Source organism: Balaenoptera musculus, chromosome 18 (genome assembly GCF_009873245.2).
Source record: "Balaenoptera musculus isolate JJ_BM4_2016_0621 chromosome 18, mBalMus1.pri.v3, whole genome shotgun sequence".
NCBI classification, from domain to species: domain Eukaryota; kingdom Metazoa; phylum Chordata; class Mammalia; order Artiodactyla; family Balaenopteridae; genus Balaenoptera; species Balaenoptera musculus.
Window position 1 is genome coordinate 1,589,136 of NC_045802.1, and position 71,567 is coordinate 1,660,702.

At 45.9% G+C, this 71,567-nt stretch overlaps 1 protein-coding gene and 1 long non-coding RNA gene across 2 annotated transcripts; one reads left to right on the top strand and one right to left on the bottom strand.

The window, feature by feature from the left end:
• Positions 1-14,837: 14,837 nt before the first annotated feature.
• Positions 14,838-21,230, bottom strand: LOC118884318. Its single transcript, XR_005017263.1, has 3 exons — positions 20,918-21,230; positions 18,356-18,746; positions 14,838-14,938 (listed from the first exon to the last, which is right to left on the bottom strand). It is a non-coding gene; the product is annotated as an uncharacterized LOC118884318 (long non-coding RNA).
• A 269-nt stretch (positions 21,231-21,499) lies between these two features.
• Positions 21,500-49,018, top strand: FGF9 (fibroblast growth factor 9). The gene is made up of 3 exons (XM_036832081.1): positions 21,500-22,437; positions 30,914-31,017; positions 47,586-49,018. The coding sequence occupies exons 1-3, from the start codon at positions 22,161-22,163 to the stop codon at positions 47,829-47,831; spliced, it is 627 nt and encodes a 208-aa protein (XP_036687976.1). The 5' UTR covers positions 21,500-22,160; the 3' UTR covers positions 47,832-49,018.
• The last annotated feature ends 22,549 nt before the right edge of the window (positions 49,019-71,567 follow it).

Sequence of the window (71,567 nt, forward strand, 5' to 3'; positions counted from 1 at the left end):
GCTTGGCATGAAAACATCGCCTTCGAAGTCAGTGCTGTAATATCAAGGCCGCCGAGTATAAAATACCTCGAGTGGACGAGGAACGTTTTGTAAGCAGCTGCAGGTACTATCTTACAGAACGCGAAAGCTTCTCCTCTTGTGAAGTGTAGTCAGGTACCCTGCCGACCAGCACAGTGGGGTTGGGAGAGGGGAACTGAAGGCCTGGAAGGTAACAGGTCCTCTTGAGGAGGAGCAGCCCCTTCTGGGGACTTGGACGTGTGGGTGACGGAGCCTGACGTGCAGCGCTCACCCCCGGGTGGTGTTGGGAGCATGTCCTACTGCATGGGACGTGCAGAGAAAATGCAAGACATAGTGTAAGGTCGGAAATTGAGGACAATGAAAATGGGATGAGGAAATCGGCGGAAATGAGACTTATTGATGGCATTCAGATTACGAAGAATTGTTATCCGAAGGGGACGGTGACTGTCTCTGCTGAGGACAGAACGGAAGGAACAAGTCAACTGGGAAAGAAATCTAAACTTGAGGTTGTGGAGGGATAGAGTGTGATGCCAGCCGGGGAAAAGCAAGGAGATCAATCACACGTCGTACCTGGAACAGCCCTGACACATTGAACATAAATGAACAGCGAATTGCCTGAGAGAGATAAACGCAGAACCTGAACCACACACAGCTCTGCACGTTAGAGAGCCAATGCGTTTTGTGTCTGACCTGCAGATGGAAATTCCCGGAAGGAACGCGCGGCATGACGTCCACGTGCGGGGCTGGGTCTCACTTCCAGGTGTGTTGTCTGTACCCACCCCCCGGCGCAGGTGTGTGTAATGTATATTTATATGCTTGTTTATTTACTTACTTATTGCAAGATGTACAGCCAGCGTCTCCCAGAGGAGAACTGTGTGGGATGCTCTCGGGTGATTTCATCTCCGGAAAGGCGGCCAGGTACTGGGAGCGGCTGGGTTCGTGGGGCGGGCATAGTTAGTGGAGGTTTGCAGGGGGTGATAGCGGGGCCTGGGGAGGCCGTCGCCCCTGCCTCTGTTCTCCCTCCACTCTTTTTTTTTTTAATTAACTAATTTATTTAATTTATTTATTTTTGGCTGCGTTGGGTCTTCGTTGCTGCACACGGGCTTTCTCTAGTTGCGGCGAGCGAGGGCTACTCTTTGTTGCAGTGCGTGGGCTTCTCATTGCGGTGGCTTCTCTTGTTGCAGAGCACGGGCTCTAGGCGCGCGGACTTCAGTAGTTGTGGTACGCGGGCTCAGTAGTTGTGGCTCACGGGCTCTAGAGCACAGGCTCAGTAGTAGTGGCGCAGGAGCTTAGTTGCTCTGCGGTATGTGGGATCTTCCTGGACCAGGGCTCGAACCCGTGTTCCCTGCATTGGCAGGCGGATTCTTAACCACTGTGCCACCAAGGAAGCCCTCTCCTTCCACTCTTGTTTCCATCACCAGTTGGCACCTGACAGCGTGATGGCGAGTCCCCTGAGGGCGGGGACATGCAGCCTTGAATTCCCAGCACGTCGCATGGGGCTGTGCGCTTAGCAGGACCTCAATCCATGTTGATCGGCTAGAGTTGAATATCACGAACAGGTTAGGAAAGCCTCCTGGGGAGAAGGGTGACACCGCGAACGGTGCTAAAGGGGCAGGTGCTTTGGGCTGCACGACCCCGGGCGCACCTCTCACCTCTGAGCGTCATGTCCTGCGGTCCTGCGAGGAGGGGTCCTGACTTCAGGTCAACGGATATTGCCTAGCATCGTCCGTAGAGGGAAAAACTGTTGGCAGCCCAACCACTCATCAGTAGGAGAAATCGTTGAATTACAGCGCATCGATTCTACAGAAAATGAAGTGGCTGTGAGAAAAGAACGAGGTAAGTCTGCAGGTTCTGAAGAGGAGGGTGTCCATGGCTCAGCACTGATTTTTAAAAAGCAAGCTGCATATCATCTGTGTAATTTGTTCCCATTTAAAGAGACAACCTTAAACATATAGGTCGGTACTTAGAAAAGGTCTGGAAGGATACACATCAAGGACTAGATCTAGCCCATGAGAGGAGGGGAGGGATTTTTAAAATTTTTACTTCGTATGCTTCTGGATTGTCTGAATGTTTTTTTACAGCAAGCCTGTATTCCTTTTGCAGTAATATTTATATTAGGTATATACACCTAGAAAAGGAGGGTCCCTCTCCTTCATGAGAACTGTTGTGTTTTAGTAGCCAAGAATAAATATATAACTAAGTATGCATATGAAATCTTTACCATTTATTCATTTATTAACTACTTATTGATTGATTTATCCTTGGCTATCCACCCAGAGTACCTTGGCTATGCTTTAAAAATGTGGATGTTTTGGGGGCTTCCCTGGTGGCGCAGTGGTTAAGAATCCGCCTGCCAATGCGGGGGACACGGGTTCGAGCCCTGGTCCGGGAAGATCCCACATGCCGGGGAGCAACTAAGCCCGTGTGCCACAACTACTGAGCCTGCGCTCTAGAGCCCGAGAACCACAACTACTAAAGCCCTCGAGCCTCAGAGCCCGTGCTCTGCAACAAGAGAAGCCACTGCAATGAGAAGCCTGCGCAACCCAACGAAGACCCAATGCAGCCAAAAGTAAATAAATACATTAATTTAAAAAAAATGTGGATGTTTTGGTCCCACTCCAGACATATTGAATTGGAATCTCTATGGGTTGATCTCAGGAATGTACATTTTAAACAAAGATCCCAGGTAACTTCCAGGTAAAGTTCTGGAACCCCTGGTGCACAGACCTGGTTCAGTAGCGTCATCTTTATTTGGTGGCCACTTAGAGGAAACTGTCTGCTGTGGGAAGGAAGGTCTTTTAATAAATTATTGAATTTGGTTTAAGAAAAATTAACTCATTAACCTCCCAATAGAGGTAATATATTTCAGTAACTGGTTTTACAAAACTAAAGAAAAATTTTCTGATTATGTTGACTACTGTAGCTATAATAATGCTGTAGCTTCAGAGTTTGGGGCTAGCAGTACCTTTTTGTCTAAGGATCTTAACGTATTTTATAGACATTCTTCTTTGTTAGCAGATAGATGTATTATAAGTTTATAACTGAATTCTGAAAGGCTGGTCCCTGACACTGATTAAGTTAAACTCGATAATCTTTTTACTTTTTTGTGATTAACTTCAGAAATGACTTCAGTAAGACTCTCTCTGATAAAAAAACCCCTCTGTTTTAGACGTGGGAAAATGTAGTTGTGAAAACACTGCTTCTGAAATTGTAGGCCTGTTTTTTGGTATCGTAATTTGCACGCCCAACACCCTTTTTTGCTTTTTGCTTTGGGCATGTCTGAAAGAAGCAAGTCAAAAGTTTAAGTAAAAATCTAGACCAGCATTCTCACCAGAAGGGGAGGGAAATCCTAGCAGTTCGTCTGAGATGAATCCCAAGCAACTATATTCTTTTGTCACCCGACACAGAAACCGCACACATCATCAGCAGGACCCAGACCGATGCCTGGGGTTTCCTCTGATGGTAACAATACTCTGCAGAGCACAAATCGGTCCCTCCCGTGTAACAAAAAAATAGGAATTTGTGTGTGTGTGTTAACAAAAAATAGGAATAGTGAAGCATTATTTTGCCATGATAGGTTTGTACTTTCCCCATGCTTTTTAATGGTCAGCATCAAATCTTAGTCTGATGTTTAAATGCTTATTATTTTAAAGTGTCTGAAATCAAGGTTCCATCAATAATTTAAGGTAAACTGAAATCACCATCTTATTGTTCTTTATCACTCTTAGCGGGTCTTTGGATGCGATCATCACAAACTTTCCTTCCAATTACATGACTCCATTTTACTGCTCTGGTAAGTGAGTACCTGCGAGCATTAAATAGATTTAAATTTCTAGGCCTGGATGAGTTATATATCAAGGTACAATAAGAATTCATGTCCATAATGGTGGAGCCTGTGCAATGGTATTTAAGAAACTTTTCCATGATACTAAGCAATCTTCTACTGCACTAAAAAATAATGGTTTATGTGTATCAGTTTGTGGCTGAATTAGTCTATTTAACTGATTCCTTATTATTGGATATTTAAATTATTTCTATGTTTTCTTCCCTTTTCCTGGTGTCATTTTTTCCCTCAGTGGGTGTGATAGTTAATTTTATGTGCCAGAAATTTGGTCAAACATTATTCTGGGTGTTTCCGTGAAGGTTCTTTTGGATGAGGCTGACATTTATATCAGTAGCCCAAGTAAAGCTGATTGCCCTCCAAGATGAGGGTGGGCCTCATCCAATCAGTTGAAGGCCTGACTAGAACAACAGGCTAATTCCCCTCTCCTGAGTAAGAGAGAATTTTCCCACCTGACAGCCTTCAAACTAGGACGTAGGCTCTTCCTGGTTCTACAGCAGCTTCGAGCCTTTGGACAGCCCTGCAGATTTTGGACTTGCCAGCCTTCCTAATCGCAGGGGCCAGTTCCCTACAATAAATCTCCCTCTGTGTATGTCTTTAAATATATAATGCAATACTATTACATGTAATCAATCTCTCTTTCTCTCTCTCTCTCTATACGAACACACATATATCATATTGATTATATTTCTTTAGAGAATCCTGATTAATACAATGGGGAATGAAAAACCCACAGTTTTCAGTTTATTTTTAGCCTTTATTTTTTCCTCAATGACAAATATATTGGATTGTTAGCAGAAAATCTATTACACGTAAATTAGAATCACTGGGCCTGAGGATGCTACAGTTATGATCTAGAAAACTTCCTCTCCTTCCACATTTGAGGTGAAATGGATTTTGAAAGGAGCACGTGATATTTAATGTAGGTTCTGTTAAAGAATAAGTGAAGATTGAATAAATCACTTGAAATATGTTACTTAAAAAAATCAATAACATAAATTATGTTTCATGATAAACTAACAGCACTGTGGTGGACATCTCATACATGTGATCATATTTAAAGATTTAATACTACAATCAATAACAGTAACTTTCACTCAGAACATGTGTGTTTCAGCTAGTTTCAAAGCAGACATATTTTCTTCATCTTACTCTTTCAAAATCACTAAAAACTCTAATACGATTTTGAAGGGAAATGTCAGCAAAGTCTGGAAACTAGAAGTTAAGAAAATTTAGCAAGTTTATTTTCTTTATAGCCTTAGTTTTTGAGGAACTTGATTGGAATTTGTGGCAGGACTCATGCTAGACCAGGGTTTCTTAACCTTGGCACTAGTGGCATTTGGGTTGGATAATCCTTCATCGTGGGGTCCTGTCCTGTCCCTTGTAGATGCACCTCTACCTGTAGATGCCGGTAGCACCCCTCCGCCTGCAATGGTGGCCACCAAACAGGTCTCCAGCTGTTGCCTAAAGTCCCCGGGGGCAGAATGGCCGCAGCGTAGACACGTGTGATGTGAGCAAGGCTGGTTATGTGAATAAGTAAGGGACCACAGCCTCCAGTAAGCTCAAACAGGAGACTGCCCAATAAAAAGGTAAAAATAAAGGTTAATGGATCACAGAACCTTTGGAGACTGCAGTGTTGGCTCCTGGCACGTGATGTGTGGTTAGTAGGAAGTGGCTTTTGCCGTTCGTGAACTTTTCTGGTTCCTCTCTACCTTGGTTTCGCCAGGATCAAAGCAATGGCCTTTGTTTTTACCCAGAATAAGAACACTGTCCAGTGACAGAGCTTTTATACCCGTGTAGTAACAACACCGTGTTTGATTAACGATGGTTCAGCTACGTGGAAAGCTCCCGAACAACCAAGTGTTGTGTCCAGCTGGCCTTGGGAGGGAAGACAGGGGTTTAGCAAGGACCTTGCTTCCTGAGAGCCCTGTTTCTGGTGGGGTCTGAAATGAGCTGAGACACCAGCGGCTTTAAGTAAATGAAGAAGTAGGAGAAGATAAAGGAGCGCAAATTTGGGTGCCTGTGGAGGGTGGGGGGGTCAGTGTGAGTGTCCACCTGGAGAGGCCGCAGCCCCCAGTTATCCAATCAACAGTCCTGCAGGCTTGCTCTCAGGTATTTGTAGGTGGTGTTAACATCTAGATCAGATGGCTTTAAGTAGATGAGATTATCCTAGGTGATCTGGTGGGCCTGATCCAATCAATTTAACCTTAGAAGCAGAAGTGAGGTTTCCCTGAAGTAGAAGAAATTCCTCCTGCCCCAGAGTTTCCAGCCTGCAGGCCTGCCCTGCAGAGTTTGAACTTGCCAAGCCAGCCCCCACAATGCCTTGCGATCAACCTCCTGGGCCCTCCCCCTCTCTCCCCCTCCCCTCCCTCCCCCTCCCCTCCCCTCCCCCTCCCACTCTCTCTCTCTTTCTCTGTTTCCCTGGAAGCCTAATGAACAAGCTGATTTACAATAAGAGAACTACCACCATTGTTATTGTCAAGGGACATATTGAGGACAGAACCCTATCTCATTTATTTTGTTTCCTTCTGGACTCTGGCCCACAGGCTCTCAATAAATGATGAATTGAATGAAATTATTATTAGCAAGTACACAAACAGCTCTGGAGTATATAAAACAATATTTTGAATGTCTCTGCTAGGAAGTTGGTAATTTTTATGAGAAAGGGCATCATTTAGCTTTCAAAATTCAAAAACAACTTTTTTCATTATGTAAGTAACATTAAGCACACGATTGAAAGCCTGTGAACTAGAACACAAACACGCGGCAAGTTCACGATCGTAACAAGCAGGGCCTGGCATTCCGTGTGTCGGCCAGGCTTCCCTCCCGAGCCCCTACCCCATTCAAACGTGGCTTTGTATGGTGGGGATCATACTGTATTAAAAGGTTTTTTGTTTTTTTGCTTTTCCCTTTGTTATTACATAGTCTTCATAAATATCATTTCCTCTTTCTTTTTCCTTTGTTGAAAATAGCTTTAGTGTTTATGTAAAATTAATTTCTGCTCATTAATAAGACGTGCTTTTATTGAGCCTCTTTTAGGTATCAGGCATTTTACATGGTCTCTCTGTTTTTATTCTCAAAACAAGTATGGGGCAAATATTATTATCATCCTCTCTATACAGATGAGGAAATTTGTCTTAGGACCATTAAAGAGCTTGTCTCATCTGCCAGGTGGCAGGGTTCTGAACTGTCCTCTTTCTACTTATTTTACTTTATCTTTCCTTTTGTGGATACAGGGGTTTATGAATTGTGGGGGGACATCCCTTTGCATACTGTTCTGTGGAAAAGAGTATGTCAGAGATTCAGGATCTGATACCATAGTTTGTCATATAGTGTAAGTGGTTTTCTACAACTTAGCAAAGGGGAGCACACCCTTCTTTAGGTGCTTGAATATTGATGTTTTACTTCAATTTATGTTTTCAAATTTAGTTCACATTCCAATAATTTTTACAGAGGAAAAAGCCATAGTTTTTAGGTTTTGGGTTAGTCACTGGTAACTATCCCATTCGAAATCCACGTAATCACATACGTACTTGAAACCGACAGAAAAAGAGCTACATGAGCATCCAACCCAATTGGAAAGATAGCAAGTAAAATAAATAAGTAAAATTCAGCTATCGTTAAAGAAATGTTCAAAGATTAAGAATGGGCACTGTCAGATGGATCTCCTTGTGGTTTTTCACATGAGAACTGATTGAAAATATAGCATTCTCTCCATATTAGGGTATACTTAGAAATACTAAGAACTTTTTATTGTCCTTTCCCTGTGTGTATTAATGTATTGAAGTAAATGATGCCATACTAAAGGAAACACCCCAAATATGGGCGGTTGATTAAAATACGTACATGAACAAATTACAGCACTGTGGAGAAGGAAATATCACCACTGCTGGTGTTTAAAACATGCTTTCAGAGAAAAAAGAAATACCGTATGCTAACGCACATATATGGAATCTAAAAAAACGGTACCGATGAACCTACTGACAGGGCAGGAATAAAGACGCAGATGTAGAGAATGGACTTGAGGACACAGGGTGGGAAGGGGAAGCTGGGACGAAGTGAGAGAGTAGCACTGACATATATACACTACCAAATGTAAAATAGATAGCTAGTGGGAAGCAGCTGCATAGCACAGGGAGATCAGCTCCGTGCTTTGTGTCCACCTAGAGGGGTGGGATAGGGAGGGTGGGAGGGAGGCTCAAGAGGGAGGGGCTATGGGGATATATGTATACGTATAGCTGATTCACTTTGTTATGCAGCAGAAACTAACACGACATTGTAAAGCAATTATACTCCAAAAAGATATACTAAAAAAAATGATTACAGAAAGAAAAAAAAAACACTTTCACTTCCTTTGCCCTCAAGTTGCTCCTGTATATTGCAAATAAGAACGCCTCACCAACATTAACTGTCTACCGTGATGTAGTGTGCTGGGTGTCTCTGTATTTTCTTACTTTTCTTTGAGCCCATGCTATTTAATTATTCTTGATAAATGCTCACACACCACGTGATACTAACGATGTCTTCTGGGTCTGGCTAGTTCATGAATAAGACTCCCTCTCTTTTCCCCTCTGATTTTGTTGTTGTTGTTGTTGGGTTTTAATTGCGTTAGTGTGAGGGGAGAAGTTTTGGGCAGAGAGACTTTCTGGATTTCGTTGAGAGGCTACTGCAGAAATCCTGCTCACCACCATGCTGAGGACCAGCTCGGCCAAAGAGCAGCCGCTGTGCCCCAGGGAAAGGACTTTGCTGAACTGGCCAAGATATCTACAAGAAGATGCTTACAGATGCTGTGCTTTCCACTTTCTCGCAAGGTTAGCTTGGTAAAGTTCTCTAGAGAGATTGTAAGGATAAACATATTCTCTCTGTTTTATAATATCGAGAAGCCAGCATAGTTATCTAGAGGTGAGTTTACATACCAACATAATCCATAAAATTAATGTGCCAGGAGGTTCATATAGGGTACAATTTTACTGCCATATATATATCCTTAGACAAATTTGGAATGTAATTTTTGATTTTGTGTTTTCTCTGTTCAGTAACTCAGTGGAAAATGCTGGTTGAGGTGATTGTTTCATAAATGTTGTAAAGCCGCCTTTCTGAAGACCTAAGAAGGTAAGTCACTGATGACCTTAACCCTCACCTTGAACCTGTCTGCATTCATGCAGTCTTATAAGCGAAGGCTGGCAAGTCTAAGTTAGTTGTGGAAGGCCATGCTTTTAGCCTGGTGAATAACCTCTCATTTATTTTCATGTCCTTAAATTAGCATCAGTGCAGACAAGCTAGGTCTCGGAAGAACTTGGACAAGCCCTCTTGGCTTTTCTCATGGACAGTCATGCCCAGGGGGTAGGACTTCAGTGACTCCTCTGAGGCAGGTGCCCTGGTTTATCCATGTCCCAGACTTGGGAAAAGGTTCAGTTGAGATAGTGGATGTGTAAGATCTTTGAAAACTGGAAGACACTATGAAATAGACGGTAGAGTCCTTGACATAATAACTCACCACTATTTTTGGATAGCAGGTGGTTGGTTGAGGCAGGTCAGTTGTCCTACTGCAGCTAGGAAAAACTGGAGAAATTACAAAAACGGTATCTTTAAAGACACAGAACGTTGTGGAAGAAACTAGATGGAACAAAAATTACAGAGCAGGGACATTGTTCCAAGGTAAGCAGGTGATTTATATATATATGTATTTTTTATAAATTTATTTATTTATTTTTGGCTGTGTTGGGTCTTCGTTGCTGCGCGCCAGCTTTCTCTAGTTGTGGCGAGCGGGGCTACTCTTCGTTGCGGTGCGCGGGCTTCTCACTGCAGTGGCTTCTCTTGTTGCGGAGCACGGGCTCTAAGCGCGCGGGCTTCAGTAGTTGTGGTGCACGGGCTTAGTTGCTCCGCGGCATGTGGGATCTTCCCGGGCTAGGGCTCGAACCCGTGTCCCCTGCGTTGGCAGGCAGATTCTTAACCACTGCACCACCAGGGAAGCCCTAAGCTGGTGATTGACAGCTGTTTTTGGCCCCGGAGTACTCGTTGATTTTGGACACAGGTTGAGGCTCAGACTTGGCTCAGGCAGAGGGTCCTTGTGAAGGAAAGAGAAACTGGCAAAGCTTTAACCCCCATGGGGCTAGTGGGACAAACTGGAAACTTGAGGGGCTTCAGACTCAGAAACTTTCTGGGGCCAGGAGGCTGGAGAGCTGGTTTTAATACCTCTGAAGGGTAGAGAGAGATTTCCCATAATCTTTCAGGGTTGAGGAAACTGATACCCACCAGCCTCCCCTTCAGAAGCATGGGGTCAGGGGGCTACACCGAGGAGCAGGGGTGAACCACAGGTCCAGAGTCTGACTAAAAGTGCAACCCAGCACCAACCCAACTCAATTCCTGGTTGGATTCAGGTGATCAGCCCCTCACCCAGTCTTTCCAAAAGAATGGAATTCAGCATCGTCAGGATCCTCCCATTTTTTATATATAACATCTGGCCTACAGTCAACAACATCTAGACATGCAAAGAAGCAAGAAAATATAAATGATGATAAAGAGATAAAAACCAGACAGCGGCAGCAGACCACATGCTAAAACTAATGGAGTTAATAGATAAGAACTTTAAAATAATATTCAAGAGTATATATATACACACACATGTATATAGGGGGATGGAAATAACAGATGAAAGTATGGAAAATTTCACCAGAGAATGGGAATCTATTAAAACAAAATCAAATGGACATTTTAGAACTGACAAAACCATTACCTGAAATTAAGCACTTAGTGAGTGGTTTAATAGCAGAATGGACTCAGTAGAAAATGGGATTAGTGAATTGGAAGAGAGACCATTAGAAAATACTCAAACTGAAGTACAAAGAGAAAAGGAATGGGAAACAAAACAAAAAATGTCTAACATACACATACCTGTAGTCCCAGCAAAGAGAGAATAGGGAAGAAGCAATATTCAAAAACATGACCAAGAGTTTTCCAAAACTGGAGGTCATCAATGAGAGATTTAAGAAGCTCAGTAAATCCCAAGCAGAGTAAACACACAAAAAATTGTGTCTAAGCACAACATATTAATGCTTCTGAAAAGCCAAAGACAAAAAGAAAAATATTAAAAGCATCTCGAGATAGAAGACACATTACCTGCTAAGTATTGACAATAAGACTTACAGATGACTTCTCCACTGAAATTACAGAAGCTATAAGACAATAAAATAAAAGGACTGTGAACCAGGAGTTCTATACCCAGTGAAAATATCTGAAAAGATGAGAGTGCAATGAACACATTTTCCAACAAACAAAAACTGAAGGAATTTGTGGCCTATAGGCTTCACTGAAAGAAAAACCACAGAGAGTTATTTAGGCAGAAGGAAAACGTTCCCAGATGAAAGCAGGGAAATGCAGGAGAAAATAAAGGAAAAGAAAAATGTAAATGAATATAGACTGTATAAAAATAAAAGAGAGGAAGAATCCTGTCTTTTTCGTATGCATGTCCCAAACAAACTCTAGTACAATGTCTTGTACAAAATATGTACTCAATAATATTTTTCTGGATATTTTCTCCTACTCTAAAAAATTCTGATCTAATTGGAAAAGCAATTCTTTAATGAAGTATGAAGTTTTTGCTGGCAGATAGATAGTAGAAGTTAGATGCCCTTACTTTCTTTGTTAATAATTTTCTCTTTACCCTTCTTTTCTTTTTCACTCATCCTTCACCACATTTGATACATGGCTTCTAGAAATTTAAGTCACACCTCTAATACTATTTTCTTCTTAATATAATCCATGCTTTTATAGTTTTTCTATTCTTCCTATGTCTTATGTTTTTAGGTACTTGTTATAAAAATGGTAACTTGATAATTACCGGTTGAATCACGAAGAAGCACAGGACAGTGAGGCAGATAGATGTTCCATTAAGCCCAGCATCCTGTTAAAGAGCCAAGGTGGAAAAAATGGAGCAGAGAATATGGACAGATGACTCAGTGGGTTCCTGGTTACAAATTAAGCTTAAGGTGGGGACAAGTGGGAGTGGAGAAACCAGGGGGAAAATATAGTCTTGGGAAAGAATAAGGAGTTACAGGAAGTACTGGGAAAGATAAAGACTGATTATAATGAGAGTTCATAAAATTCCAGAGGACTTTGATTGTGTTTTTAAACACCGCTCAGCGTCTGTTATGTTTGAAAAGTGAAGTAACTGCACTGTGTTGTCCATTGCGTGGACCCTTTCGAGGGAATCATTATCAGTCACAATGGTTGTTCATCACACCTGGAATGACGCCCAGCTCCTCAGCAAGGTTTCCCAGGTTCCATAGGATCCGGCCCATCTCTCCTTCGCCTGACACAACTCCAGCCTGCACTTACGCTGCTGCTGCCATTGACCTTCCGTCCCGCAGTCATTTCACTCTCATTCTTGCTGTGGACCCTGTACAGCTGGAATTCTCCTCACTCAGGTCTTAGCAAGGCCAGCTCCTTTTTGTCATTTTCTTAGAAAGAAGAGCTTCCAGGCACCTCTGCAGGACTCTTATTTTCTGATAGCACACGATACTCTCTAGAATTACCTTCTTTACTTGTTTGTTGTCTGCTTCTCTGCATGGAATGTAAGCTTCACGACAGCAAGGGCCTTGTCTATTTTGTTTATTGTAAACATATTGGCCAGTAATAATTATTGTGACAAAAACTAATGATAGTGGGTGATAGAAGCGCTGTTTTAGGTAGAGTGACCAAGGAACTTCTCCCTAAGAGGATGGCAATTCCATGGAGACCTCCACAAAGCCACGGGGTGTTTGAGAAAAGTGTTCCGAGCAGAATGTCAGCCAGAAGATGGGAACGTACTCGGCATCTTAGGGAAACTCAAGGAGCCAGCTTTCGGGAAGCAGAGGGACCATGTGGGAAGTAGGAGATGAGGTCGGGAAAAAGTCGGGGCTCAGGTGCTCACAGGTGTTGCAGGTAATTAGGTGTAAGGGCGACGGGGGAGTGACAGGATCTGACGTGTTGATGTGGCCTGGATGACACGCTGAAGCAGAGGAACCAGAGGGGCAGGCGTTGCAGCACGTGGGGGAGATGCTGGTGTGAAGCCAAAGTGGCATCAGTGAAGACGGTGACAGGTGGCTGGGTTTGGGATGTGTCTTGAAAGTAGAACTGTTAGGGTTTGGATGAAGAGTGACTTGCATTTGGGGTCTGAGCAGCTGAGTGAATGCCGGTGCCTCGGACTGAGACAGGAGAGACCCGGGCGCCCAGATTTCCGGGGGGAGTGGTAGTGTTGGGTGTTGGAGGCCCCCTGGACAGTCAGGCGGAGGTGGCAGGGAGGGGGCTGGTTACACATTATTGTTTAGGGGAGAGGGGGGTCCAGAGAGGTAATTCGGGACGTCTCAGTTACTGGACTGTATTTAGAGATTTGGGAGGAGATGAAATCGTCTAAGAAGGGAGTATAGAGAACGGCTCGGGGACTGAGCCTCTGGATGATCCAAGTGTATGCAAGCCGAGCGCGATTAGCTCTGTCAGGTCCCGCAGGGTCAGTGCCGAAGGCCGAGAGCCTCGTTCATTTCAGGAGAATTTGGGTGGCACCAATGAGACCAATGAGTAGTGATTGGCTACTTGTTTCTAACCATCCTTAGAGATACTAGGAACGTTCCATCAACTATAAAGGAAGAAGCAAATATTGAAGAGGCCTTTAGAGAAAAAGGGAAGCTTTTTTTCACCTAATTGGTCGAATGGAAGAATCCCCAAGTTAGCTATTTAAAAGAACCCCCCCGCCCCAGTTTTAGGTTATTATTAAATTTCACGAGATATTAAAGGAGAAGAAAACTCAAAATTTGGTGTTGTAAGGTCTATGTTAGAATCCTGCTCCCTCACTTAGCTGTGTGACTTCAGTCAGGTGTCTTAACCTCTCTGAGCCTCAGTTTCCTCCACCTTAACAGACAGATAATAATGTCTGAGTCACACTGTAATGAAGTTTAAATGAAATAATGTATGTGAAGTTCTTTCTGTAAATATATATCTCTATAAATATTAACTTTCTATAAATATATTTGATACATATTATTGTTTTGTTGTTGTTGTTACTGTTTGACCTCCATCTGTATTCTAAAAGTTAGGGAAATAGGCAAGAAAAGTTAAAATGGGCTACACTGGAGTGACCAAAATGAAAGTGAAGAAAAATGGAGTTAAAGAGGCAAACAAGAAGGGGAGACCACATGAGGAAGCTGGCAGCTTGCTGGCCACAAGGATGCACTCGGAGTGGGAGGTGGGCAGCAAAGTGATGTCATGTTGGGACAACTGTAAGTGAAGAAAGTCCCGGGCTTTGTCAGCCACGTTTTGTGACAGGAGACATAGGGACAGGCAGGAAGGCAAGATGGGCAGGAAGAGAGCTGAGCATGGCTAAGGAAAGACAGGCACTGCAGTGGAGAGACAGCGAAGAGAAGCAACCCACAGAGCTGCCCTGGAGCCGGAGGAGTTAGACGTTGTCACGTTTTCAGAGATGTGTCAGTTCATGCTCCTGGGGTCGTGTGTGGGAACGTGGTCCCTAATCACAGCATCTTCTACGGTTTCTCCCAAGATCTCTGCATCAGGCACTGTGCTTCCACTCCTTTGAAGGAGGGGAATGTAATTATTAAAAAAATTAAACCAGGCTTATGCCTTTGTAAATAGATACTACATTCTTGTGGTTCAAAAAGGTAAGAAGTGTATATAGTGAGAATTCTCCCTCCTACCCTTTATCCCTCAGCTATACAATTTCTTTTCCTGGAGGCAACCAAAGAGATTGCATGTATTTATAGAGATATTAATTACATGTATAAATAGAAAAGCTTTCTTTTTAGGACACAAATGATGGCATAACATATATACTGTTCTGCACTGTAGTTTTTTCCTTAACAATATTCTTTGGAGATTAGTTCATATCAGTATACAAAAAGCTTCCCTTTTTTTTTTTTTTCCTTTAACAAACTGCTCAAGATTTTACTTTATGGATTTATTATAATTCATGTGACCAGTCATTCATGATGGACATTCTTGATGGGCTGTTTCCAATCTTTTGCTACCACGAATAGTGCTTCAGTGAGGAATCTTCTAGACACACGATTCTGCGCATGTGCCCATAGATAGCTAAGATAAATTTCCAGAAGAGAGATTGTTGAGTCAAAGGACCTGGGTATTTGTAATTTTAGTAAATATTACTGAAGTGCCCTTCATAAACGCTGTCTCAATTTCATCTCCACAGTAATGTATGAAAGTGCCTGAATCCCCCAAACTCTAACACCAGTTCATATTATTTTTAATATTTGTCAAATTTATAGGTAAGAAATGGTATATCAGCACAGTTTTATTTTTTGTTCCTTTTTTGTTATGAATGGAGTTGAGCATATTTACTAATGTTTAAGAACCATTTGCATTTCTTTTTCTGTAAACTGACTATTTTATCCTGTTGTTAGTATTTTTTTTTCTTTCAACACTTTAAATATTTCATTCCACTCTTTCCTTGCTTGCATGGTTTCTGAAGACAAGTCCGATGTAATTCTTACCCTTGTTCCTCTATAGATAGGGTTTTTTTCCCCTCTCTGGCCCTTTTCAAGATTTTCTCTTTGTCTTTGGTTGTCTACATTGTAGACATGGAATATGATATGTTGAATATGATATACAGCATAGATTTTTTGGTATTTTTCTTACTTAGTATCCCTGAGCTTCCTAGATCTGTGGCTTAGAGTCTGTCATCAATTTTGGAGATGTCTTAACTGTTATCAATTCAAATATTTCTTCTGTTTTTATTTTTTTTTCTTCTTTCTTCTCCTTCCGATCTTCCCATTATGTGTATGTTACACCTTTTGTAATTGTCCCCCAGTTATTGGCTATTCTGTTCCACTGTTCCTTTCTTTCTTTTAATCTTTGCATTTCAGTTTGAGAAATTTCTATTAACATATGTTCACACTCACTGGTTCCTTACTTGGCTGTGTCCAGTCTACGGATGAGTCCATCAAAGGCATTCTTCATTCTGTTAGAGTGTTTTTGACGTCTAGTATTTCCTTTAGAGTCTTTCCTTTAGTCTTGATCTCTCTGCTTACATTACCCATCTATTCTTGCATGCTGTCCAGTTTTTCCAGTAGAGCCCTTAGCATATGGATCATGGTTATTTCAAATTCCTGGTGTGATAATTCCAAAATCTCCGTCATATATGAGTCTGTCTAAGTCTGGTTCTGATGCTTGCTTGTCTCTTCATACTCTGGTTTATTTGTTTTTTTAAGCTTTTAGCATGCCTTGTAATTTTTTGTTGAAAGCTAGTTTGATGTATTGGGTAAAAATTACTGAGGTAGATAGTCCTTTAGTGTGAGGTTTTATGTTTACCTGGCTAGGAGCTAGTCTGTTTTTACTGTTTGCAGTAGCTATGGTGTCAAGGGCTAAAATTTCTTCTGGTGTCCTTGTTTCTGTCTCCCTTGTTGTCTTTGGGTTTCCCTGGAGACTCCTTAAATAGGGTCTGCGTCTTGCAGTTCTTTTAGCTCTAATCCCTGTTATTACACAGAAGCCCTGTGGATGTGGTGGTGAGGTGGGGACACGGAAATGTTCTGTGGTCCTATGACTAGGTCTCCGTCTTTCAGTGAGCCTGGGTCCGGTGTTTCCCTTCCCCACATTGAAGGCTGGAGTGGGCTGGAGTTGGATATTCCCCTCCCCCGGTGGGTTGGGTCCTGGTAAAATAGCTCCCCTTGAAGGCAGGCTTTGTTAAAGAGAACAGAGAACTCTGGGCATGTTTCAAAATGATTACTTCCTCCCTCTTCCTGAAGGAAGCAGGAGGGGATTTTTCTCAGAAATCCTCAGTGAGAACCTGATGGGGCTTCTGGAGGTAAATCTCAGGAGAGTGTGAGGACCGGTCTAAGACTGGGCCTCTTCTGGGCTTTTCAGCTTGTCCACACTGAGCTCCCAGCAATTCATCAGTTACACTTTAAAGTGTTCCTACTGATACTGGTTCCAGCTGTGGGCTTCTGCTCCGGTAAGAATTCTCTGTGTCTGTCTGTCTTATCTCTCCAGTTTCCAGACCAGCAGTTTATCCTGTGACCTCAATTCTTTGATGGATCTAAGAAGTGTTGTTGACTTTCAGTCTGTTCAACTTTTTTCTTTTTGTGAGGAGAGGGGACCTCCAAGTTCTGCATGTCAGACTGGAAACCAGAAGTCATATTTTTCTTACTGATTTGTAGGAGCTCTTAATATATTAGGGAAATTAGTCCTTTATCTTGATACGAGATGCCCATTTTTTTCTATTTTGTCATTTATCTCTTAGATTTGTGTTTTCCCCCACACAGTTAAACAAATGTTTTGTGGGTGGTTGAATTTATCATTACTCTCTTTTAGATGTTTTGATTATGTGATACAATTCCTAAGGCCTTCACAACTCAGATTATAAAGGAATTCTTCCATTATTTCTTTTAGTACTTGTTATGGCTTTATTTTTTATATTTAAATATTTGTTCCATTTAGGTTTTACCCTCATGCAGAGTGTGAAGAATAGGTACCGCTGCTTTTTTTCTAGTTGTCTATTCAGTTGTTTCAAAACCATTTACTCAATAGTTCATTTTCCCCCCCATTGATTATCATGTATTAAATTCCAATATGTGTTTGAGTCTATTTCTAAAATTCCTATTCTGTGTTATTGCTTTATCTCTTTATGCATATGCTAATATGAATAAGTCATAGGATGATACTACTCTGTTCTAATATTAACTTTAGCAATCGGTTCTTCTAATAAAAAAACACTTATTGGTGTTTTTATTATGATGATGTTAAGTGTTTTTTAGATTAATTTAGGAATGGTTGCATATTTATGAAATTGAGTTTTTCTATCCAAGAACATTGTGTGGCTTTCCATTTGTTCATGTTTTCTTTTGTGTCCCTAGAGAGCTTTAAACACATTTATTCATATAAATCTTGCACATTTTTGTTAATTTTTTCCCTAGAAATCTTATCTTTCTTCTCCTACTGTGTGGTCTTTATTTCTTAATTATGCATTTTAACTGGTTGTTTATACATGTATATAAGCTGTTTATTCCTATATGTTTATTTTATGGAAACATGCTGTTTCTAAATGTTTAGAAGCATACGTGCAGTATAACAGAGGGCAGCTGGGGGTCTGCACCGTGGGGCTCTGAGGTCTATGGACTTGGCCCCCGGGCACTGTGCCTCCTACTTAACCTTTATAAGCCAGTTTCCTCATGTGTAAAATGGGACAATAGCAGTACCTACTTTGTAAGGTAGTTTTGAGGATTAAAAAGATGAAGCACGAAAGCACTTAGTTGAACCTCTGGAGCACAGTAAGCCATAGATTAATGTTGGCTACAGTGGTTCTGTCCTCTTAACCACTGAAGCTCAAACCCAGTCAGACATGGGGGTCAGACATGGGGGTCAGACTGGGAACAGACTTGAACCTCCCAACCAGTGTTCCCACCCACCACTTCTCAGAGTTCCCACACCAAAGCCTGCCAGTAGACGAAAGGCTGTGGGGTGGGAGGATGGGGGGAGTGGACACAGAAGGACCCTCACCTGGTTGTTGCAGGAGAGGAAGGAAAGCATTCTGTGGTGGTCTGCATTTGGGGGGTCCAGGGAAGTCAAAGGAGGAGACACATGCTAATGACGTAGTGGAGGCGGACAGGACACTTTTCCCAAATGGTCACCTTGGATCTGTAGAGACTCGATAGCTTCCAGGCCGTATTTACACACATGCATCCTAGACCCGTCTTTGCGTCCGCTCAGCAGTTCCGTGAGGGGCGAACGGGAAATCACAGGGAGTGGGTGGGATGGGGGAAGCCGGGTCCAGACGTGCAGACCCCTAATCCAAGTGCGCATTCCCCTCCAGATCTCTCTTCACTTCCCTTGTTACTTCTCCTATTTGGGTCTCAGTCTCAAATTATCAGCAGGAAAGACAGGTGACAAACTGGAAAAAGAAGAAACAAGAGGGATTAATATGCTGGGAAGAGGTAGCCTAAGGGACCATTGGGGTTCAAATCAATAATACCATTTGCTAAATACCCCATGGGCAGCAGAAATCCACGGAGCTATATTAGGAGTATTGTACTAATAGCTACCGTGTCTTAAGTGTCTATTGTGTGCTGCCTGTTTCATGGGCATTTTTTCTTTTATTCCTAACAACAGTCTTCCAAGGCGGTGTTATTAAGCCAATTACACCACCTGTCTCTAGGAAGCAAGGCCTCAGTCCTCTTGGAGCTTAGCGTCTGTGTACTAACTGAAGAGTATTTGTGAGCAGAGCTCTCGACCACGGCGGGGCTGGGCGAGATCTTGAGGGAGTCAGCCCTGGGCAGTGGGTGAGGTCCAGAGAAACGGGATGTGATCGGTGAAAGGACGGATACCGTGCCTATTACTGGAAGAGGAAAGCTCGACCCAAGAGAAGCAGGGGGAGAAGCCTGATGGGCAAGTTCAAGGGGCGAGGGAGCAGCACCGGCTTCCTGCAGCTGGAGTTGGAGCCGCGAGGAAACGCGGGCTAGGCAACTGCAGTGGGCAAGAGGCGCCCGAGGAGGCGGCTTCCAGCCGGGAAAGTGCTCCATCAGCTCCCAGCCCGCTCGCCCACTGCTGCATCGCTTTTAAAGGGACAGTCACCGGGCTGCCGAGGCTTCGGAAGCGGAAATGGTCTCTGCTCACTGGCTGACGGTCTAAATTCAGACCGAAAGAATGTGCTTGGAGACAGCTGGTGGAAACTGTCCCAGGCCTGTCTTCAGTGGACATGTCCACGTGCTGCTCGTCTTGCCCTGTCAAGCGTCTCCCTCTCTCCATCGTTCCCTCTGTCCTCCTGCCTGTCTTTCTTCATTAGGCTTTACAAAAAAGTAGCCAACCCCGCGCCTTGTACCCAAGCGGTCCAGTAACGCCTGCGTGATGAATGCGAGCTACTCGGGTGCTTTATGAGAAGTGACACTTCCTCCCCAGCTTCTTGTATCTGCCACTGAGCAGTTAAGGTTAAAGCCCACCGCCGACGTGACTGCTGTAAATACCACGGGGCAGGGCTCTGGAGCTCACTAAACGCGTAAGCGAGACGCACGAGGCAGCCCCGGACGCCCCATGACCCGGGACTGCGGCAAAGGGTGTGGGAACGGAGAGGGAGGGCACTGCGCCCCCTCCTTCCTCCCGGCGGGCCAAGCACACCTTCCCGCCCGGGGGGCAGGGGCAGGTCGCTCCAGGTCGCCGGCACCTCCGGCGCCCGAGAAATCTGCAAATTCATTGCTCCCTTTCATCTTCCGGCGAAAGCCTTCCGTCCCGAGTAGGGCCAGCCCCGTCCTTCGCCGCCAGCCTCGAGCTGACCGCCGAGGCGGATCCGACTTCTCCCCATAAAAAGGCTCCGGTTCCCTTTCCCCGCGCAGGGGTCCTAGGCTGCTTTCGACTTGCTTCTCACTCGCACGTCCCGCGGTCTGGAGCGGTGCTCAGTCTCGGCAACTTTCACCAGCTCGCCCCGAGAGTCGGGCCCTTTCTAAGACAATGTGAACAAAGAGGAGCAGGGGCGAGCGGGGCGCGCGGGCAGGCTGGGGGCGAGCGTCGGGGCGCCGCGCTCCAGCCGGCCCCGCGGGGATCGGGCGCAGAGAGCGCCGGGCGGCTCCCGGGCGGCTCGGGCGGCGGGTTTCTTTGTCCCGGCCGCGGGCTGGGCGCGAAGGCCGCCGGCCGCGAGCAGAACCGCGACCCGGGCTCGGGGCTCAGGCTTCCACATGCGCCCCGCGGGGGCAGAGCAGGAAGCAGCGGCCGCGACCCCGGGCGCCCCCCGCGCCGGGCTCCCCCGGTTCGGCGGCGGCTTCGGGCCGTGGGCGACTCGGGTCCTCGCCTCTCGCGTCCCCGAGGGCGGGCCCTGCTGGCCCTCGGAGCGCGGTTCGGGGTAGGGAGCCCCCGGCGCGCGCTCCTGCACCCGGACTCTCCGCAGACGCGCGCCAGGCGAGCTCGGGGACAGAGGCGGTGCTCTGGCGCCCCCCAGCCGGCCGCACCGCGGGGCGGGACCTAAACGCAGCGCCGGCCCGAGATGCCCAGGAAGCCCCGAACCAGACCGGGAGCGCGGCCACAGCGGCCTGTGTGTGCGCGTGGGAGGGGGCTGGGCGCACACCCCCGTCTCACCTGCCGCACAGCTTGCGCCTGTGTGTCTGCAGGAGGAAGGAGAGAGGAACTGCGGTGTCCGTTCAAGCTCATTAGACCAACCCCCTTCCCTCCAACTCTCAGCTAAGTTTTATTTCATAACGCAAAGCAGCATCTGAGCCCAAGTGAAAACTAGTCTCCCGATTTCAGTCTGCACCTCCGCCACCGCAGCGAGCGAGGGTTCGGTTCCCGGCTTCGACTCCGCAGGAGAGCGGCCGCCCTGAAGGCCCGGGGCTCCGGCCTTCCGCTCCCTTTGTGAGGCCCGGGCTCGGGGCGCCCCCGGTCCCGCGCTCGGGCACGCGGCGCGGGGCCTGCCGCAGCGCGGCGGGCGTGGCGGGCGCTAGGACCGCGGGGAGCGCGGGCGGCGCGGCGCTACCTTAAACCCAGCCCAATGCCGCTGCCTGCGCCACTCTGCGCGCCGCGGGGCTGCGCAGGAGGAGCGCTCGCCGGCCACCTCGCCCCGCGCCCGCGGCGACACCTGTTCGCGGCCGCCGGCGGCACGCGGGTCCCGCCGCGGCGCCCCTCGCTCCCGCCGCCGCCCGCCGCCCGCGCTAAGCCAATGGACGCCTGCCGAGCCCCTGGAGAATTCTGGATACCAGCTTTGGACGCCTAAAGTTTTTCCTTCTTTTTGTTTTATTACCATTATTCTCATTTTTGGAGGGAGGACGGGGGCAGATTTGTCGCCGCCACCAACGTGAGATTTTTTTTTTTCCCCTTGAAGGATTCCTGCTGATATCTGCAGAGTCGGTTAGAGTGAAAACGGCGCATGCCTTCCTGGATCCGTAAATTCTGACGTAGCCCGTGCATCTTAAAAACCCCTATAATAACGCCTAGGCATTTAAGTTGCTATGGTCATTCTGATCTCAAACCAAATGGAGAAACTACGGATTTTTTTTCCTTATTACGGTCGGATGGGATGAAGACCTTCCTGCCTGCTGAGAGCCGGGGAATCTATCTGTAGAGATACATAGATACGTTTATCAATATGTCAGTGTGTGAGTATAAAGTGGTGGCTTCTTAGACTATCCGTGGTTTGACCTTGAACCTGTGCCAGTGAAACAGCAGATGACTTTTATTTATCCATTTAATGGATTGAAGAAAAGGACCTTTTTTCTCTCTCTGGAACTGCAGTAAGGGAGGGGAGTTGGATATACCTCGCCTAATAGCTCCTGGGTTGGCACCGTCATTATTGTTTATCGCTGTGCTCCGAAAGCCGAGTCTTCTGATGGCTCCCCTAGGTGAAGTTGGGAACTATTTCGGTGTGCAGGATGCGGCACCGTTTGGGAATGTGCCCGTGTTGCCGGCGGACAGCCCGGTTTTGTTAAGTGACCACCTGGGTCAGTCCGAAGCAGGGGGGCTTCCCAGGGGACCTGCAGTCACGGACTTGGATCATTTAAAGGGGATTCTCAGGCGGAGGCAGCTCTACTGCAGGACTGGATTTCACTTAGAAATCTTCCCCAATGGTACTATCCAGGGAACCAGGAAAGACCACAGCCGATTTGGTAGGTACACCATTAACCCTTTACTGTCCATGCTGGCATGTTCGGATTGTAACTACCGAGAAGGTGGCTGGGCGGGGGATGCGAGAAGGGGTCTCTCCCTCTTTCTGTCTCGGTCTGTCTCTGTCTTGCTAGCTCAAGGGGCGGGGGTGGGGGGAGGGAAGCCTCCGGAATTGCAGATCTGCCGCTGGCACTGATGCGGGTCTACATTGAAAGGCTTTTTTTTTTTTTTTTTCTTTGTAAAGGAGGGCATGATTTATAAATACAACACAAGCCCCTAGTTCTTTTGCATCAGATACACGGGAAGATCGGGTTTAGGAAGTTTCTTTTGAATGGACTGATTGCACGAGTTTAAAGCTTTCATGATTAACTACTGAGAACTTAAAATGCATTTTCCTGAAGGCAGTGTTTATCATCTTGTGTCAAATGAAGTTTTTGCCCCTTCCCTTTTTTCCTCCAGTAAGTATCCTGCTTGAATTTTAAATTAAGCGTATTGCTTATTCCCACCGTGAGGGTCTGGAACCCTTTAGGCGAAGGTTGCTGATTGTTCTGTTGGGAAGAGGACTAAAGTCGTATTTTAGACTCTGGGCTGCAGGGTCAGAGGCGCTGGGGGAAAATGACTCGGGAAGGGGCAGGGCGCTCACCAGGGGCGTTTGTCCTTCCAGCCACGAGTTAGTCCCTGTGCTCTGTCATTTCCATGGCGTGCAGCCCTGTGTGGCTCTGGTGTGAGTGTGTGCGCCCGTGCAAAAGCTGCGAGCTAATTTTAAAGGGCATTCCGAGGATTTCATTTCCCGAGGAGGGTATTTGTGACTCAGCATGGATGGCTGCAGACCCGAGGGCTGGTGACTGCCCCCTTTAATGAGTGCACACACGTGCCTGCTGGGCCACCCTGAGCCCGACAGCAGCGACTCGGCGAGCACAGTCCCGGGGTGGGGGGAACTGATGGTGCAGGGGCGGCTCGGGTTCTTTCCTTACTTACCAAAAAAAAAAAAAAAAAAAAAAGGAGGGGGGGCGATTGGGCAACCAGACTGTTGGAAGGAGTTAACTTATTGAGTAAACCCACCTGACAACACTTAAACTAGGTCGTAAAAACAAAGTCCTGTGGTGATTTCTCTTTCTCAAGCTTTAACGCCAGATGTTGAACACGATCTAAACTATCTGTGTAGGTTCGTGGGCCGCAGACGATGCCGGAGGTGAGGACGGTTCGGGCCTGAGACGGGGCTGGTCCCGGATGCACGAGCCCCGGGATTTTCTGCCTCGGCTCACCCCGCACCGAACCTACCGGCGTGAACGGCGGGCTGCCTCCCTTCTCTGCTTTGCAGCTCTCAGTTACGGAAACGTAGCCCCGAGAAGCGGGCAGCTCTGGCCGCTGAGGAGCGGGGACGAAACTTTCCTAAAGTGCTCTCTGCAGCCGCTCCCGGGGCTGCTGCAGGACCCGGGGCGGCCGGGGGCGGGGGCGCCGAGCCCAGACGGGTCCCCGGCGCGCCGGCCGGCAGGTGCCACTCGGCGGCCGCCGGCCAACTCCGCGCGGTCCTAGACGCGCTCGGGTTCGGCGGCTTGCCCCCGCCCCGCGCGCCCTCGGCTGCGGGGACCGCTGTGTCCCGGGCGCCCGGCCGGCTGGCGCGCTCCGGCCGCGCTTAGGGGTCGGGCTCCTTTTGCCCGAGCCGTGTCCCTTCACGCTCGCCGCGTGTGAGCGCGGGTCCAGCGGATCCAGCCGCCGCCCGGGCAGCGCGGCCGCGCGCGGGGTGGGAGCTGCCGGAGGCGCGCGCGGCGGGGGACTCGGTGGCGGGGCCGAGGCCTCTGAGCCCCGTCCCGTCTCGGACCCTTCTCCCTCCTTCGACGCTCGCAGCCGGGTCTCGGGAGCGGTGGGCTCGCGACGCCGGAGGTGGGTCGGGCCGGCCGGCAGGGCGGGAGCCGCGGGGAAGGGAGGGGGACAAAGGGCGGCGCAGGCGGCGGGGGCCGCGTGCCATTGTTACCGCTCCCGAGCGGGGCCCGGCGCCCCTCTCCGCGCCCTGCGTGGCCGGGCCCCGGCCCCGGGAGCCCGCGGTGGGCGCCCGAGAGCGGCCGGAGGCCTGGTGTGCAGCCGAGCCCGGGCCGGGAGCGCCCGGGACCCGCGCAGAGAGACGGGGAGGCTCCGGTTGGGGCTCCTCCACCCCGCCCCCACCGTGGGTTTTTTTTTTTTTTTTTTAAACGCAGTCACCTTTCGTGTAGGACGTTTGCTACACGCAGCCGAGTCATTAGGAATCCGGTGACTCCGCCACGGGGACAGCGAGGGACCAGGGTGGATGGAGGGGACCGGGGACCGGAAAGCGGGGAGCCGAGAGGCGCGCTCTGGGGTCAGCCGGCAAGGACGCTGGCACGGTGGCTGAACAGAGACCGTAAAACAAAAACCCGGCCTCGGCACCCCACCTCCAACCCCGGAGGTGACACGTCCACTCCTTGTCCGCCCGGCGCTGCCGGCGGGCTGGTAGGCGCAGTGCTGGGTGGGAGGCCGGGCAGCGGAAGCCCCGGCCGGGGGTGGGGTGGCGTGGGGGCCCGGCCCGAGCTCGGGGGTCGGCTGGGAGCTGGCGGCGGGGGAGGGGCGCGCCCGGCGCTCGCCGCGCCCTCACCCGGGTTTGGATGCGGCTGAGTGGGTGGTGTGCGCAGTGGGGGCGGGGAAGGAGGGCGAGGCGGGAGGCTTATTTCAGCTTCCATCCGGTGGCAGGGAGGAGCGCCCCCGGGGTGACAGCAGTGCCGCGGTCTCCCGCTGCGGCAGGTCCCAATATTAGCAACCTCTGCAGCGCGGCGCGGCCGAGCCTCCCACCCTGGCTCCCGGCCCCGCCCGGGGTGCCGGAGGCGACGGGTGGGCGCTAGGACCCGGGGCGGGGCTGCGGCCGTCGCACCTGGCGCTCCCGCCCCCGCCCCCGCCCCCGCCCGCCTCACCTTGGGCCCTCCCCCTCCCCCGCCTGCGCCCCCCTCCTCGCCCGCTGCGCTCTGGGGACTTCGAAGGCACCCCCGGTTTTTTTTCCTAGTCCATAGGAAAGAGTAGCTGTGGGTAGGGGCGAGGGGGGTTTGCACCCTGATTAAAACAGAAGGTGCCTTTTCTACCTGAAACGGAAAGGCAGGAGGAAGCGTGCGGGGAAAATGACGTGCCACCCCCCGCAGCCGCAGGTGACCGCAGCTGCTGGCAAGCGTGGCGGTGGCACTGCGGCGGCGGTGCGGGTCGTGGGCGGGGGACCTTACTGCTGTCCCAGCAGGAGCTGCGCGGTGACAACTTAGGTAGGACCTAGAGGGAGCTCTTCGTTTTCCTTTCGGGGGTGCTGGCGTGGAGCTGAGGCCCAGCCTGGAGAAAGGGAACCGGGACTCGTATCTCTGGGTGATAGGCCAGGGGAGCCAGACGGTTCGTTTCCTTTTTTTTTTTTTTTTTTTCCTCTTTAGAGCACTTGCTAGGCGGAAAAAGTGAGCAGAAAATCAATTGAGGAAACGTTAATGTGGAGTAATAAAGAAGTGAGCGTCGGGCCTGATCCGTTATTTGACTTGGCACGAGGAGCCTGAGCGGGGTGACCCCGGCCGGCCTGGTGCGGAGATGCCTGCGTCCCTGCCGGGCGTCTTCCGGCCCGAGTGCAGCTCCGCCAGGCCGCCTGCATCAGGACCAGGGCTCCCGGCTGGGGCTGCCGGGTCCAGGGGTCAGGTGAAGTTGTACCAGAGCGGAGAAACATGATAACAGTACGCTTTAAAAAGAAAGAGGTTCAAAAAAACCTTACTTCCAGGGTTTCGCACTTGAAACAATGCCGTTCTGGGTGTCTGGCTCTTCAATATCTCAGTAAGGGAAAGGCTGCCTATTTAAGGAGCTGTTTTCAGGATAGGTTCAGATTCTCGAAAAATCGGTGGGGTTATGGCTCCCATTCAGCTAGTCATTTCCCACATGAACTCTGGGATTTGCTCAAGTTGCTGCAGACTCGGGCTTGCTGGGATTGGGGCTCTGAGCTGATTGATTAGGCAACCCTGGTGCGGGATTCTCCCGGCCAGCAGGGAGCTCTGGTGGGGGGGCGGGGGGCGGGCCGGTTAATCTATTTTCGAAAGCCTCGTGTCAGGCCTCTCTCCACAGTCTGCACACATTCTTGTCCTCTGAAGAATGCAGCTCTGTTAAGTGTTGGGGGCTTTTAGGCTGGAGGGTTGTTTAACACGGGCCAGAGTGGAGCTGCTGGGGCCGGCCCTCCCACTTCCCATGGCCAGCGTGGAGGTGAGGCCCATGCAGAGGGGCTCTTGGGAGCTGGGCCGGCTTTGAGGTCATGGTCCACGTGAACAGAGCTTGGGGGCTGAGCGCTACTACCTAGTGAGTCCGGAGCGAGGATGATGGTCTGCTGAGGTCATTTTCCTGAAGTGGTCCCAGGAACTGACCTGGCCTCTTGCGGACCACAGATGACCGTGGACCCCACCAGACCCCGTCAGGCTTCCTGGGCCCAGTGAGTCCATCCTAGCTGGAACTGTTGCCTGCCGTGGAAGGGAATCGCCAGATGCCAGTCGTCACTGACCTCATGCTTCCCAGGCCACTTCATCACTGCCCATTGCTGTGGCCCTTCTGAACTGCCTAAGAGAGATGGGCCCCCCCCCGGGACACATGTGAGGGCCACACTTTAATTTCAGGCACAGCCCCACCGTTCCCTCCCTCCCTTTCCTTTTTCTTTTCCTCGCTCTTTCCTTCCTTCCGTTCCTCTCCTGTCAATGGTGAAGCCTGTCACCGTTTCTACACAGAAGCCTTCTCCTGGGCTTTTCCTGAGCCTCACGCCCACGTGAACAGACACCGGGGGAGCGGCCCCGCTCGAATCAGTGAGGCTGGGATCACTTGCTCGGCAGTGGCTCAGGCCCAGGGAGAGGTTCGCTGAGCTGGTTGTGGTTCTAGAGTTCACGGTGGACACGATGGTGGCAGGAATGATCAGAGCTGCAGTCTGCGGGGGGCGGGGGAGCTGGTTGCCAGCTTGCCGGGTCTTTCCGGCCTCGCAGCTTCGGCCCTCTCTGCACACGAGGGCACGGCTGTGACTCAGACCTTCTGAGTTCTGCTTGTCCTCGGATCATGAGGTGACCTCATAAAAAGCTGGGCTGCTCGTTCGAGGTCTCTGCTTCTCAAGGAGCTGCAGAGATAGGGGTGCTGGTTTGAGATGATGAAACCTTTTCCACCTGGGGTCCCTAGATGTAGTTCCCTCTCATGTGGAGCACCCCTCGGAGGCCTGTCTCGGCCCGAATCCTTTTAGGAAGCCCCTCTGACTCTCCTCGTCCAGCCTGAGTGAGCCGCCCACCCTTGGATACTGAGCGTACCCTGAACACCTGCCTCTCACCGCATTTCCCACATCGTTATTACATTTGTCTGGTTATTTGTCCTTCCTCCCACTAGACAGGAAGCTCTTTGAGGGTGTAGGCTAGACCTTGTTCATCTTCATACCCTCAGCAAAGGGCATGGTGCTTGGCTTACAACACAGTCACTCCTTAGTTTGCTGATTGAATGAGTGAGTGCATATCTTGCTGATGCCAGAAAGAGATAACAAGATAGATATCTTACTACCTTCATTTCCAAAATGTATAATAATCATTTCGGACCTTAAGTCCTTTAAAAAAAAAAAACCTATGTGCACAAAAAACAATGTGTGAATAGTCTGCACACACAGGAGGTGCCCACCTTCCCAAGTTCTGTGTGATAAGAGCACGGTCCCAGGAACTCACTTCCTCTGCTCTAGTCCTGTGCGCTGGGCCTGCAGAGTCTCACCTAGGTAACATCTTCCAGTCACTAGTGAGGGAATAACTATGTAAAAGTGGTACAGAAATCACGGACCCATGAGAAAAGGTAAAAGTGATGGGAAGGTGTACCTAGTCAGTAAGGACCTAGGCTTTGGAGTCTGATTGCTTGGGGGCAAGTTATCCTTGAACCTAGTGTCCCCACGTGTCATCTGGAGATTAGCATATGGTAATGCCTAGGGCTGTTCTGAGGGCTAAATGACATCAGGCCTCTCACTGGGCACAGACTAGATGCTCAAGGAGTCCAGCTGTTACGATTGTCGCTGTTGATACCATTACTCCTGATGTTCTGCTGACCAGCCAGTTACATGGTTTTGTGAGATCACATGCACTTATTTTTTCTTAGGTCTGATGGGCAATGTCAGTTAATAGTCTCAGAGCTGCCTCCTGTTTAGGGAAAAGAGAAAGATCATCAGATACCCTCTTAGAAGGTGCAAGTATTGTTTAGTTTTATGACTTTCAGTTTTATTGACATGGTGTATTAAATCGGTCAGATGCAAAGGGGCCAAATGTTTTCATTTTACAATGAAAGTTGGACATTAATGAATTCCTTATACTATTCCAGGAAAACTATGACTTATATTGTGTGTTTTCAGGTAGCTAAGAAGAGATTCACATGTGTGTGACTCCTATAGTAATAAAATGCTACAGTGTAAGTTATTTTTAATCATAAGAGTTAGATGTAGTATAATGAAATAAAATGATTCATCAATAAGGGCGTGCATCCCACAAGAAATGACTCTCATGGAACTACTGCCTTATTTGTCTTTCCATTTGGTTTGTGAGGTAGGGATGGCTGGTAATGAACTTATTTCAGATATATTTTTCACTAGAGGGTCACAGGTTATCAGATCCAGAACACAATTTGTAACTTCTCTTTATATTTATCCATACACTATTTCACATTCTGTTAAAACACATAGTTTTGCAGGTCCAGATAGACATTCTGTAAACTGTAAGCTCAAAATATTTGTTGCATGTTGCGCTTATAACAGAATTAGGAATACCTCTTTATAAGAAATCTCTTTCCCTTTGTCCATCACCTTGGAACCTTTGCTTTATTAGATTTATGTAGTTCATATCTTCCTGTGATTGCAACACAGTCTATTTCGTGAGGGTTGCAAAATTAATTGTTTAAAAATACATGTAAGTGCTTTTCTATGAGTCACATCAGACTGACTCTAGCCCAGTGTTACCCTTAGTTTCTTTCTAAACTCTTAAATGTAAGTAAATTTTTTAATATTTGGAGATATTTTTAAAACAACTCAATATTTGGTATGTGTTGATACAAGGTTTACACAAAGTGTAGCACTTTTAGACAAAATGGAGAAAATGGCTGAGCATGAGTGATACTAGCATCGTCCCAAATGTACCATTGGGTAATCATGTTAAAACAACAATATGGTTATAGAACCTGGAGCTGCTGTTGTATGACCATAAAACTCTGGGTTTATGCCCAGCTTAGGTATTGTTATTCTTAGTGAGGTAAGCAAGGTGAAAGAAGGAAATAAAAGAAGATCGTTATGTTGATTTGATTTTGGGATATAGTATTCCATGCCTATTTTAAATCAAGAGCATTTTTGGAATCAGCACTTTTTTTCCCCCAGAATATTGTGTTATCTTAATTGCTTAACTATCTCTTTGGGGCTTAGATAAGCACAGTGAAAATCAATACTTTGTTTAAGCAGAAGTATTTGGGATATGTGTGGGCTTTTTAGTTTTCCAGATGGAGCTCAACACAGTTATACAATAGAGAGCTGGATAACTTTCGGTGTAAACCAAACAAGTCTTTGGTTGGCATCTCCTGTTCTTATTATGAGGGGCATAGACCCTTCTCTGAATAGAACTTTTGTTTTTCCAATCCATGGCCATACACAGATACTTAATTTCACATTGTTAAAGTGGAAGTAAGTTTTCTCTTACATTATACTCTTTCAAGTTAATTAGAACATGTGCATTGGTTTACTGACATGTCACTTCTTACCATATCTATGTAGATGCTAGCTTTTTTACTTAAAAAATATTTTGTTATGTGTTGTGTTGATAAGTATTTTTGTCTCGTTACTGTAAGATAAAATTTAGTTGAGAAATCAATTCTTTGGGGCAGTGGTTTTCTTTTTTAATTTTTATTTATTTATTTATTGATTTTTTGGCTGTGTTGGGTCTTCGTTTCTGTGCGAGGGCTTTCTCTAGTTGCGGCAAGCGGGGGCCACTCTTCATCGCGGTGCGCAGGCCTCTCACTATCGCGGCCTCTCTTGTTGCGGAGCACAGGCTCCAGACGCGCAGGCTCAGCAGTTGTGGCTCACGGGCCTAGTTGCTCCGCGGCATGTGGGATCTTCCCAGACCAGGGCACGAACCCGTGTCCCCTGCATTGGCAGGCAGATTCTCAACCACTGCACCACCAGGGAAGCCCCCTGGGGCAGTGGTTTTAAGAGAAGACACTTCTCGGGTCAAGGTGCGGCCCTCCTCTTAGATGCTCCCAGGGATGTGGACGCTCCAGGGGAGATGCTCCCAGGGATGTGGACGCTGCAGGGGAGATGCTCCCAGGGATGTGGGCGCTCCAGGGGAGATGCTCCCAGGGATGTGAACGCTCCAGGGGAGATGCTCCCAGGGATGTGGACGCTCCAGGGGAGATGCTCCCAGGGATGTGGACGCTCCAGGGGAGATGATCTGTGCTCTGACCTGTCTCCCTCTGCTGTTGGTCTCACAGGCATCCTGGAGTTTATCAGTATAGCGGTGGGCCTGGTCAGCATTCGAGGCGTGGACAGCGGACTCTACCTCGGCATGAATGAGAAGGGGGAGCTGTACGGATCAGTAAGTACCATGAGAGAGAGACCTTGCCAGCCTTCCTGACTCACGTTTGCTGGGAACTGCTCTTTCTCTAGCTTATAAATAGAAATGAAACAGTGGTGGGAAGGGGAGTGTAGGTTTTCACTTTTTGAAGAAAACCACTTCATTTTTATTAATAGATATCAGCCCTGGATCTTCACGAGACCAAAGTTTCTAAGCAAATGCTTTATTTATATGCCAAGCCATTTTCATTGTGAAGGAAATAAAAAATTCACAACTGTGAAAAATCCCATCTTCTTGTATTGAATGGGAGTTATTTTTGAAACAAATTGAAATGATCTTCTTCCAAGCTTTGCCAAGCATTGTAATTAAAACTAGAAATAGACCATGCAGTGAGTATAAACCCTTTCTCTGAGCTACATAAGATTTTCATTATGTAGAGAGAGAAGGGAGATGGAAATTATTGTCAGATATTCTTGTATGTGAATAAGAATATAAAAATATAATAATTATTTGCAAGTGTTAAGAGTTTCTTTCTTCCCCTGTCTTACTTCCCATCTCCACTGGGTCGTAAGCTCCTTGGGTGAGGCAAAGAAGAGCGCTCACTGTAGCCCCCCAGGCAGGGTTCTAGGTGCCAGGGTTGGGGGGGCAGAAATGAACGAGAGTCCCCCACTTCTGCTTTGAGAGGAGGGGAAGACTTTGTATCTCTTTACTGCACAGTAGGAACTTGACACATTTTTGCTAAAGGTATGAGTGTGAATACTAGGTTATCAGTTACTGTATATAACTTGAGTTTTCAACAAAAGATTTGTAGTGAAGTCAGCCTTTAGTTTCTTGTTGCCATTATTGGTGGTCAAATGGGGATTTAATCCATATTATCTGCAATATGAGAACTTTGGCTAGAATCTACAAAAAGTTGAAAATTAAAAGAAGCTCAGAATGGGAGAAGTTCTGGAGTCCTCTGTTGGCAGAAATGAAGGGCATTTTTATGTAGAATCAGGAGAAATTTTTTCTAGATATCCTTTTTTTTATCCATATACTGGTAAATACACACACACGCGCGCGCGCACACACACACACACACGAGGGTTGGGAGTGGTATCCAACTTTTACTCAGAAACTCCAGGAGACAATAAATGGTATAGTTTGAATATAACACCCACCATTTTTCATGACACAGGGATGGTTTTTCTGCTTTGGTAAAATTTGAATGTAGATTGATTGATTTTGTTAGACATTTGCCTTTTTAAAAAAGTGCTTCCTTGAGAGAATGGATTATTTTAAAATAGGTTTTTAAGCATAGGATTGAGTTTAGTTTTTTAAACACAGTTCTTGGTCTAGATGAAGTTATTTACTTTCTAAATTATCTTCGTCAACGCTTTTAAGTGCAAAGATTCAAGACGTAAGGAAGCTTTTAGATTTTTAAAACATGAAGTGATGTTCTCCTTTTGTCACCCCTCACTTTTTCCTTCACTTTTAGGTCCATAACGTGGATTTAATTAAGTCAGTCATAGTTGGGCTCAGTAGAAGGCTTTCTGTGTTGGGTCGCAGTCTGACCTTTTGTGGGTGGGGTGGAAGGGGACTGTAGTTTATCACCGTGGTCTCCAGATTTTTTGAGTGTGGATCTCAACACTGCATCTTAAATTATTTGAAAATTGCATATGTAACGCGTAGTTCATATATGTTACGTTATTTTATAAAACACGCCTTAAGGCAGAGTGTTCCGAAGGCAGCGACGAGTGAGTGGACAGAGGCCATGCTGCTTGACCTCAGCCCTCGGGCCACGCGGACAGCCGATGGCCTTGCGTCCCTGGGGCAGGGGCGCTTCCGGGGGCCGCCTGCCCCCTCCCTGCTGCCGCCCGCCTCCCTGTGGCCCCATCTGAGCCCCGCTGACAACGGGGCGGCAGCCAGGCCGGGAGGCCGTCTCCTGGGAGGCAGGGAAGCCGGACTGGAGGCGCTGCTGCCTGATTTAGGGCCTTTCAAGCTCCGCCTGCACCCAGCAGAGGTGGGACAGGCCCCTGTCCCTCTCGTCCCTTCTCACCTGAGGGCCCTGCTGGGAGGCCAGCGGGACCAGGACCGCTTCCCGCCGTGGGAAAGCGTCTCAGGCGGCTCGCGTCCACGCTCGTCCCCTTCCCCGCCCTGATGGGAGGGTCCCTTCCCGCTCGGATCCCTCAAGCCTCTGCAGGCCGAGCCCCCTTCTTGCTGCGTCCTCCCCCCGAACCGCGCTGCTGGCCCGCTTTGCAGTGTCGTCTCTGCCCCTGTCCCTGTGCCGGCCGCGCCCGCCTCGTTGCTCTTCTCCGGACACTTGCGGTCTGATGGGCCGCGCGGTCAGGCCCCCCTCCCCCCCCGCCCTGCCGCCCCCTCCCCCCTGTGCCCGCGGAGGCAGCCTTCTTTCTTTCAGATTCCGTGAAGATGCTGCCTTTTCTGCAAAACCTTCCCTACACCCCTAACTCGGACCCTAGTTTCTGGTCAGCATTTCTTGTGTTGTCCTCTGGGCCCCGGGGATGCTTTGTGTTTCCGTCATCACGCGAGGAATGTACACTTCCGGTGTGGCCGTGTGGCCGTGTCCCCAGCGTGTCGAGGGCCTGGGCTGCAGCTTCCTTTTGAATGTCGCCCCCCCCCCGCCCCGCCCTGCCACAGCCCGGGCCCCGCGCATGTTGGGTTGAAGCCGGGTTGAAGCCGTGGTTCATTCGTGGCTTCACTGGCCCTGGAGGTGCAGCCCTTGAGGTCAGCGTGTCCCTAGGGCCCTGCTGGAGGGAGGGGTCCCTCCCTGCCACCCCCGTGCTGAGCTGGGCTGTCCCCAGGGGGAGTGGCCGAGGCTGGAGAAGGTGGTGTCTGGGGGAGCATGGGGACGGGCGTCAGGACGTCATTGGGTGCCTTGCCTGCTCCTCCCATCCGCGAAACCAAGGGCTGGACTTAGGTGGCCCGAATGGCTCCTGCTCTGGATCTCAGGACTCTCCAGGCTTCGCTCCCGAGTCTTGCCTGCCTGGCCCACAGGGTGCTCTACGCGCATGATGTTACGCGGCAGGACCGTCTGTTCCGAGCAGCCGGCCCGGTTTGCCCGTGGCCCGTACCTCATGCAGGTGTGCGGAGGCGTGGGGGAGACCATCTCCTTGGTGGCTAGGAGCCACTTTCCACTGCATTTGTGGTTGTCATCCTGGCGTGGCAGTGAGAATGGGGGGGACACCCACATGTCCCCTTTTCATCCTGATGAGATGGAGAGAAGGAAAGAGAGAAACGGGCAACGATACTGTTATTAAATACTCTGGAAACTAGCCCGAGGAGTTTGCTTGTATGAAGTTGTGTGAAGCTCAGTAAAGTGCAAAAGGTGTGTTTCTAAACATTGGGGAAAACTTGAAAAGACTGATCTTATTGGGAAAGAAGGTAAATAGATTTGGGGAAATAGCCATCACTTTTATAAAGTAAGTGAATGTGTAAATGTAGCAAAAATTAATGTAAAATGTATTTTGGGATTATTTTTCTCTTTTCATCTATGTAGATCTTTTGTTTCCAAGTTTACATTAGGATTAGATCTAAAAGACCAGAGGTGAATGGTGTAATATTTCTTCAGAAAAATATGTGGGATTGTGACATCCTATTAGATTGTGGAAATAGGAAAAACTCTATTGCTGATGTGTATCATTATATGATTTAAGGGAAACCTGAGTCGTTCTACTTCTGGGATGGAGTTTGATTACTGTATTCATGTGTTCATTCATCCATGCCTCCATTCGTTTGCTCATTTGTTCACAAACATTTATACCTACTATGTGCCCAGCATTGTGCTAAGTGCATGACAGTGCAACAAATATCTCAAAATCTGGTAGGAGAAATACAAATAATTCAGTACAATGTGAAATGCACTGTATTAGAGGAATCACAAGTACCTTGGGAGTCCAGAAGAGTGTTTAAATAACTGCTTGGGGAAATTGGATGGTAGCGCTTAATTGGGTCTTGAGGGATGAATAGGAGTCTCAGAAAAGGGGGGGCAGACAAGGAAGGGCACATAATGCTTCAAATGTAAAGATTAGAATATCCTGCCTGGGTGAAATTTAGGGAGGGTATTAGATCTCTCACATACACACTCATTTGGGTGCACACTTGGGCAGAGGATTAAAGTATTAGAGTATTAGTTTACATTTGTCACTTTCATTCTTATCAAAGAGACTTAGAAGTAAGGCTCAGTTACTTTTAGGGTCTTAATTATCTGAGTATCATCAAGATACTTCAATGTGTCAAGAATAATTGACTGTAATAAATATCTCTTTAAAAAAGAATGCCTTGAAAAAAAATTAACCGGTTTCAAGGAGCCTGCATTTAATGAGAGATATTGACCTTTTCATTAAAAAAAGGTAGCACAATCACTGAAGTTGTAATGATACAGGAAAGCAGAGCATGGGATCTGTAAACGTGGTGAAAAGGATGACATGGACTTCTGGTTTGTATCCCTTTTAGCACTTACTGTATTCTGTCCGGAGCTTTCATTCCCCGTTGGTCTTTTCCGCTGGATTCAGTTCTTAAGAGCCCGACTCCATCTTTGCCGTCTGTCTGTTTCCTGCAGGCCCGCTCTGCGTGAGCAGTTGGCACACAGGATTCGTCACCCCAGCTGCTCAGCCGGGCATGCCCTCGTGCACAGCGCTACCCAGGACGTCGCTGTCACCTGACCGTCCTGGGCTTCCACACGCGGGACCCTGCTTAACTGTCACGGCTGAAGGGGAGGGGGTGGGGTGACTCGCTCGGGGGCGGAGCACGGGGGCCGGTGGGCCGGAGCGAGGACTCAGGCCAGCTCTGTGGGGCTTGGCCACCGCTGACAGAGGTGCTGCTGTTGGTTGTTCTGTTTCCAGAGACACAGCTGGGCCCGACTGGGTTTATGTGCCTGCATGTAATCAGTAACCAAGGTGTGATGGATTTGCACTGTGTTTCCAGTGCACAAGAACTTAAAAAAGCCCAAAACACTGGGGCAGTTGTCTCTACTGGGTGGACGTGTGTGAGCCAGAGCAGTCCCTTGTGCGGCGTTTCCATGTGTGCGGCGTTTCCACGTGTGCGGTGTTTCCACGTGTGGTGTTTCCACGTGTGCGGTGTTTCCACATGTGTGGTGTTTCCACGTGCGGTGTTTCCACGTGTGCGGTGTTTCCACGTGTGCGGTGTTTCCACCGTGGGGACAGCAGCAGGAGGCCTGAAGGACCACCCGTCCCAGGATGAAGGAGTATGTCCACCTCTGTAAGAGAAAAACGGTGAAGTATCTCAGATCCTCAGAACCCCATTTGCCTTAGATTATTTTTATTATCTTATTTGAGTATGTACAAACACGAACCCCTTATGCCTCTTTGGCAACTGCAATTCAAAACATATTTATATTAAAATTCACACTGGAGTATAAGACCAGTAGACTGTGAAGCAGCAGGGTGGGTCTGATGTGATGGCTGAGATGGCGCTTAAGTGTCCGGGCTTTGAGCTCGGCACACCTGTCCCCCAGGGCTCCTGGGGGAGGAGGTCCTCTCCCCATGTCTTCCGGTGCGAATTACTGGGAAGCCGGGTGTCACCTGGCCTTAACCGACGTTCCAAGGATGTCGTTTCTCTTCCCAGTAGCCCTGATGGTGAGAGTAGTACTGCTTAGCGCTGAAGGTAACTTTAGACACACGCATATTCTTGGGCGGCAGTACGTGGTTATGCGCGGTCATCTGGAGGGTCTAGAGTGGCCTTAAAATGATCCCTTTACTTTTTCATGAAATGAAGGGTCAGAGAAAACACTCTTCCAGGAAGCTTGTTGCCCCCAGATTTGGTCCTTTATCCTCCTGGGATCCGTAGGTGCCAGTTGTGAAAACGCCTGGGGCTGGGAGGCCCTGGCAGGGAGGGTCCCTGTTGTTTGCATTAGGTGCTGCGGCGCCCTTGTGAGGGGCTTTGGAACAAGCAGAGTGAACGTGTGTGTTACGGAACAGGACACCGTACCCGATGGCCTGTCCACACTGGACTTAGCGGTTTGTCGTTGTGCTGTGTCAGTTCAGATGACTTTGACGGTGGACGGTCAGGCGTGTCCTGTACGTCGAGTCTCCAAGGAATGTCATTCCTGTAAAGGAAATGAAAAGGGTCATTTGTGCAGTAATCTCCTTGATGGCAGGCGTGCCCTGGAAGTGGGCGGTTTTAAATAGATACTTCGGGTGATAGAGCAAGGCCTTCAATTGCTAGTGTACGTTGCCAGCGTTCAGAGGATCAAGTGGTGACTTTGAAGACAGGAGGGCAGCGCCTCAGAAGAGCATCTTCTGCTGTGTGAGCTGATTTCGCTCATAGAGTGTCCTTGTTCTAGAGGTGATGGGAGTGAGAGTTTAGTGGCTTAGCGACTGAGTCAACGTAACACAGAGAGTACGTAAGGACTCACTATTTGAACATAGGTGAATTAGTAAATCTTGCCTGATACAAATGCATGAGTGGCCATCCGTTTTTGTGAATAAAAGATATATATATATATATATATATTTTTTTTTTTTTTTTTTTTTTGCCAGAAATAACCCCGTATTAGAGCAGGATTGTAGTCTCCCCTTCACAGATAGGACTTTGAAACAATTGTTTCTTTCTAGTAGCCAAGTTTCTATTTAGTGGTTCATTTGTTTCATTAGCATCTATACTCTGGGCCGTTAATTAGTGGGAAATTGTCTTTTAAAAAACGTATCTGCTTATTTATTTAAGTTTAGTTACGTTTCCGTTGTTAAGCAGCGGAGCTGCCTCCCCTGACGGTCTGAGGTGCGTGGAAAACCTCGCAAGTCAGTGGTGGCTGGAGTCACCCAGCACAGGTCTTCGCGGGCTTCGGGAAGGTCGAAGCTCACGGGCGGGGCCCAGTAGACCCGTGTGGGAGGAGAGGCTCCAGGACCCGGGGCTGCGCTCAGTGCGTAGGGAGGGTCTGTCTTTAGGGTCCGGGGTCTCCGGGCCGAACCCTCCCTGAGCTCCTGCTCCGGTCCGCCGCTCCCTGCACCCCGCGCACATCGCGCCTCTTTGCAGAGGGTCGTCTGTCGGGCACGCAGAGCCAGGCCGCTGCTTGGATGCTGGGGACGTGGGGCTTCCGCTTCTCCTTCTGGTCGCCACCTCCCCGCACGCTCCCCGCCACACTCGGCTCCCCTCGCTTGCACACTCTTTTGCTTTCGCAAAGCCAGGGGACGTGACCGTGTCACTGCTCACACGGGCCGGCCCTTCCGTAGGTGCCAGGAGTACAGTTGGCCCTCGTGACTGCAGGCTGCGTGCGCGCACGTTTGTCTGCTGGCTGCAGCTGGTGCGTGACCCCGCAGTCGTGTCGCTTGCACGCCTGCACAGAGAAGCAGGAGCCGCGTCTCGAGGGGGCAGCTCCCGGCTGAGGCCCCGTGAGGGCAGCTCCCACTGAGCAAGCGCCCCTTCTGCCACGGGTCTCACGTTTCTGTGCTTTTGGTGGTGGTTTTGCTGGCTAGAATGCCCCCGGGGCCGAGTGCCGAGGTGCTGTTCGGTGTCCCAAGTGCAGGAGGCTGGGCGAGCCTCACGGAGGGTACGTGCACCTCAGAGGGGCCCCCGTCGGCCTGAGTCACTGCCTGCGTCCACGGCTAATAAACCAACGCTATTAACTTGAAACAGAAACAGACGTAAAACAAGGTCATGTATTGATTGGTTGACAAAAACGTCATGAGCAGAGGCTCACGGGACCCTCACCCTGTGTTTCCCCGGGAGCCGTGGTTCAGGGCCCCGATCCACACACAACACCCCGTGCAGGTAAGTGCTGTTTTCTCCTGGGGTGACCTTGCAGCTTTGGGGGGGGCAGTCAGACGTACAAACCAAGGCTTATAATTTGGTGTGATTGGTGTTGTGACAGAATTGTATACAGAAAGGCCTTGGGGAGCATGGGGGAGGGGGCTTCATCCCTGGCCTGGGAGGAGACGTCAGGATTACTCACAGAGGAGATGGAGAAAAGTAGGCAGGTGGTCCCGCGGAGGGAAAGGCTGGCGTGAAAGCAGCTTCAGGGCTGCAGGGCTGCCGGGAGGAGCCTGATTCTGCCATCTTTACTCCCCCTCCACCCCCAGCCGTCCTGCCTCTGCTTCTGTTTCTCTCAGCTGCTGCCAGAGGCCACGACACTGACATTTGGAGGGTCCTCCACTGTCATCATCGTTGCCATCCGGGGGTGCTGCAGCCTTGCTCCTCCGTGTCCGGCCCGGGAGACGCCCCCTCCCAGAGAAAGCCCCACCTGCTCGCCCCGGGGCCGCGCCCCCCCTGCCCCCTGCCAGGACTGGCTCGTCCGCTGCGTGTCCGTCGACCTGGGCGCCCCGCAGCATCCTTGCAGGCGGCTGAGAAGAGTGTCTGCCTTCCCAGCACCCCGCCGCCGAGGCTCCCCAAGGACGGAGAGGTTCTGGCTTGGAGTGGAGCCCCGCAAAGGGCTCCACGAGTGCTTACAATCCTGACATAAATGCATCCCCTCCTTCCTCAATCTTTTGTTGTTGTGATTTTTCAGAGAGCTCTCCGCTGCAGTCTGCTTTTCCTTTGTGGGGAACCGCCCACTGCTCAGTGCAGTGTTCTGAGCTCGGACTTGCCAAGGTCATGCCAAGGGCACCCTCCCCGGTGCGCGCTGGGCTGGCTCTGCCGTGGCCGGGAGTGGCTTTGTCCGTGTAGCTGCCACACTGCCCTGAACGTGGGCACACGCTTGCCCAGCCCGAGGCTCCTCCCTGCCCTCCCTCCCTCCCTCCCTCTCTTCCATTTTCCCTGTGAATCGCTGTGTGGAAGGTCGTTTTCTCTGGACCCTCTGGGGTGGCTTGTATTCCTTTTCTTTCTCTCCCTGTCTTTTGAGTAGATTTTCAGTTTGCTGTGTTTCGATGGAAGGTTCAAGCCTGTACTTGCATCCTGAAGAGTTTGAACTTGGAGGTGCGGCGTGGAGTAGGGGCAACGCAGGGCCTGGGACGCTAGCTCCGTGGCTTGCGGGCTGTGCAGCCTTGGGCACCCTCCTCAGACTGGCTGGGCCGGGCCTCGGGACCAGGGTAATGAGGACAGTGGAGACGGCGCCCAGGATGCAGCCAGTGCTGTCCTGGCCCCCGGGGGCTGTGCAGCTGCTCCTTCGCCTCCGTCAGGGGTAAGTGTGGCCCCAGAAGGAGACGCCTGCGTGGAGGTGCACGGAAATGGTGCTTCTCGCAAGTCTGAATTCAGAAATTAAGATTCAGGACACAGTCTGTGACAGTAAAGAAACATGTCCCTTCAGATCGAACTATGGCGCCCCTTGCATTATACTTGAAAACGTTAACCATAAAGCTTTATTTGTTGAGCTTAATTTTATACACCTTCTTCTCAAATGCAGCACATTACTATCTTACCCACTTAATTAAATGAAAAAGTTGGACTTCTTCTTAAGGGCTTCGTTCCCATCGTGGTGATGGTGAGCATGATTTCGCATGCCCACGTGTTGGTGAAGTCACTAGGCTGCGGCAGCACCGCAGTGGCCACCCCCGGACTCGGTGTTTCAGGGTGAAGGTGCTGCTTTGGAAGCGGCCCACGTTGGTGTATGGCTCTGGTGCCTCGGGGGAGCAGGCAGACTGGCCAATGGCATTAGCTCGGATTCGTCCTGGAAGTGGGCCGTTCGCAGAGGGGCCCCGAGAGAATGGGACAGCCACCCGCGTGTGAGGAAGGGACAGCAACACCGGTCACCTTCCACGAGTGTGGGGCCATTTCTCCAGCGCGAGGCGGGGGCTGGGAAGAAGAGTTTGGTTCCAGAGAAATCTGGGCTGACGCGAGTCCAGCTGGAGCTGGTGGCGGGCAGGTGGGGGCCCCGGAGAGTCGAGAGGTGCCAGAGACACGCATGTGCTCGTGAGCCCACTTGGGGTTTCTCTGTGCGCCTCGGAGGGGGTGTGGCTGGGTGTCTGAGAAATTCCGGAGCCCTGGTGTCGCTTCTCTTCAGCGTTGCCTTTTATCTGCCTTGTGCACAGGTCCAACTTTGCCTCCAGCTCTGGGCGCTCTATGACTTTGATAACTTTTTGTTTTCCTACAGGATTTGGTTTTTCTTCCCAGTAAGTCCTCTTCGGGCAGCTGATGGCGTAGGGTTTGTTGGTCAGGCAGACGTTCATTTGTGAGCCGTGTTTTTTGAGGCCAACACCGGGGAACATCCTATCGGTCTCCCAGGGAGGGAAGGAGGGGCCCCTTGTGCCGAAGAAGCCGTGTCTCCTTCCCCGTCCTTTCTTCCCTGAAACAGCAGCCTCCCCGCTTGGCTGCTTCTGGAAGCATTACTTAGCTCTCCGTCTCTGCAGAGGTAACGGAGGCGGTACATTTGGGCGTGTTTCTTCCCCTATTTTCCAGCAACACTGCAGCTTCTTTTCCATTTCCTGGTCAGTGCGTCCTTCCCGAGTCATTATTGGTGGCTAGGCCTCCATACTGGATGCTCCAAGGCCGGATCATTTGGCCTTAGACTCAGAGAGACCCTGGACATCCCTGAGTCCAATCCCCTCTCGTCACAGAGCAGGCGCTTGAGGCCCAGGGTGGCTAATCAACCCCATTGTGTATGTGTCTGTAGGAGGTTGACATTCCTTTACCATAGAAATTCCGTGAATCTTTTAGTTCTTCAGAAATTGCCTTTGCGCTTACTTTGCCATTATCTTTGTTAATCTTTCAGTTTCTCTAATTTTATTTCTGCATTCAAGGCCTGAATTCAGCCTGCTTTGTCTACCATAGAAGATCTCTGGTACATGTTGCTGTTTCGATTCTCCCTCCTGCGGTGCACCTGCTGATTATCCTGCAGACAAGGTGGTTGGGTTCCATTGTCTCTGCCTGGTGTCCTTAATAATAGGAATTATTTCCTTCATTCCACCTCCCAGCCTTGAAGCTGTTCACTTCTCCTCCATGGTCTGTCCTTCTACTTTCAGTTTTTACAAAGAGTAATAAATATTTAGCTTGAAGTTTTTTCAGCTTTTGCAAATCTCTGATGTGCATTTTAAGTGGTCACTGAATGACTTACTTCTCTTATCAGATGATCATTTATGATAAGAAATGTTACCTGTGCTCTAAGACCCTAAGAGAAACTTCACGAACTTTTCCTGTAGGGCTCTCGGCAGAAGCACCAAATGTGCATGGTCTACCCACTGGCAGAAGCAAAAATATTTCATAAGGTGAATATTAAACTTCTCCGTTTGAATTCTGTTCAACCTTGGGCAGGATTTTCTTTCCCCTGTGGGGCTCCATCTCTGAACATGTATTGCAAGTTTATGAGCTCACTTGATTTGCTAAACAAATGTCTGTTTCTAGGGTGGCTGCTAAGGACAGCCTCTAAGTTGTCTGGTCTGCCCTGCGGTACACGCGGCAGGCTCTGTCCTTGGCTGTGTGGTGGGTACCACATGGCTGGTGAGCCCACGCCATCGGAGATGTCGGTGTGTCCCTCCAGATTCAGACTGGGCCCTACCTTCGAGTCCACAGGTACACCTAAGTACGCAGCTTCTGGAGCGAAGCTGAATTCTGTTTTGCTTTGTCTGGTTTGGTGAGGGAGGAGTGGAGAAAAGGTAGGAATTCTTACTTTTTTGTGTATTTGATGAGACAAACGCTGCCCGCCCACTTGCTTCGTTTGTGTACGTTGACCAGACACAACTGATTCAACTGTTCCCACAATTCCAGTGGCAGCTTTGATGGCCAGGATCATGGGTGTAAAAGCAGGCCCGTTGGGAATGGTAGGGATTTTAAAGAGGTTTTGAAAAATGGGCCTTGAGGGAGGCGTGTTGAGGGCTTAAGGGGGCTGGATCTGAATGGAGCGTCTAATAAAATGAGAAATAGTGCCTTCCTGCCTGTTCTGTGTGTTTGTTGCTTTCTGTTTGGGGACTTCTCCCAGGAGAGAAGCGTTAAAATACCTAGCTTCTTATTAATGATCCTTTCGTCATTATATTTAATCACCCCGATCCTTGCAACAATTCCCATTAAGACGTTACTGCTAGATTATTAATGAGGAAGGTACATCTCTACGAGTAATTGTAGTTAAGGGAGGTTTAAATACCATGACTGGGGTAAACGGTAGGCAGAGAACGAGCGAGTACATCAAATCAGTAACTTATAAAAGGTTCGGGAACTCTATCAAGGCAGTTTCTGACCTTGGGATTTATGTGTTGTGAGTTTATGCAGGGAGTTCAAACAACCCATTGAGTTGAACACAAGCAACCATTTGGATGGTATGGTTAAAGCTACACCATATGTTTATGTGTATAAAAATGGAAATCATGTTTTAAAATAGCAGCATAAGTCTATACATTTTCAATGAGGACTCTTGAATCTCAAATTTTGAAAACTTCTTATTTCAGTCTTTAAATGGGTACAGATAGGAATCAGGCATGGTAACGCCCATGTGGATTACACATTTTCCAATTGTCAAATAGTTAAGATTAGTGTCCATATGAGTTTATGTCGTATAACATTCCTAAACATTCTCTGGGGTATACTATAATTTTCACATTATTATCTCATACTTTGGTTTTAATAGGATTGGTAAAAGTTTTGAAGTTTTAATTTCAGTTTTTCCCACTGCTCAGAATTTGATGATATAAAATGAAAAGGAGTTTCCATAGTTGCTGACATTCACCAGATTTTGTTCCAAAGCATGGGCTTTAGGAGACTTTTGAATTAAATCCACATTCTCCACCCAAGCTGAGTGACATAATCCAGCAGTTCAAAGATAGGTATGCCATAAACAGCTATAGTTAAATAATCCCCCCAAAAATATTAAAACATGGAAATACAATAAAAGAAGAATTGATCACTTTATAGTGGAATACTCTATAAACTGTCTGCATTGGAAACATGTGGTGAGTTTTAAAACATCTGAGTTCTATAATTCTAAAGTGTATAGTTTATTTGAAGGCAGGAACTGTTTTTTCTCCTCTGTGTATATATAAGAATACAGCTTAATATATTTTTTTGCTGTCCCAATTTGCATTCACTTTCTTATTTTTAATTTAGAGAAATCACTTTGGAGTACAAATATGTAACATAAATATATTCACCTCAACTAAATATTTTATTGCTAAGTACTAAAGTCTAATCATAAAGAGATTAATTCTGTAACTCTTGCTGCTTTGTCTACCTTTGTCTGAAACAAAAATCACACATTAACATAAACCCAAATAGCAAGAAGAAATTATTTGAAAGCATATACATGGTATAGAAAGGTATCAGGGTCTTTAATTTTTATGATCATTTAAATTAAAAAAATTTTTTAAGGCCTGCAGGTTTATCTGAGTGGCGTTATACCCCTCGTGTAATAATTACGGGAGCTGAACTGGATCAGGGGTTTTGCAATGTAATGTCTGCACGGCCTCATTTCACTAGTTAACTGAGGTTATCCAACCCTCCCGTGAAGGAGGGGACTGAACTCTTAACCATTACAAAAGCTGCTGTCTGTAGATGACACTATTCTACGTGGAACAGTTCACTTCGTTTTCCACGTTGCCTAGAGCGTTATATTGTGTGTGTAAACGATGTTACAGCAGCCTCATAAGGGGAACAGAGCCATGTTTGCTGAGCGGTGAAAAGGTTAGTTCAGTTTCTTACCTGGTTCAACTTTTTTAAAAGGGTTTTTTTTTCTTTTTTTTTTTGTCGCAAACTGACAATACCCCCAAAACATGTGAATTGAGGCTTATCTTCAATACTGGACTCATTAGTGTTTCAGTCTTAGCGTGCAGCGTCCTTCCCACTGCAGAATTCTGTGCATCCGCTCTGTTTTCTCTCCACCTCCACCCGTTCCACCTGCAAAATGAATAGTGTTTTTAAAAAATTGCATTTTGAAGTAAAGAAGAAAGGCAGCACATGTGATTGTCAGAATCAGAGGGGCTGCACCGAGTTCCAGAGCGTGGTCCATGGAGCCCCTCGCCCGGCCCTTTGGAAGGGGCCTCGGAAGTCCCTGGACGGACGGGGGGTCTGGAGGAACCCTCCGTTAGTGAGAAGTGGAAGGTGCGGGGTCTGGGGCAGGTGACCTCCCTTCCGGGCTCCCCTGTCCCGGGCATTTTCCGGGGAAAGTTGCAATACCTGTTGGCTGAGGTTGGCTCCAGTTCTGAGAGGTTCTGACGTCAGCAGTGTCCACAGCACCCATGGTGACTGGGGGCATGTCCTGGCCTCCGGGTGCCGATCCCCGGCCACGCACCTGTGATGGCCTCACCTCAGGTGCTGACACTCACCTGCTCCAGGTGAGGCTGCCGGAGCAGGGGCTGTGGCTCCAAAGCCAGGCCCCTCATGGTGTGCAGACTCTGAGGTGACCATGTCTCCTTCTGATCCGTGAAAGGCCATCGCCCTGCAGGTGCGACTTGTATACAAAGCAGATGGAAGCTGGGCCATACCTTGGGGTCCAGAAGGAGGAGGGAGAGCCTTAATTTTTAAACAAAGTATCTGTCAGGTAAAGTGATTTCCTGCTGAGAAAAAGAAAGCTTAGTTTGAATTCGTTTTTCATCTCCTTGGTAGAACTGAAGGCTCTACAATTCCATACTTCGGTCCACCTTTATTAAGTAGAAAATAAATGAACATCGCTTGTTTAGAAAATTTACTTAATCACTGCAAACTCAAACCAGATATTTTAAGCCAGGAATAATCTTGTCTGTGGGGAGAATATTTATTGTACAGATGGAAGTAAAGTCTGAAATAGCTGTTAAAGTCTTTTAACACACTATTTTTATTTTGTCCGCTTTAATGGAGATGAAACAGAAATCACGTTCAGCCTGGTCTCCCCAGCAGAGGGGGTTTCCTCTAGGTTTGCTCGTGGAGGGAGGTGAGGGGCTTCTCTGCTAGCGCCCTGGGGAGGGGAGCTGCAGGTGCCACTCACCCCCTGCAAAGCACCTTGTCCCTATAAACCCAGCATCAGCTGTCCAGAGTTTCCCCATCATCCTGTCCTGCTCGATGCTTTTGGTTGCTGTTGTTCCTTTCCCTTGTTTCAGCTCACTTAGCAGAGACTGGTCCAAGGAGATAAGAGTCTGTTACCATCCTGCTCAGTACATTTTGATCACCTAGAGCAGCGGTCCCCAACCTTTTTGGCACCAGGGACCAGTCTCGTGGAAGACAGTTTTTCCACGGATTGGGCAGGGGGATGGTTCAGGAGGTGATGCGAGCGATGGGGGAGGATGGGGACGGCAGATGAAGCTTCACTCGCCTCCCACCACTCACCTCCTGCTGTGCAGCCTGGTTCCTAACAGGCCGCGGACCAGTACTGGTATCAGTCGGTGGCCGGGGGTTGGGGACCCCTGACCTAGAAGAGCAGCTCCCAGGAGGTGGAGGTCCCCTGTGTTTCTGGGTGGTTTAAGCCTTCCGTGAACGGCGGAGTGATGTGGGGAAGCCAGCTCACGCTGGCCGCTGGTTTTCAGCATCCTCAGCTTGACACGCCCCCCCCCCATCCCCACCCTCGCTCTCCCGACGTGACCACGGCAGCTGGAGATGATGCCTTCTGCCCGGCTGGCTGTGAATCAGTGCACTAAGTTGTGTCCTCAAGTGTGTAACTGTGCGTGGACATGTATTTGTAGGTTTTCTTATTTACGTAAGGGGCCAGGTGGGCAAGAGCAAGGGGAGTGTTTTCAAAAGTCATTTTAGTGTTTATTTTTTAACACTGCCATCTGGGAAGGTGCTGATCTTAAAGTTTCAACGTGGTGAGAAGAACAAGAAGCTGGTCCACCCCACTGCCTCACTTCTCCAGGCGCAGCTAGAAGCACGTGTTTGTGCGTGGAATGAGTTCACAGTTTCGGGTGTGACGTGTGCATCGCTTCTGGTCCTTACTGCCCTCGAGACACGCAGCTGCAGGGGCCCTAGGTTATGGGGTTCCAGGGAACCCAGGCTTTCCTAAAGCTCTGGTGGAGGGCGAAGTGTAATACATTTATGAAAGTGTGGAACCTTTCTGCTTTTAAACTGGGGGGGAGTGTGTGGTGGTTCTTCTAAGTTCAAGGAAGCAGGAGGGCTAGGATGTTTGTCTTTACGTCTTTGTACTCAGGAAGACCCAGTCCTGATAGAAAGCATCGTATCTCAAAATGTGGACCAAAGAGTGGCTGCATCAGAATTCCACAAGGCCTGTTCAAAATGCGTATTTCCAGACTTCCCGGATCAGAATTTTAAAAGGTTGGGGATTGGAAATTTACACTTAAAAAAAGCATCCCAAAGTGATTCTTCTGCACGCTGAAGTTTGAAAACCACTCTTCTAGTGTAATGAATAACCTCCACTGCTTCAAAGGGCAGAAAATCTCTGACGTCACTGGTGATGTTGGTCTGTGTGGCGAGGACTTTCTGAAAAATACGCTGAAGATGAAGCAGTGCTCTGAGACTCTTTCTTCGAAGAGACCCTCCCCCCAGGATGGTCACCATCCTAATTGCTGTGGTGAAAATGGGAACAGCTCATGGCGTTAGCTGCCTTTGCCTGCTGACTCATTCAGATAATTGGCATGTGGAAAAGTTTAACTAGGAAAAATTAGACTCTTTTGTGCTTTAATCATTATGAAAAAAAATTAAGAGGTAGTTAAATTTATAGAGGTAAGCAGTTTTTGCAAAGTGCACTTAAAGTGGGTTAAAATTGGTATTTTGTCACCAGTTATGTTATGTAGCAATTGCTTTCAGTACGGAAAGTAGCTAATTTTTGCAAAATATTTGCTTTTGTTTTTCAACAGGAAAAACTAACCCAAGAGTGTGTATTCAGAGAACAGTTTGAAGAAAACTGGTATAACACGTACTCCTCGAATCTGTACAAACACGTGGACACTGGAAGGCGGTTCTATGTCGCGTTAAATAAGGATGGGACCCCCAGAGAAGGAACGAGGACTAAACGGCACCAGAAATTCACACATTTTTTACCCAGACCAGTGGACCCCGACAAAGTACCCGAACTCTATAAGGGTATCCTAAGCCAAAGTTGACAAAGACCGTTTCTTCACTTGAGCCCTTAAAAAAGTAACCACTATAAAGGTTTCACGCGGTGGGTTCTTATTGATTTGCTGTGTCATCACATCAGCTCCACTGTTGCCAAACTTTGTCGCATGCATAGTCTGACGGAGGCGTGGAGGGGACATGCTGATTTTGTTCTCCAGGCTCGTCCTCTCTCGGGACCCCCTGCCCGCTGCTGCCGGGTGGGTGGAGAGCAGAGGGCAGGAGGCCGCAGGGTGAGGGGGTGAGTGGGTGGGGCTGCGGAGAGGAGGGAGCAGAGAGGACCAGCCGATGCATGTGGGGATAGATGCGCTTTCCCGTCCGGTCTCTTGTCCTTCATCCTCATCAGCAGAGCTGCCACACCTGGACGCGTCGGGATCTGGCTGGCGGCCCGAGGCGGGCCCCGCTGCATTTTCACAGGCAGGAGGGTGCGGTCTGACCGACAGGACTTTCTCGGTTCATTGTCACGGGTGTCATCCCAGTGAATTTAAAGCAAAGACCTCTTAGTTAAAAAAAAAAAAAAGAAAAAAAAAAAAAAAGAAAAAACGTTAAATTTATTTATAGAAATTCCAAAGGCAACATTTTATTTATTTTATATATTTATTTATTCTATAGAGTTTATTTTTAATGAAATATGTACAGGCCAGATAGGCACTTTGGAAGCTTTAGGCTCTGTAGGCGTTAAATGGCAACGTCGGCTACAAACCTGTGGCATATTCATGCAGCGAACGTGGCGTGCGTGGATGCGAGACACTCAGATGGCCCTAGTGTCCTAAAGGCGACAATCGCTTTTGTGCCCGTGTTATTGTAAACTGATGCATACCGTTCATGACACTGAGTGTCCACTCTTCAGACTGCTTGTTCCATAGCTTATCCCAGAGGATTAAAGATAAACTGGGTCTCAAACTTTTATTCTGTGTCTGTAATATTTCCTCTCTCATAAGTGACTTCCTCCCTCATTGTAACTTCACGGTTGGAAAATATAAGGGTTGGTATATATTCTACTTGTCTAAATGTATCGCAGAATATACCAAAGCTAAACAATAACAGTGCTTTTATTTTAGTCGATCTCCAGAACAACAGGACTCATATCAAACATTGTACTGGATTAGAATTCTCAAAAAAAAAAAAAAAAAAAAAAAAGCTTACTTGGCACAGATTTTTCTTTTTTTTTAGGGGGCAAGAATCAGAGTCAGACAACAGGGTAATTCTTATAAACTTTTTATTTGTACACTTGGCTCTCAAATATGAAATTACACAAGTACCATAGGGGTTATTGTAACATCTTTTATAGAAAATTGCTTTCGGTGTGACCTGTCATGATACCTGGTAAAAGCACCCTTCAAGTAAAACTTGCAAAATGAAACTAATAAATCTCCATCAATCATGACAATGAGGGGGAAAGTATATATTTGTTGACTGTGTTTTGTTTTTTAAAATGGTCTTCACAAGCACTCAATTTTTTTAGAGGGGAGGTTAGTCTATAGATTATCTTTTACAAGGCTTTTATAACATTTTATGCTGAAAAGCATAAGAATACATATTTCTTTAGTAGCAATAATTTTGAAACTTGCCCTTGGGCAAGGGAGACTATTTCTTACTATATACTAAGGAGAAAAGAGCCAAATTCTTAAAGCAATATTTAAGAAAAAGAAATTTATAACAAATTCTCATACCACATATAACACTTCCTAGCCATTTGTGTGGGAAATTGAAAGTGACAGTTAAAAAATGTGTTGGGATTTATGTAACTAATTTTAAAATTTAATACTCCAACTTTGTTTTGCTCTGATGCACATTCTCTGTGAAAAATAGAAGTATGCCACTGGTGAGTCAAAGCTGTTTCGAAGTAGAAGCACATGTCTGATTGTCATGAGCGCAGGGGGCCCATCTCTGGTCCAAAGGGCAGGATGGACAGGGCCTCCTGTTGATGTGCATTAAAGAAAAACTAAGTCCAACCAACATTTGGAATTAAGAAATATGCTGGGGGGGGAGGGGACAGAAGCAATGTAAAATAGCTGATTTGTGGTAAAAGTCAATGTCCTCTTCATTTATTTTCTTGTTTTTTTTTTTTAAGCTTTCTTAACAGAAACTGCATTTAATTCCAAGAGGTAGTATTCTTATTTATTATTTAACCCTTTGCTGCTGCTAAAATGTGCACATATTCAGGCTTTAGTTTTTCCAAAAGGCATTTAATATTGTTGGCTGAAAAACATTAAACATCTGATCACAGGGAAGAATCAAGTTTCTAGGATGTCATAGGTACAATATTTAGCACCGAAGAAATTGATTTTAGGAAATAGCCAAAAGTAATCTTAAAGTAGCATGAGATGCTAGATTAATCAGCCTAAAAGAAAGAAAACGATTTGTGAAAAAGACTAAACTCTCCATGCATTCCTAGAAAATGCTACTTTAATGTCGACTTTTGGAGTTATTTTGTTTTGGTTACTTCTTTTTTTGAAAAAAGAAAAACAAAATGTTATATGCTTTTGGCAATTGATATGATAAACTGTAATGGTCTGTAAATAAATAAATACTGACTTATGCAATTTCTGTACATAAGTGTTCTGGGAGAGTAGATGGCTCAGGGTTTTGGTGCGGGCGCTGTCCTGCTGGGCCGCAGAGCAAGTCGCCCCAGCTCCTGGCTTTGCAACTGGTTCTTGTCGTAAGGGACCCAAGGCCGTGGGTGGCTGCTCAAGCCTCTGTGGAATGATGGGTCCAGTTTTCACAAACACAAGCCTGGCCAGCCAAACCGCTATGTCGTTTGTGCCAACACTGCACCTTGGTCACAGACTTAACAGGCACGGACTGACCCACCCCCCCCATCTGTCATGCGAATGTCCCCAGGCGGTGCCGACGTGCCAGGTACCTTGGGGCACCTGTCCCTGCCAGGTCCTGTTCTGTGGATAAGTGGACGGCTTCCGTTTATGGTTTTCATTCGATTTCATCTCATTAACACAACATTGTGTTATTTACTTGATAATCTGTAATTGTATGTAAATACATACAGGATTATGTAATTTGTGTAAATACATAATTACAGACTTTGGAAAACTGGTATTTTTTACTTGATGTCCATGTTGGAGCTGCTTCCGATTCTGTGCCTACATGAACCGATGGAATTTTAAAAACACGATCTCCTTGCTCTTACAGCTGAGCTGTTGAGTGTGTGTTGAGGGACGAGGGGGTGTGGCGATGATGGGGGGCACAGACGCATCCGGATGTCCTGTCTTTTCTGTAAGCGTTAGATGAGGGAGCACGGAAGCTTCTGGGGTAAAGATTTATGAACTTGCATCAAGCAAAACGCAGTGTGTACGCACGTTGACGTGGATGGTGAGCGGACAGAGGCATATTGTCCGATGTCACGTTCTGTTTGCTGCATCGTTTGACCTCGAAATGTGCCGGATTTAGATCCACTGTTTGTGGTCACTTGCATGAAAGAGCAATGAAGCGGCGGGGGTCAGGGAATACGCCAGATGGATTCAAAAGATGCGTTCGCCAAGCCCCTGTGTCTGTGTGTGTGTGTGTGTGATACACGCGACGTAATACCCACGGGCATCCACAGACATTTCACATTTGAAAATTGACACTTTATTGTTACAGGTGGGGTGGGAGGAATTACGTGTCGCTCAGTCAGTAGCCCCGCGTCCCGGGCTTCGGGTGTGGCGGGCGGGCCTGACTGCGGGCCGGAGCCGCGCCCCACGTGGCTCCCCGCTCCGCCTGCCCCGCGCCTCGGCAGCCGCCTCCCTTAGGTCTTCAGAAGAATTTTTCTTGTAACGTCTTCTTCACCGGGGGGAGCGTGCAGAAATGAGAAACGGCCTCTTCTATAATTTTCTCTGGAAAGAAATGGTAACGAGTGTTCTTCACGTGTGTGTGTTCTACGTCTCGGCGATGCACCAGCTCGTACTCGGCAGGTTGGTGGACGCCGGCTGTAAGGTCGGACGGTGTTGTGACGGCCACTCAGCGAGGCAAGGAGAACACCAAGGGGAGCGAGCCCTCTTTGCTACTTCGGTTGATCGTCAGAGAGAAAATTCATACATAGGTTTCTCGTTTCTCTCCAACTGTATTCCGGCATATATCTTGGAAAACATTTTAAAAACAACTTTAATTAAAACAAGTGGTAGGCATCCCCGATATCTCAGTACCTCTTGGCCAGATGTGCTGGTAGCTGGCTCTGGTTTTTTCCCATCCCCTTCTGAAGAGCCTTCTGTTTGTGGTTTTGGTGATGATTCCTGTTGTTATTAGTGGACTTAGCTGGGAACATTTGATCCTGGGAACGGAAGAGTTAGAAGACAGCGTGTAAAGGGGACATTCAGAGCTGAGCAGCTGAGTCTGCCCTCCTCACACAGTGGAAGCGCAAGCGTTACTGACAACGTTCGTGGCCCGGCTTGGAGACACTTATCGTAAACACACTCACGCAGGCTTTTCCCTAAGCATTTTGTGGGATGTGGCAAAGCATTCTGTAAACTCCACCTGGCTGTTGCCTCTCGCTTCTAGTGTCTGCGGGTGTACAGGGTTGGTCCATGACAGCTTTGGGAGATTTCTGTTTCCGATTCATAAAAAGAGGGCTTTTCCTAGCCCGTGAAGATGTTAGAATTATAGCTGCTCTTTCAGAAGGAAGTGGTACTCCAAACATCTCTTCACTCCATGGCTGACCAAATCCTGCCCCCTCCCTCCCTTCCTGTTTTTCTTTGCCTCACTCCTTCCCTCCTTCCTTTGTCGTATTGTGGAGCTGGCATCAGCAATAAAAGGGCAGGCATGGTCTCTGATGGTACACGGAACTTAAACCACAGGCATCCTGAGGTGTTGTGATGGACCCTGGGATGGGAGGGTACCGGGGGCCGTGGGACATCCGTGCATCCCATATGGACTTTTGAGGGCCTGCGGTCGTCACGTCTGAGCTGAGATGCAAATGAGCAGGAGGTACGAGAGAGAGAGCTTATAGTCACTGGCTTTCTAACCGTGTCAAGATTAAGTGCTTTGTTCTTGGAGAATCGGGGCTCATTGGATCTTTTCCGGATGTTTCCTGGATGCCTGTGATGGACCCTGAGGATGTGAAAAGTGCCGGCTGGTGGGCCAGCATCGGTCATGGCTTTGGTTCCTGGAGATGAAGGGGACCAGTCTTTAGTCAGACCATCTCTGCTGCCCTGTGCCTACTGGGGCCACACTCAGAATGCTCTTTGGCTACTTTTGGTTGCTATTCAGAGGAATGTGACTCTACTAGTTTTTGTTAATATTACTCACTTTAATTTTCCCCCTCCACATTTACCTCGTGTCACAGGCAAAATTCACAACAGAATAGCAATGAAAATATAGGGTAACAAAAGAGGTGAAAAGATAATCTTTAAAATATCCACTTCATTCTTTCAATAAATATGTATTGAGCAGCTGCTATATGACATGGAACAGTGCTAAGGATATTGTAGAGGAAAAAAAGACAATATTTTGATCTTGCTACTTAATACCAGGCTGGGTTCTATGTCAACTGTTATATCAACATGCAGTTTAAGATACTGTAGGACTGGGATGCCCACGTTATAAGGCAATTAGGATAATATTGACAATTTTCCATGGACTTCACCTGTCTTCAGCCATGTATTCAATTTACATGAATATGTAAGAACCCAGTTAGATGCAGACCCATTCAAGTCCTATTGTTTTAAGTAGGGCAGCGTTTTCTTTTTTTAATTTTGTTTACTTTTTAAAATATTCTTTTCCATAACGGTTTATCACAGGATACTGAATATAGTTCCCTGTGCTCTACAGGAGGACCTTGTTGTTTATCCATCCTGAATATAATAGTTTGCATCTGCTAACCCCAACCTCCCACTCCATCCCTCCCCCACCCCCGGGACAGTGTTTTAAAAATGTGTCCTCAAATTTGATGGTACAGATTCTTTCGGTAGATGATCTCCTCCTTGGCAGTAAATGAGTTTCTTTTGAAATAGAGGCCGTCCCATTATTCCTTCCTTGGGAAAATCCAAAGGAAAAGGCACCGGAATTCCAAAAGTTTATCAATTACACATTTGGCTGTCTTTTAAGGATACCAGGACTCTGAAGCTACAGGAACCAATGAAGCTTTGGAAAATACCTCATCTCCCTTACAACCCACCTCACTGAAATATAAATGGGCGTGTAACAGTAGCTTTTATACCATAGAGATGAAATTATACATCTCGGTTAGAGGGATAAAACTTTTCATTTTGTCTTCACCAGAATTAAAAATCTGTAGTTAATCAGCTTCTGGCTTCCCCTGTGGCTTTGGTTTCCTCTTCTAGTTGTAGGGGTGCCCTGGCTTCCCACTCTCTTGGGTCTTCCCTTCTTTGTCCTACATTTGACGAGTAGAGATGCTTCGGTGCCTGTTACAGAATAAGTAGAACAGGTGCGATGTGATGGGTGGTCTTTAGAATTTCTCCAGAAGAGTTTTATGATGTTGAGTTTGGTTTAGGGAATGAGGGCTAATTGAATTAGAGCAGCATTCAAAGCAGGACATATTGGCAAGAAAAGAAATTCTCTGTCCTTCAGGAGATATGCCGTGACTGTCCCTGGATGGAGAAAACCTAAGGGCAGAACATTTCCCTGACGCTGCCATTCACCCAATGTCGTGCCGTCAAGAGATCAATTTGAGTTATGAATGCTACTTTGGTAGATGGATGCAAAGTTTGAAATCAGACTATTTCTTCTGATGATCTGCTTCAAAGAAGCAATTTAAAATTTTGTGGTGACTCTAATGTGCCTATACCCATGCTTCCTGTTTCTTCCTCTGGCATATTTCCTATCCAAGAAGGCTGGATTCTACTATTCTCATCTCAGAGCTTTCATTTGGTTCCAGATGCAAAGTGCTATTTCTTTTAAAATGTAGATTATTAACAATGCTTCCTGCTGAAGTACATGAATTAACCTGCCTGAAAATACAGTCTAGTCACATCGAGTCCTTTTCCGTGAGCCATTGCGCCATTCTGCATTCCACGTGGTCCTAAACGTGTTCCCAAATGCATCAGTTCCTGGAGATGGCCAGACTGCTCTCAAACGAGCTGTTCTGTTTCCTAATTAGCTGGTTGCTATAGACACTTGGGTCATGTTTTTTTTTCAAATAGTAGGAGCTCAAATTATAGGAAAACTAAAAATAAAATAGAAAGAATAAATATTATTATTGTAGTTGGGATAAATAAAAGTTATTTTTTTGTAGTCATGGGTCACATTTGATGCTTTAAATTTTTTAAACCGTTTAAAATTGGTCAACTATTGAGTTTTATTCTTAGGGAAACCCATGATTTTTCAACATGTCTATATAATACCCAGTGGATTATTTAGAACCTGACCAAAATTTAAGTGAAGGGAACTTTTCCCTGAAGCTCATTAATTTATTAAGCAAGCAAATATTGATATATACCATATTCTGGGGATTATAAAGTAAAACAGAATCGTTAAAATTTGTTTTCATATGCAATGTGAATATGTACTGACTCGCTTAGCTTGTGCCTACCTCTTGTGAAAGTGTCATGATTTTATTGTCATAATTTTCTTCTTGTCTCCTTTATATAAAATATCACTTCTCCTTGGAGAAGACGACTGGGATGTGGTTTAAAGCAGAGTGTCATCTCTTTAAAGCAGGTACTTTATACTATAATGGACTTGCGCCATTTGGAGATTTTCTTTTGGTTCCCCTTCAACTGGATGCTTATCATTGTTCTCAAAGGAATTCCCTCTTGGTTTGACTTCGAACTGAAAAATGTCTCTGAAAAATAAAACATGCATAAAGTCAATATGATGTAATTTAGCATACTTTTTGGTCATGTTTTATAATGATTAGTCTCTATTTGTAGTTCAGAACAGTAGTTAAGTTTCCAAATTCCTGTGTGACTGTTTTTATCTCAGAAACATGTGATGGCTTGTCATGAAGCTATCTTATTGGGGAACCACACCCGATGGTTCTGAGCACACTCAAGGAACTATATTAAGGAGCATGTGACAAATGTATGCACAATTTATAAATACATTTCATTAGTAATTGCTCTCTAGAAAGGGGCTATGTAGTGATTAGCACATGAATATAAGAAGATTACCTGAGGACAGGAAAGAACCACCCTAAAGGATGAGAGGTAACAGTACCGGGCACTCCCAAAGGGTGAGGAGCAGTGCCTCTTCCTACCAGACAGACTAGGAAACCTCAAGATTCATAGAGCATTCGGTAGAGAACACAGAAGGGTCTCACCTCAATTGTGGAGAATAATTCGCCTTAGACTAAACACTGTTCCAATTCTACCTAACATATTTTAAAAGAAACACCAAAAAGGATCAAACTATTTTCAAGTAAAATTAGCTTTATCCCAGAACAAAACTCCATAATATTTATGGGAATAAAGAATACCAAGCAACCAGCAAGATAAAATACACAATGTTTGGCATCCAATCAAAAATCACCAGGCATGCAAAGAGGCAGGAAAATACAACCCAAAATGAGGATAAAAAAGCATTCAATTCAACCTGACCCAGAACTGACAAAGATGTTAGAATGAGCAGAAAAATACATTGAAACAGTTATTATAACTATATTCTGTATTTTAAAATAGTGTGAGACAAGAAAAGATACAAGAAAAAGTTCAAATCTGACTTCTAGAGATGAAAAGTACAATGTGTGAGATGAAAAATACATTGGATAGGATTAATGGCAGTTTAGACATTGCAGAAGAAAAGATGCATATACTCAAAATTACAGTAATAGAAACTATCTAAAATGGAAGACAGAGAGAAAATGGAATTAAGAAAAATTGAACAGAGCGTTAGTGAGTTGTGGGAAAACTTCAAGAAGCTTAATATCCATGTAACTGGAGTCCCCAAAAAAGAAGAGAGAGGAGACAAAAAAATTTAAATAAATAATGACCAGAAAGTTTCTAAACTTGATAAAAACTATAAATACAAAGACCCAAGATGCTCACTGCACCTAAAACATAAGAAACATGAAAAAAATAACCTATACCAAGGCACATCATAATCAAATTGCTGACAAACAGTGGTAAGAGAAAATCTTAAAAGCAGCCAGTTAAAAAAGAAAAAACCATATATTACATACAGAGGAACAAAGATAAGAATGACAGAAGATATCTTGTCAGAAATGATGTGAACAAGAAGACAATGAAGTAATACCTCTAAAGTACCGAAAAAACAAATCTGTCAAACTGGAATTATATACCCACCAATGATATATTTTCTTTATTTATTTTTAAAATTTATTTATTTATTCATTTATTTAATTTTTGGCTGCATTGGGTCTTCGCTGCTGCACGTGAGTTTTCTCTAGTTGCTGAGAGTGGAGGCTACTCTTTTTTGCGGTGTGCGGGCTTCTCATTGTGGTGGCTTCTCTTGTTGCGGAGCACGGGCTCTAGGCTCACGGGCTTCAGTAGTTGTGGCACATGGGCTCAGTAGTTGTGGCTCGTGGGCTCTAGAGCACAGGCTCAGTAGCTGTGGCGCATGGGCTTAGTTGCTCTGAGGCATGTGGGATCTTCCCGGACCAGGGCTCGAACCTGTGTCCCCTGCATTGGCAGGCGGATTCTTAACCACTGTGCCACCAGGGAAGCCCCAGTGGTATATTTTAAAAACAAGGGTGAAGTGAAGACTTTTTCTGGCGTACACAGGCTGTAAGAATTCATCATCAGATGGCTCATACTATAAGAAATGTTAAAATTATAAGTATTAATTGTTAATGTTAAAACCTTAAAATCCTTCAGGCAGAAGGAAAAAGATACCACATGGAAATAGGAATCCATACAAAAGAATGAAGAGCACCAGAAATGATAACTACATGAGTAAATATAAGATTTTTTCTTACTTAAATCTCTTTAAAAGATGATGGACTGTTTAAGCAAAAACAATAAGAATGCACTGTGAGATTTATCACATTTGTAATAGTAAAACATATGACAATAATAACACAAACTTGGAAGTGGAGAAATGGAAGTACATTATTGTAAGGTTCTTATACTATAGGTGGAGTGGTATAACACCACAATAAGTTGAAGATGTGTGGTATAAACTCTAAACCAATCACTAAGATAATAAAATGAAGAGTTATAACGAGATGATAGATTTAAACCTGTCTATACTAAAAGTAACATTAAAAGTAAATGGTCTAGGGAATTCCCTGGTGGTCCAGTGGTTAGGGCTCAGTGCTTTCATTGTTGGGGCCCAGGTTCAATCCCTGGTCGGGGAACTAAGATCTCACAAGCTGTGCAGTGTGGCCAAAAGAAAAAAAAAGTAAATGGCCTAAACACCACAAGATAGAGATAGATTGGATTAAAAAAGCACGATCCAACTGTATACTCTCTACAAGAAACACACTTTAAATATAAAAACACAAATAGGTTAAAAGTAAAAAGATGAGAAAATATATACTTTGATAATGTTCTACAAAAAAAAAGCTGGAGTGGCTATATTAATATCAGGCAAACGTAATTGCACAGCAAAAAATGTTACCAGGGATAAAGAAGCTAATTTCTTAATGATAAAAGGGTCAGTTCATTAAAAGAACAGAAAAATCCAAACTGTGTGCCTAATAAACAGAGCTTCAATATACATGAAGTGAAATGTGATAAAACTGCAAGGAGAAATAGTCGAATTCACGATTATAATTTAAGATTTCAAGAACCTTCTTTCAATAATTGACAGAACAAGTAGACAGAAAATCATTAAGAATATAGAATGTTTAAACAATACTTCCAACCAGTTTGACTTAATTGACATTTTAATTTATTATTATATTTTAATTTAAGTTTTTTTAAGATTTTTTTTTGATGTGGACCATTTTCAAAATCTCCATTGAATTTGTTACAATATTGCTTCCATTTCACGCCTTGGTTTCTCGGCTGCGAGGCATGTGGGATCCTAGCTCCCCAGCCAGGGATCAAACCCACATGCCCCACCCACATTGGAATGTGAAGTCCCACCACTGGACCCCCTGGGAAGTCCCCCTAATTGACATTTTTAGAACACTCCACCTAATGATAGCAGAATATATATTCTTTTCAAGTGCACAAGGAACATTTACCAAGATATTCTAAGTCATATAATTAATGTCAATAGATTTAAAAGGATTCAAGTCATACAAAGTATGTTTTCTAACCAAAATAGAATCCAACTAGCAGAAAGTTCTCTGGATAATCCACAAATACTGAAAACTAAACAACATACTTCTAAATGTTCTAACTTTGAACCCATGGTTCAAAGAAGAAGTCAAGTGAAATTATAAAGTAGTTTGAACTAAATAAAAATTAAAATACAACAGATCAAAAACTGTGGAACACTGCTAAGTTAATACTTAGGGAGAAATTGATATTTACTAAATTCCTTTATTAGAAAAGAAGAAAGTTCTCAAATCAATGATCTGAACTTCTATTTTAAGAAACTAGAAAAAGAAGAGAAAATTTAGCCTAAAGTGAGAAGAACAAAATACATATAAAGATCAGAGTAGAAATTAATGAAATAGAAAATATAAAAACAATAGGAAAAAATTAATGAAACAACAACAAAAAAACCTGGTTTTTTGACAAGATCAATGAAATTGATAAACCTTTAGGCAAACTGATCAGGAAAAAAGTAAGACACAAGTTATAGATATAAAAATGGAGAGATTACAGTACTACAGATTCTACAGATGTTAAAATAAAATAAGGGGATACTAGGAACAATTGATGCTACGGTTTAATATTGAATAAATTAAAACGTTTATGTTAAATGGACAAATTACTTGAAAAACATAAACTGCCAAACACCAAAGCTTACTCAAAAAGAAGTAGATAATAACATGAATAGCCCTATTTCTGCTAATAGGGTTAATATTATTGCTATTAATATTTAAATGTTAAATATTAACATTAATATAATGAGATATAGATATTAATATTAATTACAAAACTAATAAATGAATTTGCAGTTAAAAACCTTCCCACAAGTAAAAACTCTAGACTCAGAAGCATCACTGGTAAATTCTACCACATGTTTAAGGAAAAAGAAATGTCATTTTAAGATAAACTGAGAAAATTGAAGAGAAGGAAATATTTTAAAATTAATCTTATAAATTAAGCCAGAGAAAGACTTCACAAGAAGAGAAAATGACTGATCAATATCCATCATGAACATGGATTTAAAAATTCTAAATATAATTTTAGCAAACTGAATCCAACTATATGTAAAAAAAGGATAATATGCCATGTCCAAGAGGGATTTATTCCAAGAATGCAAGGTTAACTTGCCAATTGAAAATCAATTAATGTACCCTTTGACCAACATTTCCCCAGTTCTCCCACCCCCCCTTTTCTGGTAACTATGATTCTACTCTCTGTTTTTATGAAGTCAGCTTTTTTGGATTCTACATATAAGTGATATCATACAGTATTTGTCTTTCTTTGTCTGCCTTATCGCATTTAACATAATGCCCTCAAGTTTCATCCGTGTTGTTGAAAATGGCAAGATGTCCTTCTTTTTCATGGCTGAATAATATTCCTGTGTGTGTGTGTGTGTGTGTGTGTGTGTGTGTGTGTGTGTGTGTGTATGTATCACATCTTCTTTATCCATTCATCCATTGATGGACACTTGGGTTGTTTTTATATCCTGGCTTTTGTGAATAATGCTGCAATAAACATGGGAGTGCAAATACCTTTTTGATATCCTGTTTTCATTTCCTTTGGACATATACTAGAAGTGGGATTGCTGGATCATATGGTAGTTATATTTTTAATTTTTTGAGGAACCTCCATACTGTTTTCCATAGTGGCTGAACCAATTTACATTCCCACCAATACTGCACAAGTGTTCCCTTTTCTCCACATTTTTGGGCAACTCATCTTTTTGATAACAGCCATTCTAACAGGTGTGAGGTGATATCTCATTATGGCTTAGATTTGCATTTCCCTGATGATTAGTGATGTTGAGCATCTTGCCATCTGTTTGTTGGCCATTTGTATGTCTTCTTTGGAAAAATGTCTATTCAATTCCTCTGCCCATTTTTTAACCAGTTTGTTTGTCTTTTTGTTATTGAGTGGTATGAGTTCTTTGTATATTTTGGAAATTAACCTCTTATCAGAAATGTTGGTCAAGGGGTACAAACCTGAAGTTAGAAGATGAATAAGTTCTGGATAGTTAATTCACGGCATTGTGATTATAGTTAACACTACTGTATTTCATATTTTGAAGTTGCTAAGAGACTTGATCTTAAATATTCTCACCACGAAAAAAAAAGAAATGATAATTATGTGATGGATGGAGGTGTCAGCTAACACTACGGAGGTAATCATATTGCAATATATAAATGTATCTGATCAACACATTGTACACCTTAAATTTACAGTGTTATATGTCAATTATATCTCAATTTAAAAAACATCTTTACAGTTTGGGCAATGAGCCAAATAAAACAAGATGAAATTTAAAAGGGTAAATATAACAATATGAACTTAGATCTAAAAAACTGTGAAAGACTAGAATGGGAGAAACATGGCTTACTAGGAGCATATCTATGTAATTTACTGGACAATAAATTCAGTATTAATCAACAGTATGATGTAAACAAAATAGTTAGAATGCATTAATAAAAGCATGTTTTCTAAAACAAAAAAAAATCAATTAATGTAATTCATCTATTACCAAGCAAAAAAAAAAGCAAATTATCATCTCAATAAACTCAGAAAAAGCATTTGATAAAATTAAAATAATTCCTGGCAAAACCCTCAGCAAATTAGTAATAGAAAGATACTTCCTCAATCTGATAAAAGGTGTCAACAAAATAACTACGTGAACATCTTATGAAAGACTGAGTGCTTTAGTCTAAACTCAGGAACAAGGCAGGCTGTCCACACTTACCACTTCTGTTCAACGTTGTCCTGGAGATCCTAGGCAGAAAGAAGTGAAAGGCACCCAGATTGGAAAGAAAGAAGAACTGTCTTTTTTTTTTTTTTTTGCAGATGACATGATCATTTATACAGAAAATTTGATGATATATACAGAAAAGCCACTAGAATTAAAAAATGAGTTTAAGTTGCAGGATGGAAGAGCAATTTACAAAAATCTGTTGTATTTCTACATATTCTTAATGAGCAATCAGATATTGAAATAAAAATAACATTTAATAGGATACAAATGTTTAGGGATAAATATGACAAAGTATATTCAAGTTCAATTCACTGCAAACTATGAAACATGGCTGAGATAAATAAAGGAAGTCCTAAATAAATGGAGAAATACACCATGTTTATGTATTGTTAAGATGTAAATTTCCTGTGTATTGCTCTATTGATCAAAGTTAATCCCAATCAAAATTTCTCAGTTTTTGTTTTAGAAATTAACAAACTGATTCTAAAACTCACATGGAAATGGAGAGGAGCTAGAATATCCAGAACCACTCTGACAAGGAACACGGTTGGAGGACTGACGCCATTTGAACTCAAGGTGTATAAAGCTACAGTGATTAAGACTGTGCAGTTGGCATAAAGATAGACAAATCCATCACTGGAACAGAATACAGAGTCCGTAAATAGACCCATACCTAGGCAGACACCCAATTAAAAATGATATTTATTACTCTCTATTTTATCTTAAAAAGCAAATACTCATAAAGGAAATGTAATATAGCAGCAGCAGCACCGAAAAAGAGATCTGACACGCTGCATTCATTATTTTAATCTTTATACTTCTAAAAAATTGACTTTATTTTTTTAGAGCTGTCTTAGGTTCAGAGCTTTCCCATATACCCCCCGTCCACATAACGTCATAATACCCAAAGTCTGTAATTTCCATTACAGCTCACTCTTGATGTTTTCCATTTTATGGGTTTGGACAAATGTATAATGACATGCATTCATCATTACGGTGTAACATAGAGTATTTTCATTGCCGTAAAAATCTTCTGTCCTCCCCCCCTCAAACCTTTAGCAACCACTGATCTTTTTACTGTCTCCATAGTTTCGTTTTCCTGGAAGTTGAAATCATACAATATGTAGCCCTTTCAGATTGACTTCTTTCACTCAGTAATATACATTCAAGATTCTTCCAAGTCTTTTCGTGGCTTGATAGCTCATTTCTTTTTAGTGCTAAAATTCCATTGCCTGGATGGACGACAGCTTATGTATCCATTGACCCACTGAAGGACATCTTGGTTGCTTCCAAGTTTTGGCAGTTATGAATAAAACTGCTATAAACATTCCCGTGCAGGTTTTTGGGTGGACATCAGTTTTCATCTCTTTTGGGTAAATATCAAGGAGTAAGATTGCTAGAGCACATGGTAAGAGTATGTTTAGTTTTGTAAGAAACTGTCAGACTGCACCATTGTGCGTTCCCACCAGCAAGGAATGAGGGTTACAGTTGCTCCACACCCTCACCAACATGGACAACTAATTTCTGACAACAATACAAAGGGAATTCAGTGGAGAAAGCACAGCATTTCAACAAATGGTATGAACAATTGGATATATCCATATGCAAAAAATTCAAATCCATACCTTGTACCATATATGGAAATTAACTCAAAATGGATTATAGACCTAAAAATCAAACCAAAAACTGTAAAACTGGGACTTCCCTGGTAGAGCAGTGGTTAAGAATCCACCTGCCAATGCAGGGGACATGGGTTCGAGCCCTGGTCCAGGAGGATCCCACATGCCGCGGAGCAACTAAGCCCGTGCGCCACAACTACTGAGTCTGCGCTCTAGAGCCCGCGAGCCACAACTACTGAGCCCACGTGCCACAACTACTGAAGCCCGCGTGCCTAGAGCCCGTGCTCCGCAACACGAGAAGCCACCGCAATGAGAAGCCCACGCACAGCAACAAAGAGTAGCCCCCGCTCGTCACAACTAGAGAAGGCCTGTGTGCAGCAACGAAGACCCAACACAGCCAAACAAACAAAAAAAAGAATTAATTAATTAATTTAAAAAAACTATAAAACTTCTAGAATCAAACAGACGAGAAAATATTTGTGAACTTGGGTAAAGATTTCTCAGTTACAACACAGAAAGAACACAATCTCTTTCAAAGACACCATTAAGAGAATGAAAAGAAAAGCCACAGACTGACAGAACATATTTGCAAATTATGTCCAGACTTTTCTGTCCAAGGACCTAGATCCAGAATGTGTACAGAACTCTCAAAACTCAAGAAAATGGGCAAAATATTTGAACAGACAATTCACCAAGGAATATGCAAATGGCAAATAAGTTAAAAGATACTAAAAAGATAAAAGATACTAAAAAGTAAAAAAAGATACTAAAGAGATACTCAACATCATTGCCCATCAGGGAGATGGGAAATAAAACCACAATGAGATACCATTACATACCTCTTAAAATGGCTAAAATAAAAAAAATTGACCCTTCTAAATGTTGGTGAGGATTTGGAGGAATTGGAATGCTCACACATAGGTGGTAGGGTGTAAAGTTGTAAACCTTCTTTGGAAAACATTTTGTCAGTTTCTTAAAAAGTTACACATGTGTCAACTTTAGGGTCCAGCCATTCTACTCCTATGTATGTGCCCAATAGAGATACAAAGGCATATGCAGCTTTTAAAACAATAGCCAAATACTGGGAAAAACCCAAATGTACCCTCCAGGTGAATGAATGAACTCTGATACGCCCGGACAATAGAATACTGCTCGACTATAAAGGTGAGTGAATTACTGAAACACTCTGCAGCATGGATGAGTCTCAGAATGATTGTGCTGAATGAAAGAAGCTAGACAAAAGAGTACGTACTGTATGTTTCCATCTGAATAAAATGCTAGAAAATTAGATCCAACACACAGCCATAGAAAGTAGATCAGAGGTTTCCCGGAGATGAGCAGGACAGGCAGGTGTGGGAGGAGGGACGACCAAGGGCCATGAGGAGACCTTTGGGTGATGGATTTGTTAATGATCTTGATTTACTGAGTGTGCAGATATGTCAAACTTATCACATTCTACGTTTCTGTGCAGTTTATGGCATGGCAATTATACTACAGTGAAAAAATTTAGAAGCATTCTATAAAATATTTAGTCTATTTATATAAAGAGCTATCCTGTAGCTGAAATGAGATGATGGGGGTAGTGTGATCCTGGCACGTCAGTCTGCTCCCCTTACTTACAGCCACAGCCTGACGCCTTTCCATCTGCTAAACAGCAGGGAAAGGAACACCCAGAGGCAGGGAAACAGTATGAGGATATTTGTCCCTGATCACCGTTTTCTAAAACTCAGTTTCTGGACTGGGGTGATCTTCCAGAGAGAGGCAGATGAATCTGGGGGCAGGGGAGAGCAGCTCTTGATGGGTGATGGCCCAGAGAGCCCTCACCCCCAATTCCAAACTAAACCTCCGTGTGGGGACAGCACACCGTCGGCAGGAGAGAGTGGCTTGACTTACAACATACAATGAAGGAGGCGTGCAAGCAAAACAAAAAAACAACAGCAAGACAATCGAGACTTATATGTAGTGTCAGATAGAATACCTTTTTGGGCTTGCTTTGTAATGATTAGTTCTGTATTTTTAGTTCAGAACTAAAGGAGTTAAGTTTCAAAATTCCTGTTTAGCTCTTTTTATCTGGTGACAACTTGTCACGAGGCTAAATTGGGAACCACACCTGATGGCTCTGAGCACACTCAGGGAACTCTGTTAAGGGCCGTGTGACAAATGTATGTACAAACCCTTCGATTAGCTACTGCTCTCTGGAAAGGGCTGAGCATTTGAAGCAAATGCCAGAATGCCTACTATGCTGTGAAGTTCACGAGAGATTAGAGGGAGGAATTAATACAACGTGTAATCCAGTGACTGAATCACCCATTCTTGGGACCGTAGGACTTTATATTGAAGATAGATACAAAGGTCAAGACCATAGGATTTCAGATTAATAGTCTGAAAACAAGTTACATATAAAGGAGAGGAGGTCCAATCAAAGCTTTGTTTCTACAACTAGAATGAGAACTTCGCTTTTGGAGGGCAGCAAAGAAGCCAGCTATGGTTTGTCTCAACAGAAATTAGGCCAGTTTCTGCCTACATTGAAGGGGAATCTACTGGACTTAGAAATTACACATTCCCACTGTGCTGCTTAACTGTTTAAAGAGGGATTGAACCCATGGAAATAGTAATTGTTTATACTGCTGTTAATTCGCATTTGGGAGATGCCAGCTTATAAAGAATATTTATTTGCATCTTCACATGGGATGGAAGATCAATGAGGCTGATTGACATTTTCAAAAGAGTGGAAGTTACATGAGTGTCATTTGTCTGCATTGATTAAATACCCATTCTCCACCAAGCCGTTTAGCACAGGTTTACAAGCATATGCTTTGCAGTCTGGTGGCCTGAATTTGAATCCTGGGACACGACCATGTTTCTCGTTGTGCTTTTGCTTGGTCCTCTAGCCCTGCCTCTGTAAGGGTTGTTGTCAGGATGAAATAAGTGAAGTTTGTGAAGCGTTTTGAATAGTGCCTGGCACACAGTAAGCATGCAGCGGGATTTGGCTGTCCTTCCACACCTTACATTTGAATCCTTAAAATTCAAATGTAGAGGAACTAATTATCTCTGTTTCACAGAAAACAAACTAGCTAGTTCACGCTAGTCCTGTGAGTGAACCTAGGCTCTCCGACCTTGGCCTCAGCTTTCCTCCTCACACTGTATTACAGCACGGGAGCGGTGCTGCCCACCAGGAGTTCTACTTTTTAGAAACTCCCACCCAGCATTTTCCTTCATTCGCGGTGGGTTTCCGTGTGCACCTCCTGACTCTGCTTGGGCAGCCTGAACACGAGATCTATGGTCCTTTCACGCTGCAGGGCATCCCGGGCAGCAAAGCAGAGGGCGAGTGTGAGCTCACCTACCTTTGCCACATTCCAGGGAGGTGAAGCCATGGCCCAGAACTAGCTGCTGCTGCTTCTGCTTCGACATCTCCTCCTCCTCCTCCTTCTTGTTTGGAACTGGAAACAAATGGGAGCTAGAGAAATGAAGTGACTTGATTTGGTTCAGTTTCCACTGGGAGTGAGGAGCAGTCTGCCTTAGAAGACCAGTGATCTAATTTTCACTTTATTTACCCCAAAACATGGCTTCTCTTTCGGTTTATTTTGTCTTCATGCAGAGGAGACCTGGCAGGTACTGGCCCAGGAGCCCCGAGACGTACCTGCCTGGGCTGCCCCTGTCACTGGGCTCGATGGGGGAAGACCATGGGCTGTGATTCCTGGTCAACACGTTCAGCAGCAGGTTTCCCTCCTGCCAGCTACCTCAACATCCCTTGTAGCTGGGCTGGACCACCCAATTGATTTCTAGCCATGGAACAAGAGCAGAAGAGATTTATGGCATTTTTAGACCTGGCCTCAAACACCACACATCACTCCCCCATCCCTCTCCTTCCCACATGACCTTGAGACTCAGCTTTGACCATGTAGACAAGCCCAGTGTCTGAGGGGCTGGTGGGACAGCGCCTTAAACCTCCTCCTCTGGGCTGTTCAGTATAAGCAAGCGCATCAGTGACCCTCTGTCGTTGGGCCTCTTTGCCTCACCTCTACGTCCCCTATCGGGGCAGGGCCTTAGTTGCCCACCTTCAGCAGCTTCCTGCTGGGTATTTTAAGTGAGTAACAAATCCTAAAGACAAAACCAGAAAATAGCCCGTAAGTTGTGCTACCATCTACGTTCATGGAGTGAGACGAATTTGTCTCGTGGAAAATGGCTTTGCAATCTTTCATAATTCCACCGTGTATTTTCCACTCCCGAACTACCCGTTTGAGCAAAGCCACCTTGTCAGTGACTGTTGGCTAGATACACTGCTGGGCTTTCTCCCTGGTTGGGAATTTGGTGGTTTATCGCTAGAGGCCACACCTGCATTTTAGGAATGACTTTTGAAACCATTTCAGAGATTACCCAGAGAAGACGAAAAATACGTATAAGGAATCTAGCACTAGGAAAAGTGTGGTGGTGGAGGTATATGGGATTGTCTTAGTATTACATCCGCCAGACAAAATAACAACTCAGCTCAGAGGGCTCTGTACCTCCTTATGACACCAGTTTCAGAAGATGCACAAACCACATTCTCCCACCTCTATAACTCAACAGCGGGCTTCTGTTTTATTGCTGTATGGTGGTGCTTGAACTGCGACCGCAAGGTTCCCCTGATAACTGGTCTGCCTGGAGTTAGCGAAAGAGGACATGGAAGGAGACACCACTGGGCAGTAGGGGAGACTGTATAAGGAGACCGGGCCCAAGGGGAGCTGCAGCTTCGGGGACCAAGTCAGCTCAGGGAGGCAGGAGGAACGGGCACCAGGGAAACTCAGGAGCCTTTTCTGTGCTTTCCTGCACCTGCCTCAACTGTGCGGCCGACCTTATTTAGGGGGTTTCTGGAGAGCATGGCCAGATGTTCCCTGCCCTTCCCTCCTTGCTGGGCGGAAGGTAATCTGAATGGCCTCTGCTCCGGATCACTCTCTGAAATTTTAATTTACCACCATGCGATACCAAACGTCTCCCTGGGGCTGGCAGCTCGTGTTTCCAACTCCCTGTTGGATGCCTCTGTCTGATGGCTCATTGTGACTTCAAACTCAGCACATAGGTTCACAGGGAACCTATTATTTTAGCCCGAATCCTGCTCTGCTCCCTGTGAGCACCGTCTCAAAGGTGACACCACCACCCATGCTGGCGGGCTCCTGAGTGGTGCTGGGCTCTATCCACAGTGCCCCCCTCGTGCCCCCCATGTGCCCGGAACCCCGGGGGCAGCAGCAGCTCTCTGGAGTCAATCGAGAAATGGGTTCCCTCTGCTTGCTTTCTCCCTGAAATGTATTTACTGTTTTATTTTGGGTGTTAATGGGGGAATTGGGATTCCACAGATGGACTTTGGGCTTTGAAGTTGACTTTTCCAGAAACAAGTTTATGCATCAAGGGCTGTCTGGACTTTGCCTCCAAATTTCATAACCATGGCTCATCAACATTGGCTAAATGGACAGAGAAAATCCTGCCCTCACCACAAATCTTGGCAGACCGGTGCCCGTAGCTTTGTTGGATGAACTGCTGCAGGGAAATCTGGGGCGTGGCTGGGTACCCCCAGGAGGCGGCCCCGAGGGGTGGGATGCTCGGCAGGTGGCCTGTGTGGTTTCAATCTTGAGTTACTTAAGTTAAAGCCTCAGTCTCTGCCTTTGTAAATAGCAAAACGGCCCCTGGAAAGCTCAGTAAAACCCTGAGCAGTTTTGGCTGAACCATGAACTGGGTGACCCGGGGCAGGTCACTCTACCTAATCAGCAAACGAGGTGCTGAGTTACGCACAGGTTACAACCAGGTGTGAGCAGTGGAGCAGATACCTTTTAATTCAAAATTTAAAAACTCAGAAAGTGTTTGTGTGCATGTGGGACTGTGCTGGGCCCCGTGTGGATCTCAGGAAGGGCCTCTCAGGACGGTTGAGGATTATTCACTTTTTTGTTATAGTGGATCAGAGTGGCTTCGAGGTTTTCCGTGTGAGAATGTCCTTCTCATGTAGCTGCTTTCTGACAGGCATTTTCATGGTGGAGAGACAGGGATGGACATACGCTAGCGTGCTGGAAATTGTGCAAAAACATAGGCGCACACGGGAGCTGGTTTGGAGAAAAAATTGAGAATCATTGAAATGTAAGATTTTTTAAAGAAAATTTTAGTGAAGTATAGTTGGTTTACAATATTGTGTTAATTTCTGCCGTACAGCAAAGTGACTCAGTTATTCATATATATATTCTTTTTCATATTTTTTCCGTTATGGTTTATCACAGGATATGAATATTGTTCCCTGTGCTATACAGTAGGACCTCGTTGTTTATCCATCCTATAGGAAATATAAGATTTTTAATGGCCCTTTTAATCTTAAAATTCTATATCTTACAATCCATAGCAATGATCCTGCTAGGCCTTTGGTGCCTTAACATTATTGTTACTACATATCATTTTTGGTAATAAATGCTTTCTTTCATTTATTTCTTTGCAAACTGGTCATTCATCCCGCTTTCATTCGGCTGATATTTATGGGACGATGGCTATGAGGTGGGCATTGCCTCAGGTGCTGGGAGTCACCGGTGAGCGAACCTGGTGTGTTTCCACTCTGCTAAGCTTGCCGTCTGTTGGGACAGAGGGTGACAGCCTAGGGCTATAGCAGTTGGGGTAGGAGTCACGCAGGGTGAACTGGAAACCAGTAGGACTTAGAGAAGTAGGACTTCCTCCTGCCGGATTGGAACATTACTTCATGGTATCTTTAATTTCTCTGTCTCTGTCTCTCTGCCTTTTAAAAAAAAATGCCCACACAGCTTTCTGTACGTTCTTCATAAACTGTCCTTTCCTCCATGCTACCCTCCTTTCTGGCTGTGCCTCCTGGTACCAGCTAAAGAGGGTTTCTGCGGCTGTTTGCATGCCTCCATTATTTATAGGCTGCTATGTTTTCCCTGGGCTCCTCACCAGTCACCACCCAGACGTGCTGTACATAGTTAGTTATTTTAATCTTTCCCAGTAAATCAATTCTCCCTACCTCCCCATCATTTTTATTACTCGGCTCTGAACTCCCTTCAGCTTTTCTGCATCTTTATGGTATTGAAGTGCCCGGAATTTAATGTAATTTTCCAGGTGGGTTTGGGAAAGGCTATTAAAGAGGGACTCTCACCTCTGTTCTCTGCTGATGAAACCATTGGGAACAAAGCCCAAAACTGCATTAGCTGTTTAGCTGCTGCATCAGCTTTACTAACTCATATCTCATTTTCTTTTCACCATCACCCTGCCTCGGCAGCTGCTGACTGGACAGAATGGGCTTTGGTGTTCCTATGATGCTTTTAGTCAGGCATCAGCACCAAAAATCGGAGGAAGAAAGAGAGAGAACAGAGCCCCAGAGAGCAGGTGTCGTAGTGTGATGAATGACAGTGACAGGACCTGCCACGGGCAGGGGGACAGTGTGCGTGCTGGGGCTGCAGGACTTGTGTGTGTGTGTCTCGCATTCGAGACACATTCTGCTCAAGTCACACATTCTTGCTCACGTGATTCTGGCAAGTAGGCTGAGGAACAGGCCCAGAAACGCTGGGTAAGTAGTGGGAAGTCACCCAGCACAGCTGGGTTTGAGTTGGGGCAGCTGGACCACAAAGCCTTTGCTCTGGGGAATTGGCGCCTCTCATGAGGGGACGCGGGGCAGGTGGGGTGACGGTGCTGCCTGGAGCCTGAGGCACCGGGGCCGGGTGCCGGACCCAAGTCCCGTCTCCGCGTTACTCACCGAGGAGTCCCTGCCCGGGCCTCTTCCACATCCTCATCAAGCGTGGAGGAGAGAGGACCACAGATCTTTCAGCAAGTGAGTGGAGGTTAAGTTCCTGGCCGTAGTGGACACTCAGAAAGCATCACCTCCCCCTACTCCGCTCCATCACCTGGAAAGCAGCTTCTGGACCAGAGTCAGGACACAAAGCGCAGCCAGGTGGGCCCTGCAAAGCAGACCTTTCAGAACCGTCATCTGAAGGTGAGAACCAGCCAACTGCTGAGGATGTTTCTAGGAGGAACTGGACCTGCAGCATCTTAATGGCCCATCACCGACCTCAGCAGCGGTACTGCTTCTTGACGCCTCACTTTTGTTTCCTCCTCCTTTCTAGGTCAAAGTTGAAATGGAGTAATTCGACTTTATTTCTCCGGATGCTTATGTAAACCTTGATCAGGGGTCAATGAAACATGGAGTTTAATGGGGGAAATGCGGGTGCAAATGGCGTATTTAGTGTGCAGAAGTATGGCGTTTTTTGAGAAAAGACAGAGTCTGTG

Bases quoted from the DNA above. Each gene is read 5' to 3' on its own strand.
- FGF9 (XM_036832081.1), top strand. From the start codon at position 22,161: ATGGCTCCCCTAGGTGAAGTTGGGAACTATTTCGGTGTGCAGGATGCG. The intron at 22,438-30,913 runs GTAGGTACACCA...TTGGTCTCACAG, and splicing joins GAAAGACCACAGCCGATTTG to GCATCCTGGAGTTTATCAGT. The intron at 31,018-47,585 runs GTAAGTACCATG...GTTTTTCAACAG, and splicing joins AGGGGGAGCTGTACGGATCA to GAAAAACTAACCCAAGAGTG.